Source organism: Sturnus vulgaris, unplaced genomic scaffold (genome assembly GCF_052056855.1).
Source record: "Sturnus vulgaris isolate bStuVul1 unplaced genomic scaffold, bStuVul1.hap1 Scaffold_153, whole genome shotgun sequence".
NCBI lineage: Eukaryota > Metazoa > Chordata > Aves > Passeriformes > Sturnidae > Sturnus > Sturnus vulgaris.
The window spans coordinates 28,961-97,957 of NW_028276071.1; the positions used below are offsets into that span (position 1 = coordinate 28,961).

Below are 68,997 nucleotides of genomic sequence, written 5' to 3' on the forward strand. Positions count from 1 at the left end.
ATACCCCCCCAAAAGAATCCCTAATCCCCCTCCCCAAAATCCCCACCCCCAAAAATACCCCCCTCCCCAAAATAATCCCCCTCCCCAAAATCCCCCCTCCCAAAATAATCCCCCTCCCCAAAATCCCCCCCCCCCCCCAAAAATAATCCCCCTCCCCCATTTCCGCCATCCCTGGGCTTTCTCCCCTCCCCCCCGGGCTGGGACCCCCCAAAAATTCCCCTTTAACCCCCCAGGACCCCCTCAGACCCCCCCAAATCCCCTCAGCCCCTCACCCCCCAATTTGGGGTGGGTCCCCCCCTGATCTCTGCCCCTCCCCCCCCCCCCCCCCCCCGCAGCCCCCCGGGCCCCCCCGGCCCCAGCGCTGCCCCCCAGCCCGGGGGGGGCCAGGTACTGGGAGCACTGGGAGAGACTGGGAAGGGATACTGGGAGTACTGGGAATACTGGGAGGGACTGGGAAGGGAAACTGGGAGTACTGGGAATACTGGGAGCACTGGGAAGGGAAACTGGAAGGGACTGGGGGGAACTGGGAGAACTGGAAAGGGATACTGGGAGCATTGGGAATACTGAAAAGGGATACTGGGAGCACTGGAGGGGAACTGGGAAGGGCTGGGATGGATACTGGGAGCACTGGGGTCACTGGGAAGGGATACTGGGAGAACTGGAAAGGGATACTGGGAGCATTGGGAATACTGGGAAGGGATACTGGGAGCACTGGAGGGGAACTGGGGGTAACTGGAAAGCGATACTGGGAGAACTGGGGGGGACTGGAGGGAATTGGAAAGGGATACTGGGAGCACTGGGAATACTGGAAAGGGATACTGGGAGCACTGGATGGGAACTGGGGGGAACTGGGAGAGACTGGAAAGGGATACTGGGAGCATTGGGAATACTGGGAGGGACTGGGAAGGGATACTGGGAGCACTGGGGGGAACTGGTCGTACTGGGGATACTGGGAGTGGCACATGGGATACTGGGAGCACTGGGGACACTGGGGGGTCGCTGGGTTGGGTCTGTCCCTGTCATTGTCACTGTTATTGTCATTGTCGCTGTCCCTGTCACTCTCCCTGTCCCTGTCGCTGTCCCCGTCCCTGTCGCTGTCATTGTCACTCTCGCTGTCGCTGTCGCTGTCCCTGTCATTGTCACTCTCCCTGTCGCTGTCATTGTCACTCTCAGGTGACAGGTGACGATCCGCAGCCCCGAGCGCTTTCCCTGAGCGATTCCAGCGGGAAAAGGGAATTGGGGCAGCGGGAGCTGCGGCCAGAGCGCAGCGCGGAGCCCGGGATAATTCACACGGGAAGGGGGGGACAGAGCCAGCAAATGGGGCTGTTAATTAATCAATTAATAATCAATTAATGTCGTCCGGAACCAATGAGCGCTGACGCCTTCGCTCCTTAAAACGTCCCGATCGTGCCAAGCTTTGGTGATGGGGGAGCGGGAGCGACTTTGGGGGAACCCCCGGAGTTTGGGGAACCCCCGGAGTTTGGGGGAACCCCGGAGTTTGGGGAACCCCCGGAGTTTGGGGAACCCTTGACCTTTGGGGGAACAAAAGAAAATTCGGGAAATCCCGATCGACACCGATCAATCAAGATCCTGGGGGCGCGTTCAGGTGGGATTGAACTCGGGGGGATCCCCTGGGGCTGGGGGCTCCTGCAGCATCTCCTCAAACAGCCCGGGCGGGCAGGGCCGACAGCCAAAGCAGCCGAGCCGGGCAGGAACTGGGAGCGCTTTCCCTGCCAGCACCGCCCTTACTGGGAGCACTGGGAGCGAACTGGGAGCGAACTGGGAGCGAACTGGGAGCGAACTGGGAGCAAAGAGAGCCCGGAGGCGGTGGGCGGGGCCAGAGCCAGGGGCGTGGTTATGCAAATCGAGGAGCGATCGCGCGCTGTGATTGGTGGGCGGGAGCAGCGCGGGGTTTACGCGATCACGTGAGGGTCGGGGTGGGGGAACGGAGCGATGGCGGCGGCGGGACCGGGAATGGGGACAGGGACCGGGAATGGGGACGGGGAATGGGGACAGGGATCGGGAATGGGGGACAGGGACCGGGAATGGGGACCGGGAATGGGGACAGGGAATGGGGACGGGGAATGGGGACGGGGAATGGGGACAGGGAATGGGGACAGGGACCGGGAATGGGGACAGGGAATGGGGACAGGGACCGGGAATGGGGACAGGGACCGGGAATGGGGACAGGGACCGGGAGTGGGGACCGGGAATGGGGACAGGGACCAGGAATGGGGAATGGGGACAGGGACCGGGAGTGGGGACAGGGACCGGGAATGGGGGACCTGGAACCGAAATTCGGGACCGGAATTTGGGAAAGGGAGAGGAATTTCAGGCCTGGGCCCCGTACCGTGAATGGGACCCGGAATACAAGACACGAAGTGGGAAATTGGCACCTGGAATGAGGACAGGGACATGGACTAAAAGACTGAGACTATGAAGGCAACCGGGAATAAAGGACAGCGACCAGGACCACAGGATGGAGACCAAGACTGGGAATGGGGCCGGGAGTGGGAATATGGGATCAGGCCAGGGAATGAGCGAGCAGCAAGCAGCCAGAGAATATGGGATGGGGATTAAGACGATGGGACTGGGATCAGAAAAGGGAATATGAAACAGAATTGGGAATACGAATATGAGAACGGAATAGGGAATACAGAAATGAAAATACCGGAATGGGAGTTGGACCAGGATAAAAGAATGGGAATAAGACAGGTAATATGGGACTGGGAATATGGGAACACAGCAGGGGAGAGAATACGGGACAGGGAGAGAGAAGGAGAATGGGATCCAGACTGGGATGGGAGCAGGATTGATGTGACACGGGAATGGGCTGGAGCCAAGGGCAGTGACAGCGGGGAGAGGGAGATCCTGCACAGGGGACAGGGGGAGCTGAGATGGGAGGACATGGGGACAGTGTCAGGGCCAGGGGTCCTTGATCAGTTGTCCCAGAACCTCCACCAGGGTCTCCCAGCGCAGCCAGAGCCGCTGGGCCTGGCGGGCACAAAGCCCCAAGTACCTCAGGAACCCCCAAGTCCCTCGAACCCAGCGTCCCCCACATCCCCTAGAAGATCCCCCCATGTCCCAACCACGTCTTTGTTCAACGTCTTTATTTTGCCCGATCTGGGGTTTTGGGAAGGACAAAGAGGAATACAATGAAAATCCAGGCCACGGAGAGCCAGGAGGAGGTGGAGCCCCCAGCCAGGTGTGTTCCCAACACGGATCAGCAGCACCAGGGATCATTGGGGCTCTGCCCAGCGGGGGTCACTGGGGATCATCCAGCGTGGATCCTGCCATGGGGGATGGAGCTGGAGCAGAGCACGAAGCTCCTGCACACACAGCGCTCCCAGGGCTCCCTTAATGGAGACTCTGCTGGTGTCTGCTTAAGTGAGCCTTCTGTGAGAAGCTCTTGCCACACTCGGGACACTCGTGGCGCCTCTCCCCGGTGTGGATGCGCCGGTGAGTGATGAGGGTGGAGCTGTCGTTGAAGCCCTTCCCGCACACAGGACACTCATAAGGCCTCTCGTTTGTGTGGATGCGATAGTGCCGGAGGAGATCAGAGCTGCTCTGGAAGCCCTTTGTGCATTTATCACACTCGTAGGGCCTCTCCCCGCTGTGGATGCGCTGGTGCTTGGTGAGGCTGCAACTCTGCTTGAAGCCCTTCCCGCACTCGGGGCAGCGGAAGGGCCTCTCATCCGTGTGAACGCGATAGTGCAGGAGGAGACTGGAACTGCTCTTAAATGTCTTCTTACATTTATCACACTCGTAGGGCCTCTCCCTGCTGTGGGTGCGCTGGTGGGTGAGGAGGGTGCAGTTCAGCTTGAAGCTCTTGCCACACTCGGGGCAGCAGAAGGGCCTCTCCTCTGTGTGGCTGCGATAGTGCTTGAAGAGATGGGAGCTGCTCTGAAACCTCTTTTGGCATTTATCACACTCGTAGGGCCTCTCCCCGCTGTGCATCCTCTGGTGGATAATCAGTGTTGTGCTCTGGCTGAAGCCCTTCCCACACTCCCCACACTCATAGGGTCTCTCCCCACTGTGCATCCTCTGGTGGGCAATCAGGTTTGAGCCATGGGCGAAGCTCTTCCCACACTCCCCACACTCGTAGGGCCGTTCCCCCGTGTGGCTTCTCCCGTGTAGGATCAGCTCTGATTTACTCCTGAAGCTTTTCTCACACTCCCCACACTCGTAGGGCGTCTCCCCGGTGTGGATCCTGTGGTGGACAATCAGGCTGGAGTTTGTCGTGAATCTCTTCCCACACTCCCCACACTCGTAGGGTCTCTCCCCCGTGTGGATTCTCCTGTGCTCAGTCAGGTGGGATCTGCGCCTGAAGCTCTTCCCACATTCCGAGCACTTGTGGGGCTTCTCCCCATCCTGAAGCTGCTCATGGACCCCCAGCTCCGAGCTGTGCTCGCCTCCCCGGCCCAGGCTGGGTCTTTCCTGCTGGGATCCCCGGGATCTGCGTTTGCAGCCCCTCCTGCTGCGGGATCTCCGCGGCTTTTCCTCCCCGTTGCATTCCTGTGCCGTGGAGCCGCTGCAAACGGCCTCTCCCACGAGGTTCTGCCGCGGGGATTTGTCCTCGCTGCTCTCCGGCCTCAGCTCCTTGTCTGGGGCAGGAAGGACAAGCAGAGGATGGGATTTGCCTCCGTGCCACAGGGAAGGGGAAGGAGATCCCCCCAGGTCGGGGGGTTGTCCTGCAGCCGGGGGCCGTGCTGGGCTGGGACATGGAGCAGGACACAGGGGGAAAGGGCCAGGGGCTTCCTCCTCACCTGCCTGGGGCTCCCGGGCCATCCTCCTCGTCCTCATGGCCTCCACCTCCTCCTCTATGCGGCCAAAGTTTGGGAATGGGAAATCCTGATTTGGGGGGGGGAAACAAGGGCCGAGCGCGTTGTGTTCGATGGTCCCGCTGCCCAAGGGCAGCTGCAGAAGTCAGCGCCCCTTTCAGCCTCGGGGGGCCCGGAGCCCGCTCAGCACCGACCTCCCGCACCCCTCCAGGCTGCCGGGGGTCCCCGGCTCCGGGATCGCCCCTCTGCGCTCTCCCCGCTCCGGGGCTCCCCCGTTCCCTCTCGGTTCTCCCGGGGATCCCCAGACCCGATATCGGCCCCTCCCCGTAACGTGGGACCCCTCCCAAGATCCCCCCAGGGGAATTTCCGGCTCGGCTTTGGCGTCCTGCAAGATCCAAACATTCCCTGTCCCGCCAAAAAACCCTCCCGGACATCGCCCCTATGATGAATTTGGGGCGCGCTCCCCCTCTCCGCTCACCTGCGGGTCCCGGGCGGGGCCGATGCTGTCGGACCCCGGGGAGCAGCGGCTCGAGAGCGCGGGAGAAGTGCTTGGTTCCAAAAACGCTCCTCCTGTTCCTGCCGCTCTTCCTTTCCCTCCTCTTCCTCCCGCCGCTTCTCTTCCTCTTCCTCCCGCTCCTCCTCCTCTCCCAGCCCGGCCCGGGCAGGTACCGACACCCAAAAGCAGCCGCGTTCGGCCCTGCGGAGCACTGGGAGCGATACTGGGAGCACTGGGAGCGATACTGGGAGCACTGGGAGTGATACTGGGAGCACTGGGAGCGATGCTGAGAGCCCTGGGAGCGATACTGGGAGCACTGGGAGCGATACTGGGAGCACTGGGAGCGATGCTGAGAGCCCCGGGAAGGAACTGGGGGCGCTTTCCCTGCCAGTTCCGCTCTGACTGGATTCCAGCTGCAGGAAGACAAGGGCCAGGGGATGTCACCTGGGGAGTGCCTGGCCTTGGCGATCGCTGCGTGCGCTGCTGTTCTGCAGAAATTGGGAATCGTTAGGGATCCCCAGACCCTGCACATCTCCATTCCCTGTGTGGGCCTCTGAACTGGGTCAGGCCCTGCTTAGGCCTCACCAATGAGGATCAGGCCCCCCCAGTTTATTGGAGGGGGACAGAGAGCTGGTCTCTCCCAGGGAACTGACCCCAGAGGCAGAAGCCACAATCCAAAAGGCACAGAAGGCTTTGGCCAAGGGCTAAGCTCAGCACTGTCAGCCCGAGCTGCCTTTCAAATTCATTGTCCTGGCAAAGCTGCCACACTTGCATGGTTTAATATTCCAATGGGTCAAAGGACACAAAGATCCACTCTTAATCACAGAGTGGGTTTTCCTCTCCCATCAATGATCCAAGACCATCACCAAGCCACAAGAGCTGATGGCTCAGCTGATCAGGGAAGCCCAGGTAAGACTGCATGAGCTGGCTGGTTGTGGCTTTGTGTGCATTCACTCCTGGTTAAACTTTCTAAGGAGGAAAGAAGTCTCTTGAGAAGTTGACCAAAGAGATGTTTGAGCTCCTGCTCCAGAGCAATGCCAACCTCCAGTTATCTCTGGACAACTACAGTGGACAAATATCAGTCCATGCTCTGGCACACGAGCTGTTTAATGAGGAATTCCAGCTCATTCCTCATGGGAACAGGAGCTGTAGGCCACCCAAAGCTCTCACAGTGTTCACTGACGTGTCCAGGGCATCCCACAAGTCGGTGATGACTTGGAGAAATCCCCAGACCCAGCACTGGGAAGCTGATGTTGAGTTTGTGGAGGGGTCACCCCAGGTCGCTGAACTGGCCACAGTCACGAGAGCCTTGGAGAAGTTCTCAGAGCCAATTAATTTGGTGACAGACTCAGCCTACGTGGCAGGGATAGTGTCCAGGGTGGAGCAGGCAGTTCTCAAAGACATTGAGAATGAGCATCTCTTCAGGCTGCTCCCAAAGCTAATTTGTGTAGTTTCACATCGAGAGCATCCATTCTATGTGGTGCCTGTGAGGTCACACACGAGTTTGCCAGGAGAAATCACAGAAGGGAATGGTAAAGCAGAGTCCCTTGCTGCCCCAGCTGAGGAGGCACATCTCCCACACATCTCCAAGAGGCAAAGCTGAGCCTGCAGCAATACCATCCCAACGTGCCAGGTGTGATCCCTCAGTTCCAGCCAACACAGAGTCAGGCCTGGGCCATTGTGGCCACCTGTCCCAGTTGCCAGCTCCAGGCCACGCCATCGCTGGGCATGGGGGTTAACCCCCGAGGCCTTGGGAGCTGGGAAGTGTGGCAGACTGACATCACACACATTCCCAGGTTTGGTGGCCTCAGATATGTACATGGAAGCACTGACACACCTTTGGGTGTGGTTTCTGCCTCTGCCCAGGCAGGAGAAAGGCTGTGCACAGCAAACAACACCAAGTGCAGCCTTGTCAGTGCTGGGGATCCCTAGGGAAATCAAGACCCAGACGGCCCAGTGTATAAATCCAAGGAGTTCCTAGAGTTTGTCCAGCAGTGGGGAGTGGAGCATAAAACCAACATCCCCCAGTCCCCACAGGCCAAGGTGTGGCTGAGCGTGCCCATCAGACACTCAGACAAGTCCTGGCTGGGCAGAGCAGCTCAACAGTCTGGATGTGACCACAACAGAAGCTCTGCAAAGCCACGTTTACTGTCAATGTCCTGAATTGCTCATTGGAGAATACGAGTCCTCCAGGGGTACGTCCCTTTAACAGCAGTGATCAGTTCAAGTTGTGCCAGCGTCCACCTGTCTGAATGAGGAGCCCAGAAACTTGGCAGACCAGGGGCCCTTTTGGACTCGTTCCCTCGGGCCGTGGCCATGTGTGTGTATCCACCCCCTCAGGCCCACGCTGGGTGCCCCAAAAGTGATAAAACCTTTGGTCCCCAAAAATCCAACTCCAGCTGCAGGGGATGAGAAGCAAGTAGCAGCTGCTTCGGAAAGAAGACACTGCCAGAAAAAAGAGAGAAAACCTCCCTAAGATCTGGATACAATACAGCAGAAACCACGACCTTTACAGTGCTTTGAAATGTTTGTTTTCCTTTTTAGAAGAAACCTGCCTCCCAGCCAGCCTCGCCATGAGCCCTCTCCAAGTTGTCATGGTGTTAGTGCTGAGCAGTCTGACAGCTGCCTGCATCATCCCTCAGCCACGCCAAAACATCTGGGTGACCCTGGCACAGACACTGCCACAAGAAAAGAGCTGCCTGTGCACTGCAGCAGCAAGAGACCCCATGTCCACCTGCCTGGTGGGGATCCCATTGCAGGCTGGAGAAAATCCAGCCAGCTTTGCACACCTGTGCCTAACCCAGGTCCAGAGAGGAGTGGCTGCCAAATGTGCCCAAGGCATCTCAGGAACCCCAAGAATTGGAGCTGTTGGGTTCCTCCCCAGCACCACAGCTCATTCATTTTCCCTTCAGCCCATTATCCAGCACCAAAGCCTTTCACAGCACACTGCAATATCGAGAGGAATTCACCACCAAAAGGTGGTGTAATATTCTGAGTCGTGTTGCAGCACACACCCCACACCATTCATGTCCCAAAAGCCTCCCTAAGGGTCTGTTCCTAATTTGGGGATATTGGGCGTGGGCAGGAATCCCTTCTCAGCTTTTAGGAGGGCCATGAACCATGGGGCAGTTGTCCCTGTTAGCACCCAACCAAACCTTCATTGGTGAATGGACACACAGAAACAATTTGGCCAACAAAATTCAAAAGAGAAGTGCTGACCAATTGGACCCAAACTGTGATTCAGAAATTTTTCATTGGGCCAAGACAAAAAGAATTTCTGCTCCTCTGTTCCTTCCAGGGGTTGCAGCAGCCAAAGCTCTGGGTGAATTGGGCCACCAAGAGTGCTGGGTGGTCAAACAGGCAAACTGCACATGCACTGCCATCAGCTCCCTCCTGGATGAGGAAATCACCAGGCAGGCCACACTGCAAAATGGTGCAGCCATGGACTTCCTGCTGCTGCTGCTGCACGGACACCAATGCCAGCAATTTGAAGGACTTTGTTGCATCAACCTGACCTCAAAAGCTCCCAACATCCACGCAGCCCTCTGAGACATGAAAAGCTTGATGGGATAAGTGAAGCAAGAATCCGAGGATTGGTTCATGGAACTGTTCAAGGGCTGGGGACTCACAGGGTGGTGGACTTCAATAGTTAAAACAAATTTGTCATTTTTTGTTGTTCTTTTCCTTATAGTGTTGGCATTCAGAATTCTACACTTGCTTAATTTTCAAAGCAATTAACAGTCTAATTTCTCCTACCTCAGGAGTCAGTCACATGGAGCTGACAAACCAAAAGCAGTCTAACCTGCCTGTAAATCCTAAGTGGTGGGCAAATCCATATTCTGAATCAGTCCAACGCCTTTCTTTTCCCTTTATTTAACAAAAAGGGGAGATGTTGTATTGCACTGTTTGCTCGGTAGGTTGCCCTGTTCGTGGTTCTACACTGCACTGTGACGTTTCTGTATTGATTTGTCCAGTACTGCTGGCAGTGCACTGGTGAGGTGGCAATTGGTTCTTGTTGCTCTTTCACCTTCAGGAATCCCACTGCAGATGGGTTTTCTGATAGCCCAGGCAGGGTGTTCAACTGCTTAATGCCCTCTGCTGCCACAGCAGCTATTCCAAAAGCCCACCTGAGTCCCTTTGGGTCTTTGTAATAGCCATTCCTGAGGAAGTCTATGCCTAGGATACATGGTGCCTCTGGGCCAGTAACAATTGGATGTTTCTGCCACTCTTTCCCAGTCAGGCTCCCCTCAGCCTCCAGCAGAGTCAATTCCTGAGATCCCCCTGTCACCCCAGCAATGGAGACAGGTTCTGCCCCACATGTCCCCATGGCATTGGGGTACACTGAGAACCAGTGTCAATTAATGCCTCATATTTCTGTGGCTCTGCTGATCCAGGCCATTGGATCCACACCATCCAAAAGACCTGGTTTTCCTCTGCCTCTCCCTGGCTGGAGGCAGGGCCCCTCCAGCCCTGGTTATTATTTCTTTTTTGGGCATACATGCTAGAGGTTTTTTTAAGGGGATCCAATAGGTCATCCTGCTTTCTATAATACCCTGCACCTTGGTCATGGGAGGCTGAGGCTGCCTTCACTTTAGTGGAACTCTCTTGGTTGGTGTTCCCCTCCCTGAGCTGACACACCCGTGCTGCCAGGACAGAAGTGGGTTTCTCATCTCACCTTCTCATGTTTTCCCCATGGTTGTGTAAAAAGAAACAGAGCTCAGCTCTTGGGGTGAACCCTCTCTCCTTAGCTGGGGGACGTTGGGTTTGAACTTTGAGGCCTGTGACTCTCACTGGTGCTGCACTGATCTTCCTCATCTCCTCCCTCATTCCTCTCATCTTCTCTTTAACTTCTCTTTGAGTTCCTTAACCACAGCACAGCCATGAGCCTGCACTGGGAATTGATCATTCTCTGATAATTCCTGAGCCTGTTGGTGACAGAGCCCACTGTCACTTGGTTGGTATCAGCATCAATCATTGCAATAAAGGGGGTATATTGAGATGGGCCCAGGTTTGCCAGATTCCACAACATCTGCCCTGTGCACCTGACCTTGTCAGGGTCATTGTCATGCTGTCCATCCCTCCCAAAGAGCACCTCCAGTACTGCCACTTCTCTCAGCTTTTGGATCCCTTCCTCAAGGGTATTCCAACGTGTTCTCTGGTGGTACTCCTGCATTCTTTCCCTGTGGACAAATCTCTCTCTCACACTCATTAAAAGTCGCTCCCAGAGGGAAAGGAGACCTGTCTCCCTTACAAATACCTGGTCCACACCTGAGTCCTGGGTCAAGGCTCCCAAATTCCTTGCCTCAGTACCATCCAGTTGCACACCTGTACCCATAAGGTCCCAGACCCGCAGTAACCAGGTTGTAAAAGGCTCACGGCCCCGTCGTACAATGTCTTTTCGCAGGTTACGGAGACTCTCGTATGACAGGGACTCGGTGATGATCTCAACTTCTGGCTCCCCTGCTGGTTGTGAGGGGCCCCCTTCCTGACCCTTATTATCTAGGTGCCTTGTTTTCATCTTAGACTTCCTAGTTTCCACAGGGGCAACTGCTGCTGGCTGTGAGTGCCCTTGCAGTTCAGCTGGAACCTGGACAGATGTAACATCTGTGGGTCCCACTGCTGCATCATCAGAGTCTCCCTCTTTAAGGCAGGGGGAGGGTTTCTCACCAGCTGGGGAGAGGTACTCCTTCAGCATCTGGCCCATCTCACGTATCTCCTTTGCTAGCACCCCCACCCATTCTGGGTGGTTCCTTTCCGAGGTGGGCTGTGGAGCAGGGTCAAACTCTGGGGCAGCATCCTTGTTTCCTGGGGTAGGTATCAGGGTCGTTATCCAAGTCAATCTCCCCTTATCTGAGAATGTTACATAGAACAGGTTTAACAGGGATATCAGCAATACCAGCCACTGTATAATGTCATTAGCATTTCGAGCAGATTTGAACCCCTTGAAAACTGGTGGGGTGGATTTCAAAAACTGGGTGATAGGTTGGGAGAAAATTTCCCCCACTGTCACTTCTACATAGTAAGTACCATTATTGAAGTAACCCCAAAACCACGCAGTTAGAGTGCAACAGCTCTGAATCCAGGTGCTAGCTATCCAGAGGAAGTTAAAAATCCGTGAATTCCTCACCTTATCAACCCACAAAATGAACTGGATAATAGCCACAGTAGCCTTAGTGATAGGACCCATTTTCAAATAAGGGCTTGCAAATGGGAGAGATGTAGCTGTGACCACATGGAGCCCCAACCAGGGTAAGCTGGACAACATGGTGCCACCAAACACCAAACTTAGGTAACTCAAGAACTTTTATTCCTTTTTCAGCCTCCTCTCAATGCCCTCAGGCCCCATTGCTCTGCACCAAAATCTGTCCTGATTTAAAAGACAGGAGCCTCTTTTTGAAATGGAGAGTGTAAAACCCCCTCCCTCCAAATCATTATAATTTTAGAATTAAGGGGCTCTCAGGCAAAGATATGGGGATAGGAATAACGGTTCTTTACTAATATATCTAACAAGAGAAACAAAAAACCAACAACAGCTATGACATTAACAACAAACAGAACATTAACTCAGTCCCAGTCGTTTTTCAGCCACAGACACCCTTTCCTGCCCGTGGTGAGGGCAGGGCAGGTCCCCTGCAGCTGCAGGAGGACTGGGGCAGGGGCAGGGGCATCCCCAACAAAATACCTGTTGTGGTTTCGGTTCAACTGGGCAGAAACATCAACTTCATGTCGTGGTTTGGGTTTGCCAATTTAAGATTTCCCAGCCAATGAAGCAATTTGTGTTGCTGATTTAGCATTGGCCAAATTGCCAGTGCACCCACAAGAATGATTTACTCATTTCCTGCTGTGAGATAGAATTAGGAAGAATGCAAAACAGGCTCAAACGTTAAATGGTACAAAGAGAAACTTTATTACTAGAAACTATAAGAAAAAAAACCAACTCAGAATAAAACTTTAGACCACTCTTCTTCCCCCAAGACACTTCTTCTCTTTCACAGTGAAAACATTCAGAAAACAACTCAGTTTACCATCTCTAAAATGGTCTTTCCCCAATTCACTGGGGAGAGGATGTCACAGTACAAGCTGGCTTGTTGCTGGGCCATTGATTCGGCCATAAATGGGAGAAGCAGCCTGGTCTGATAGACAGGCCTTTAGGGAACAATGATAGGACAGATTTGGAACTAGACAGGGATTATCCCCAGTGAGATCCAGCCCAAGCTGCAGAGAGCTATTGGTCAGAGAGCTGAGCAGCCTGGACTTTCAACCAATCATAAGTGCCTGCCCAGGAACATTAAGATGGGTTAAGATGTAAGGTGGAGAATAATAAAGGGGTTTTTGTCACGTGGATCATAGAGTGCTGTGTCTCTGTCTCAGACCTGGCACCAGTTGATGTTACAAGAGGAGACTTCCCTCTTTAATCTATGGAGATTTCTCCACAAGAAACACTTTTGTTGTGGCTTTGATGTCCCAGTGATCAGCCGCCCGGGAGAATGGAAATCTGATCACTATGTGAAAGTCCCTTCCTCAATTAACAGTTTTCCCACAGATATTATTGAGAGCCATATCAACTGTGGGTCACAATTTAAGGATTGTAACTATTCAAACAAAAGCTCTCTTCATCCCTGAAAAACAGAGGTCTTTCTTCTTCCCTGGGGAGCAGTAGGGGTCTTCTTCTCACTATTCAAACTCAGGGGATCACAGCCATGTCAACATCTGCTTACTCTAACACCAATGCCTCTGCTCATATCTACAGTTAGAACAGCCATATCCACCCCATAATACCCTTATGTGTTATAGAGAAACAAGAGTCTCCTCTCCATAGCATAAAAAAAAAGGAGAAATTTCAGTCCACGACTCTCCTCCTTCCCTCATCAGGGACCTGATTCTTCCTCCTCTCTGACCTCAGTGTTTTCATGCTGTTTTGTCACAGTGTGAGCTGGCTTATACAGGGCAGTTAATTTGGCCAATATGGGAGATAGACAGGCCTCCAGGGAACAGAGATAGGACAGAACTGGAGATAGACAAGGATGTGACCCAATGAGTCCCAGCCCAAGCTGCAGAGAGCTATTGGTCAGAGAGCTGAGCAGCCTGAACTTTGAACCAATCCCAGGTGCTTACCCGGGAACATGAAGAAAGGTATTTGAGGTGAAGTCAGAACAATAAAGAGGCTTTTTGTCACATGGATCATAGAGTGCTGTGTCTCTGTCTCGGGCACAGTGCCAGTCAATGTTACATCTGTGACTGCTGACGTGATCTGGCAAAGCCAATTCCTCCAGAGAGTGGGGAGACAAGGCTGTCCGAGAGACAGGAAATTCTGGTGAGAGCCAGGTCTGTCTGAGAGATGGGAGATGCCCAAAAAGACAGGCAGGGAGTTCTGGCCTAGAGCCAGGAATGTCCCAGAGACAGGAGAAAACTTAAGCTATGAGCACGAGAAACATGGCAGGAATCTCCTCCACAGACACACACATGGCTATCCAGGTATGGACACAGTATTTGGAGGAATGGGAAATTGAATATGAAGAGGAATCGCTTTTTGATTTAATATTATGGACAAAAGAAAAGGGGTTAGAACCAACCGGGGAAACTGCACTAGATATGGACTACTGCAATAAAATTGGAGAAGAAATCATAAACAGAGTGTTAAAAAACAATCCAGAAGCAGTCAAGGTGGTAAAACCTTGGAGGATTCATTAAAAACTTAATAAAACAGATAAAATCCGCAGTGCGCACCAACAAGGAGGGTGGCAACCAGACGGGGATAATGGAAAGCATGGAAAATACAGCTGATCCCCCACGGGCAGCAGCACAGAGAAGGAAATACCTTCTCAGTGTGAAGCAACTCCACAGACCAGTGAAGCCTCTGCAGCCAGAAATAAGGGGCCGGCAGAGCGATCCACGATATCGCAGGGAAAAGTTGGGGGGGGGAGAAAAGAGAACCAAAAAAGCCCTAAAGATGGCAGCGACCTCGTGATAAATGAGAGGCCCGGGGAACAATCCCAAGATGGCGGCGACCACGTGGTCACGGGTGGGAGAAAGGAAACACAGACATCCCTCATGGGGCGTGCCTGTGCCCCAAGCCCAGCCCTGCTGGGCTGCGCCTCCTACTCCGACCATGCCCTGGTGGGTGATACCTCCAGCCTTGGTCCAGCCTCAGGCAGGCAGGGTCCAGATCCTGGGCCAGCCTCCAGGAGCCCGGCAGGGTCCTGACCCCAGCCCAGCCTCCTGAGGGCGTGTCTTCACCCCGAGTCGCCATGGAAACCCCTGCCGACCTCCGAGAAGGGGCGCGCCGTGATGACATCACACCAGGAGTGACACACGACAAACCCGGAAGTGCGTCGGGATCAAGGGATTCCGACACCAAAGCCCCAAGAACCGCTCCAGAACCGAGCTTCAGCCCCGATCCTGCTGCACCGACAGCTTCTTCACATCAGAAGCCGAGAATGGGACAGCCCCAGGGAACCACTGTGCACATGAATACTCAGAGCACCCAGGAAAAGAACAGAAGTTGCCCCCTGGTTACTCCCTCCAAACAGCAGCTCCAGCCCCACTGATGTTCTGATCAGAGGTCGTCTCTTCCTGGGACCTGGCTCTCCTCTGGATGAAGGTAAAGCAAAAGGCTTTGGAATGGGGTGGTTTAGAGGGGGCTGAACTAATTGCTGTGCCTGTGTCTTCACCAACACAAGAGGACTGGCAGGGTGGGGGGAAACAATAATGGCATTCCCAGTAATAAGAGGAAATGGAACTGCCCCAGATAAAGATGTACCTTTTAATTGTTAAATACTTGCAGAATTACGCCAGGTAGCTGCTAAGCATAGGTTAGAATCCTCTGCTGTGACAAATATACTGAGATTCAGGACTGCTAATGAACTGACACCCTGTGATATAAAACAGATTGTGAAATTAATCTGTGTTCTAGTTCAGTACATGATGTTTGAATCTGCCTGGAGAACATATGCAGAGGAACAAGAGTTAAAAAACTCGAGACTATCACACCAAGACTCGTGCTTTGGGGCAGGGGTCCCCCAACTAATGTGAGTGTGCCCCATGGAAAATCCTCAAACCCAAGCATGCTTGAATTCTGCAATATTAAACCAGGCAAAAGAATTAGGGATGAGAGCACTAAATAAGGCTACAAACACGTCTGTGCCAACCCAGAGATATACAAATATAAGACAAAGTCCTTGTGAATTGTACATGCACTTCATAGAACGATTACAAGATGCCCGTGTCCGTGAAAAACAAATTGCTAATGAAGATGCAAGGAGTCATGCATTGTTACAATTAGCACGAGATAATGCAAATGAGGACTGTGGAAAAATTATAAGTGCATTGCCCAAAGAAAATCCATCCTTGGAATAAATGATTAATGCATGTGCCAGGGCTGGGACTGCATCACATAACACGGATATGTTAGCTAATTCTTTTGCAGCTGCAGTAAGGATGAAAGTGAATTGTTTCAATTGTGGACAACCAGGCCATGTAAAAGCGAAGTGTCCCAAGAAACCAACCTCACAAAAGAACACTCAGGGACAGGGTAACGTCAATTTACCCTGTAAACGATGTGGAAAACCTGGACATGAAACTAAGGTATGCAGATCCAGATATCATATTAATGATCAGCTTCTTCAGGAACAGGGAAACTCCAAACCGAGCGCAATGGGGGAATGCGCCCGGACAGAAATGGTTCCTCAACCTCCTGCACAAGCCTTTGTGACCAGCTCCCAGCCAGGACAAGGGGATCAGCCGGCCTGGATGTTTACACCTCAGCCACAGTAACCATAAACTCATTAGAAGTGCAGAGAGTCCCCCCCGAGGCTCAAGGGCCCACAGGGAAAGGACTAAGTGCCCTTCTTTTGGGAAGATCCAGTGCTACATTACAAGGTATCTTTGTGCATCCTGGTTAATAGATGCAGACTTCACAGGACAAATATTTGCCATGGTATCCCCTCGTTCTCCACAACTATCCCTGAAAAAACTAGGATTGCACAAGTTGTTCTTTTTAAGTCTTGTGTCCCCAGTGCAGATGCAAAGGAGCAGAGAGACCAAGGCTTTGGATCAATGGGACAACCAGAGGTGTTTTGGACTCAAATCATAGGTAAAGACAGACCTATCCTAACATGTACTGTTACTGTGCCTAAAGCCAAGCCTTCACAGATGGAGATTAAGGGTTTGGTTGACACCAAATCTGATGTTACTATCATTGCTGCTTACAAATGGCCTCTATCTTGGCCCACTACACTCTCAGGAATTACTATTGCTGGTATTGCAGGGACTACACAAAGTTATCTCAGTGATAATCCTGTGCTGGTCAAAAGTGATAAAGGGCAAACAGCCACAGTGAGGCCATAGATGCTAGCAGGATATATGAGTGTGTGGGGGAAGGATGTGTTGTCAGCATGGGGGGTCCAGGTGGGGACGGGTTTTTAACAGAGGCTGTTGTAATAGAGGGTGAACAGGGTCCCACATTTGCTTTGAAATGGCTGCTCAGCCAGTGTGGGTTCCACAATGGCCCCTACCAGAAGAGAAATTAGGAGCCCTCAACACCCTGGTTCAAGAACAATTGGTTCAAGGGCACATAGAACCATCCATGAGTCCATGGAACAGTCCAATATTTGTCATAAAAAAGAAATCTGGAAAGTGGAGGTTACTCCATGATCTAACAAAAATCAATGCTGTTATGGAAAGCATGGGTGCTTTACAGCCAGGTATGCCATCCCCCACAGTGATACCTGCCTCTTGGGACATCCTGATTGTGGACTTGAAAGACTGTTTCTGTACTCTTCCATTACACCCAGATGATGCCCCAAAGTTTGTTTTTACAGTGCCTTCCATTAACAATGCTGCACCAGGGCAATGTTATCAATGGTGTGTGCTTCCACAGGGCATGAGAATAGTCAGATGATCTGTATGTGGCTCAAGCACTCTCATCAGTGAGAGAGAAATTTCCAGGGCCATATTGCTACCATGATATGGATGATATTTTGGTAGCAACCCAGACAAAAGAGGACCTTTGAGAAATTCAACCAAGCTTACTAAAAACACTGAAAACATTTGGGCTGCAAGTAGCTCCTGAAAAGGTGCAGCAGCAAGCACCATGGAAATATTTGGGACTAAAAATCTTAGATCAGACCGTACAGCCACAGACCATTCAATTTTCAACAAAAATGGAAACCCTAAATGATGCACAGAAACTTTTGGGTTCTATCAACTGGGTGAGATGGTATTTAGAATTAACTGATTCACAATTGGCACCATTATTCAACCTTTTAAAAGGTGATCCAGAACTGACTTCACCAAGAAAGCTGAGTCCAGAGGCAAAAGCTGCTCTTGAAATAGTAGAGCAGGCCATAACAAAGAAACAAGTCCACCAGATATGCCCAGAGGTGTGTGTTACTGTGTTTATTATCATTGTTAAATTTCGTCCAACTGGAATTATCAGGCAGTGGAATTCACACTGGCCTGATCCTCTGCATGTATTTGAATGGATGTTCTCGCCTCATGTGTTGCTTTGAAAGCAAAACCAGTGCGAGACTCCAAGTCAGCAATACAATTTAATAGGAAAAAAAGAGAAAAAATAAAATACATGCAATAATATAAAAGAAACAACCACCAACAGAGTCAGAAATACAACCTGACACCCTGTCAGTCAGGGTGTTGGTAGCAGTCTGATTGAATGGTGGCTGCAGTCCTCCTGGATGACAGATGTGGTTCAGTTGAAGCAGTGCTCCTGTAGAAGTGCAGTTTTCCTCTGAAAATCCAGCGATGATGTGGAAATGGTCCGACTTTCCTCTGGGATCCAGTAGAAAGGTCTGCCCTCGGGTCCCAAACCCCAGTTTTTTATCTAGGTAGGAAAGGCTTGGCTCCTGCACCTGGTTGGGGCATCTCCCAATGGGGTGATGTAATCTTATCAGTCACACAATAGGACTTAATGGCCCATTAACAGAATATATCTTCTGGAGGAAGGATGGGTTGTGAATAGATAACGATGATCATCCCCCTGATCTTATCAGATGGCACATCAGCAGAGGATATCTCCCACAGAGATAAGGATCACCACCCCTCCCACATTTCACCAGATGGTGAGAGAACACACATTTTGGCATTGTACCCCAGGACACACGACAAGCAGCCATCACCGTGGCTGCAGCGTTGGTTGCCGTGGCACCAAAGGAAGGAAGGGCTCTCTGTGGCTGCTGCCGTGGCTCCTGAGTGCATCCACGAGTGTCAGTGCCATTGGAGCCGCCACAGCCCCGGCACCGCTTTGTCCTCGGGACACAACAGCTCTGCATGCAAGTGGCCCTGGGAGCTGATGGCACAAGTGGCTCCTTGGGCTGCTTTCCAGGGAAACTGGAACTGCTGAGGGTTGGCATTGGCACCCAAAGCCAGCCCTGGGTCAGTGCAGTGTCCATGGCAGCAGTGCCCTGCAGTGGCCCAGGGCAGGTGGGGATGATGATCCACCCTCCCAGCTGGCCCAGGGCAGCTCTGCAGTGGTCCTGGTGCTGCCTTGGCACACACTTGAGGAGGGTGTCTGATTTCAATGGGAAAACTTTTCTTTTGGAGCAAACTAAACTGGTTTAGATTGCTCCAAAAATCAGAGGAAAACCCTTCTGTGGCTGTGTGCAGGCAGTTCTCCAAGCAAAGCAGGACCCAGGTGAGTGAGGACAGACAGGATGGGGTTGGGCAATGTGGAGCAAGGTTGTCCACACTGGGTCAGTCCTCAAGGCACAGCTTCTGTGAGCAGGCCAGACCTCCTGAGGGGACACCCTGCATCAATATCAACCACAGAATGCTGCAATCACCTCTGGTCTAAAGAGAAATTTAATAAAATACACCCTTTAAAATAAGAATTCATCTTTATTAGAAGCTCCTTGAAGTATCTCTCCATTAGTATAGTAGGAAACCTTCCTAATGAACTGCACCAGACCAGAGGGAAATCAAGGCAGAGCCATGGTTTGTTAGGATTTGCTTTATCCTAATGAGCCCCGTGGTGCATTTGGTGCTGAGCCCTTGAACCTCAGGGCCTGAGAGGAGATTACACAAACCTTTCCAGGAGTCCAAATCAGAAGAAAAACCCAAAGTGTCTCAAGGCATTAATGGGTCCCACTGAGGTCCATCCCCAACACAGGCTCCTCGTGGACTCCTTGGAGGAGAAAATTGGACACCAGGATTGCACAAAACCCTCTCAGAGACTCAGTGTGGGAAGGAAAATGCAAATTACCCTAAAATACCTTGAGTATCTCAAAGCTTTAATGAGCCCCCCTGAGTGTCAATACAGAGCTCTCAAGGGACTCGTTAAAGTAGATAATTGGAGGTCATGACTGCACAAACCTCTCATGGAGTCGGCATCAAAAAACAATCTGAAGTGCCCTGAAGCATTCATGAGCCCCACTGAGTGTTGTTATTGACTAAGAATCTCAAGGGACTCATTAAAGCAGATAATTGGAGGCCATGATTTCACAAAGCTCTCAGAGACTCCAAGGCAAAAGCAAAACCCAAAGTCCTGTGAAAATCCTGCAGTTCCTGGGAGCATGAAGGAGCCCCCAGGGTCATCCCTGACCAAGGCTCCTGTCCTGCTTTAGGGCAAATTTGGGAGAAAACCTCCAAAGGGCTCCCACCAGGACACAAACCCAAGTGACTTGGCCCCCAGGTGGTTCGGGAAGAAATTTCCTCAGAGAGAAGTGGGAAAAATCTGTTTGTTCAACAGGCAAAGCGCTTCCCAGCACAAAAAAAAAAAAAAAAAAAGGAGCAAACAATACTGAACAACAAAGGCTCTCACCACTCTGAAGAGAGGACAAATTCAGGAATTCTCTTTCCTGTGGTGGCAGCTCGGCTCAGTCTGTTCAGGCCCTGGTGGCCACAGGTGTGAGCTCCTGGTGCTCCCCCGGGTCCCCAATCCAGAGCAGGTTCAAAGAATTCCAGGGGGAAAAAAAGAAAAAAAAACTTTCCAGGGTGTGGCGGGAGCAGAAAACACAAAAGAAAGTTTCTCTGCATCCTCAGAACAAGCTCCTTGGAAAATCATAGCTTAGAGATAAGAAATGGCTTGTGAAATGACGAATACAAAAGGAATTTAGCTTCCCCCCTTTGGAAGACCCTCTTATCCATCTTCAATATTAGTGGTTCATTTTCTTTTAGTATCCATAGGCCAGCTTTGAATGCAAAATCCCTCAGGGATTGGTCAGAGAGTAGAATTCCCTTGGTAATTGGTGCAAATTGTAAAACCCTCAAAAGTTATAAAAACCGCTGTAAAACAATAGCTGTTGGTATATGCTGGATAGGATGCCTTTGAGAGGAATATTAAATTTGTCTTTACAAATGAGTTGTGGATCAGCCTGTAGATAAGGCTAGCACTGAGAGATAAAAGAAACAATGGGATGGATTCCACTGATTGATGAATGGAAAGAGATATTTGCCTTTACAAACAAACTGTAGGGCTGCTGATAAATGAAATTGGATATCGAAAGATGAAAGAAGCAACGGGGGGAAAACTCTGAATTCTGTAAGAATTAAAAATGAAAAGGGAGGGTTATACATTAGAGGGGAATTTCAGGTATCAGGCGTTCCGGGAAGTCTGTGCCTCTCAAGTACCTCAGCAATGGGGAAAGAGAAAATAGGGAAAATAGGATAAAAAGGAGGCTGCGTCCTCCAAAAATTTGAGAGATCCCAGGGGAATGTCCCATGGCCTCTCCCTTTATTTGAATAAAGCAAAAAGGACTCCTCTGTCTCCTTTTTGGACATAAAACCTCTGGTGTTTGTGGATTAATTTTCCTGACATTCAACAACAGCAATGCATTTCATGAAATGCCAACAACTCAGTTGCAATAGAGGGGAGAGGTACAGGAAACAAAGTATAGGGAGAGGGGAAGGAAAGGAAGGGATGGGAGAATAGCTACCAACAGACGAGACGGGCGTCCTCGCGGGTCATCCCATAGACGAGTCCTCGTCCGTGGGGAGATCTCAGGGGTCTTCTCCAGGGGGTCTTCATCAGCGGAGAGATCTCAAAGGGTCTTTTCCAGAGGGTCGCTCTTTTATAGTCCTTCTCCAAAGCGAGTGGCTTCTGGCCAAAAGGTGGGAAGATTTATGGACCATTGTGTGGTGCTGCAGGAGACAGGTACGGACAAGCAGTCCTCAGTTGGTACAACACAACCTCTGGTTGGTGCCACGACAGCACGGTCCAGTGAACACAATACACCAGCACACAGTCACGAGCATCCACCTGGCCAGTCCAGGAAACCATTGTTGGGAGTCACCTGGGTGGGGTCCTCGAGGTCTCCTTGTCACGGTCGGGAGGCAAAAATCGAGGGAATGTCAGACCAACCCTTACACCCTGTCCCAGCTCTGCCACCCGCGGGTGTCCTCGCTCCCAGCCTGGCCCGGCCCCTTTGCCGCTCGTTGCTGCCATCAGCGGCTCTGGCAGGGGTTGAGCTGCACGTGGGGACTCCACAGGGCCGGGAGAGCCCGAGCCGGGGGGATGGACCCGCTCCACTCCGGGCCCCAAGTCCCGGGCACGGCAGCGAAGCGGAGACACAAAACTTCCCGCAGAGCCCAAACCCCAAACCCTGCTTTGGCCAATCCCAGCCTGGAGAACACCCCGAGATCACCCGGGGCTCAGAGATGGGGGACAAGGACACCCCGAGCCCCTCAGAGCCCCAGGGTGGAGGTGGGGGGTGAGGACACCCAGGTCCCCAAACCTGGGGGTGTTTGAGGAGATGCTGCAGGAGCCCCCAGCCCCAGCGGGATCCCCCTGACTTCACACCCCCACATGGCTCCCCCTGAATTTTCATGACCTGTGGTTATTGACTGGGTTTTTCCTGGTTTTCCTTGGTTTCCAGGAAAGGTTTCTGTCCATTTTTGGGTGTAGCCCGTGGGAGGGCTTTGTCTGCCCGAGATGTACCTGAAGGCCCTTCAATAAACACAATTGCTTTTCATTCCCTTAATCTCGTCTGGCCTCTGTTTTCTGGTAGCCCTGGAAAAGGCATCAGGTTAATCCAATGCTGCTTTTTAAAAACCCACTGGCCTATGGAACCTCACGATGCTCTTTGTGTAGGAAGAAGCACTGGAAAGCAACCAGCCCAGCTGTGCCAACTTTTACCAGCTCAGCTGTGACTTTGGGGTTTCCAATCACCAGGGACCACCAAAGAGACCCCCAGGACAGAAGAACACGTGCAGAAAGGGTGAATCGTTAAAACTGATTTGTTCACGGACAAAGACTCTGTAATTAATTAAAGTTACAAAGTGGTTTGTTTATTAAGACACTGACGGGCTGCACAGGGGTTGTCCCCTAGAGATGTGGCAGTCCTGTACAAGGTTCCTTGTCCTCTGTTTATTTCCCAAAGTCTGACATCCCATAGAAATGCATAACCCCAGCACCTCCCATCCCTGCTCTGCATTAAAATGAGAATAATAGTCCATCATGGGTGTGCAATTCCTCTCTTGAATTGGGTCGGTGGTCTCAAACTGGGACAAGTGGTCTTGATGGATGAAGTAAGAAATGTCTTCATCAGGTCTCCATGACCCTCTGGCACAATCCAAGCTGCCCTGCTTGGTGATGTGTAGGAGCCTCGAGTCTGGATGGTCAGGAGTGACAAAGAGATCTCTAAAGCCACGTGTTGGAACTTGGATTTTATTGCCGTGGGTAAAAGGGCCCTGCCTGGAGCTGCCAGCCCCAGCTCAGAGCAGGCCCCCAAGAGCAGGAGGGCAAAAGTAAAAAGAGTAAAGAGAGAGCAAGAAATAAGAGGTAAGAAGTAAAAGTCAGCATCAGGGAGGTAAGAGAGAGAGGTTCCTGTTACAATACAATAAATCTTCCTCTGTGTTGAATATTCTAATTTTCACTCACCAATCTAATGCAAGATACAAATCCTATAGCATTTCCATACAGCCTGTAAGAATCACTACAATTCCATACTGTGTTCCATTTGAACCCTAAAAACTGCTCTTTGGACCCTCTTTACCAAGCTAACAGGGTCTTTCCTGACCCTTGGACCCGTCTGCAAGCAGAGGGGATTGTTCAATCCAGAGGGGATTATTTCCAGCTGGCCATACTAATGTTTTCTAGTTGTTCAGTAACTGAGCTTTGGTGTCTCAGAGATGGCTTTCATTTCCATATTCTCAAAATCTTTTGGAAGGCAATCATATTTCTAAGGTTTTCCATTTTCATCTTCCCCAGCAGTGATGGATTGGTATAAATCCAGGTTAGCCATTCTTCTGCTGGTTGCAATCTGTTCTTATAACAGTTCACTTACTGCATCCTTTTCTAGAAACAAAATTGAAACAACCTCATAATTGGGAACAATACCTCTCTTAGCTCTAGCTTAAGCTTCTAATGATCATTAACCTATCATTGGTTTATTTAACTCACACTTTGATCAATACTGATTGTTTCTAACCTTTAGCTAAAATCTTAACTCTTTAAAACCATGATTCAATAGGGACAGGGAATGGGAACAGGGATTGGGAATGGTGAAATGGGGAAAAACCTTTTTATAACCCACAAAATAAGTTTTAAGAGTAGGTGTGTATTTATTCAGCACTGAGGTGCATGGGGGATAGCTCCTCCAAAAACCTGCACCCCGTGGAGATTGGCACCTCTCCTTTTATTCTCTACAAACTGGGACTACACAACACACCTAACACATTTTCATTTCCTACCCCCTCCTGTCCCAGCTTCCTATTAAAATCAGCTCCAGCCTCTTTGTGACTGCTCTGCCCCTCGTTGGTCGCTCTGGTGGCTGTCTGGGGGTCTTTGGGATGAAGTAAAATCTTCCTCCCAGCTGGACTTTCCACCTCGTCTCATTGTGCATGCCCTCTTTAGTCCTTTGGCCATCCTCCAGACTTGGATCCCAGTTTTCCTGGAGGAATCCCCCTCATCCTGTGCTGCCTTTGTCCTTGCACCCTGTCTGTGCATTCAAACTCTTTATCTCGTCTTGCAGCCTTGCTCTCCTCCTGTCCTTGTAAGCACGGGAAATGTTCAGGCATCCCACAGGGTTTTGTCAGCCCCTCTTTGCTCAAAGCATTTCTTGCTGCTTGATTCTTAACTCTTAATTTCTCTGTCTCAGAAAGGACTGGGAATGAGGACAGGGATGGGGAATGGGCACAGGGATGGGGAATGGAGACATGGACTGGGGATAGGAACATGGAAACAGGACAGGGAATATGAAAATAGCAAATGGAAGAGACTATGGCATGGGGATGAAGAAGATGGGACAGAGATTGGGAATGGGAATAGGGGAACAGGATTGGGAATGGGAATATGGGAACAGGACTGGAAATACAGAAATGGAAATAAGGGTATGGGAATGAGAGCAGGAATACAAGAACGGGAACAGGACAGGGAATATGGGACTGGAAATATGGGAATGGCATTTGGGCAGAGGATATGGGACAGGGAATGAGACTGGGAATGGGATCCAGACTGGGATGGGAGCAGGAATGGGGTGACACAGGAATTACTGGGGGCAAGGGGAGTGACAGTGGGGAGATGGGGATCCTGCACAGGGGCAGGGGGAGCTGAGAGGGGGGGACATGGGGACAGTTCCAGGGCAGGGGGTCCTTGATCAGTTGTCCCAGAACCTCCACCAGGGTCTCCCAGCACAGCTGGAGCTGCTGGGCCTGAGGGGCACAAAGCCCTGAGCAAATCCCAAGTCCCTCTCAGGAACCCCCAAGTCCCTCGAACCCAGCGTCCCCCACATCCCCTGGAGGATCCCCCCATGTCCCCAATCACATCTTAGCTCAACATCTTTATTTTTACCCTGGTTTTTGGGGTTTGGGAAGGAGAAAGAGGAATACAAATAAAATCCAGGCCACGGGGAGCCAGGAGGATGTGGAGCCCCCAGCCAGGTGTGTTCCCAACACGGATCAGCAGCACCAGGGGTCATTGGGGCTCTGCCCACCGGGGATCATCCAGCGTGGATCCTGCCATGGGGGATGGAGCTGGAGCAGAGCACGAAGCTCTTCCCACACTCGGGGCACTCACAGGGCGTCCCTCAGTGGTGACCCCGTTGGTGTTGGGTCAGGCCAGATTTCCTGGAGAATTTCTTCCCGCACTCGGGACACTCGTGGCGCCTCTCCCCGGTGTGGATGCGCCGGTGCCTGACGAGGTTTTCGTTGCGGTTGAAGCCCTTCCCGCAGTCGGGGCAGCGGAAGGGCCTCTCCTCTGTGTGACTGCGACAGTGCAGGAGGAGATTGCCGCTGGTGTGGAACCTCTTGGTGCATTTATCACACTCGTAGGGCCTCTCCCCGCTGTGGATGCGCCGGTGGGTGACGAGGGCACAGTTGTGCTTGAAGCTCTTCCCACAGTCGGGGCAGCCAAAGGGCCTCTCCTCTGTGTGAATGACATAGTGCTGCAGGAGACTGGAGCTGGTGTAAAAGCTCTTCCTGCATTTATCACACTCGTAGGGCTTCTCCCCAGTGTGGCTCCTCTGGTGGACAACCAGGTTGGAGCTCACTATGAAGCTCTTCCCACACTCCCCACACTTGTAGGGTCTCTCCCCGTTGTGGATCCTCTGGTGGACAATGAGGTATGAGCTCCTTCTGAAGCTCTTCCCACACTCCTCACACTCGTGGGGCCTCTCCCCAGTGTGGATGAACCGGTGCCTGACGAGGTGTGGGTTTCTCTTGAAGCCCTTCCCGCAGTCAGGACACTCATAGGGCCTCTCCTCTGTGTGGCTGCCATAGTGCTTGAGGAGACTGGACTTGGTCTGAAACCTCTTCCTGCATTTATCACACTCGTAGGGCCGTTCTTCCATGTGGATCGTCCCATGTTGGATCAGGCGAGATCTCCACCTGAAGCTCTTCCCACATTCCGAGCACTTGTGGGGCTTCTCCCCATCCTGAAGCTGCTCATGGACCCCCAGCTCCGAGCTGTGGTCGCCTCCCCGGCCCAGGCCGGGTCTTTCCTGCTGGGATCCCCGGGATCTGCGTTTGCAGCCCCTCCTGCTGCGGGATCTCCGCGGCTTTTCCTCCCCGTTGCATTCCTGTGCCGTGGAGCCGCTGCAAACGGCCTCTCCCACGAGGTTCTGCCGCGGGGATTTGTCCTCGCTGCTCTCCGGCCTCAGCTCCTTGCCTGGGGCAGGAAGGACAAGCAGAGGATGGGATTTGCCTCCGTGCCACAGGGAAGGGGAAGGAGATCCCCCCAGGTCGGGGGGTTGTCCTGCAGCCGGGGGCCGTGCTGGGCTGGGACATGGAGCAGGACACAGGGGGAAAGGGCCAGGGGCTTCCTCCTCACCTGCCTGGGGCTCCCGGGACATCTTCCTCGTCCTCATGGCCTTCACCTCCTCCTCAGTCACCCGGCCACTGTTTGGGAATGGGAAATCCTGTTTCCCAGAGAAAATCAAGGTGTGAGAGCGTTTGGTTTGGGATTCCTCCTGCCCAAGCCCATCTCTACAAGTCACCAGACATTTTGTATCCATGAAAACCTCCAGACCACCAGGATTCAGCAGAAAAAATCTCCAGACCACAAAGATTTAAAAAACCTCAGAAATACCAGGATTGAGCCCCCACAAGACTTGGATCCATCATGATCCTCCCAAAAAAACCCTCCAGGAGCTCCCCCTCTCTGGTCTCTTCACTTTGGACTTGTGGAAATTCTGCAAGTATTGAGGATTCTCCTCTTTGGGGTCCTCACCCTCTCCAGGCTGGCAGGGGTCCCAGGAATCCCTAGGGTCTCCCCTCTCTGCTCTTCCATCCTTGGGCTTCTGGGGCTGCCCCTTCTCTGTGCTGCCGGGGGTCCCGGTGTTCCCCTTTCCCCTGACTCTGCTCCAGCCTGCGGGGAGCTCCAGGGGCTCCCCCTCCCCAGGGTGTTCCCCTCTCCAGGCTCCATCTGGGGTCTCCTCTCCCTGGGCTGCACAATTCGGTGTCCCAGTGTTCTCCCCTCTCCTGCCCCAACCCCCCCGGCAATAAACAACCTCCCGGGAACCCTCCAAAATCTCCCCAAAGGCCATCTCTGGCTTAGCTCTGGGATCATTCAAGCTCCAAAAATTCACTCCCTCTGGATAAAAACATCTTCTCCCACGGAGCCCCCAGGATATTTGGGCGAGCTCCCCCTCCGCGCTCTCCTGTGAGATTGGGGGGACAATGGCCCAGGGGCGGGGGGGCTGCGGGCACAGCGAGGGCTGGACCGCGTGTTCCCTGCGCTTCCAGTTCCTGCTCCTCCTCCATCCCAGCTCTTCCTCACACTCCTCCTCCTCCTCCTCCTCTTCATCCCTCCAGCCCTCCTCCATCTCGGCCCCACCATCCCCATCGCTCCCGCCCCGTTGCCGGAGCCCTCGCAGCCCGCGGCAGGAGCGGGGATGGAGCCGGGACAGGTCGGGATGGGCAGCGCGGGGCTCTCGGCTGCTCCCACCCGCTGGGGCCGGGGGGAACCCGGCCCGGGGAAAAGGAGAGGGAAACTGGGGGCTGCACATCCAAACTGGGGCTTGCTGGGGACCCTGGGTGGGAAATTCCAGCCCTTGGGGCTCCTCTCGGGGGATCTGGGAGAGGGGATCCCAGGATTGGCATCACTCAGAGTGACTGGGAATCACTGCAAACATGCTGAGGGACAATGGGACCATACTGGATCAGACTGGCAGCAACTGGGACTACACCGAGGGTGACTGGGAGTGCCTGTGAGCAACTGGGATCAGGCTGGAAGCAACTCAGGGCAGCTGGCAGTGACTGGGAACATGCCAGCAGCAACTGGGATACACTGGGAAAGACTGAAACCATAGTGGGGGTAAATGGGAGCAACTGGAAATACACTGGATAAAAATGGGAGCAGCTATGGCCGTGCCAGGCTCATACTGGGATCCTACTGGAACTGGCTGGCATCAGACTGGGACTGACTGCAATAGTACTGCGAGTATCTGAGAGTGACTGGGATTCCTACTGGAATCAAACTGGGAGTGACTGGAAAATTGCTGTTTGTGACTGGAACCATGCTGGAGGTGACTGGGAGTGACAGGGAGTCACTCTGGGCATGACTGGAATAATACTGGGAGTATCTGGGACTGACTGGGATCATACTGGAGGTGACTGGGATTGTAGCAGAAGTGGCTGGGATCATACTGGGAGTGACTGGAACCATACTGGGAGTGACTATGGATCCTACTGGGATCATCCTGGGAGCCACTGGGATTAAAATGGGTGTGAATGGAACCTGACTGGGGGTTACTGGGAGCTACTGGGCCCATGTTGGGAGGCTAATGGGGACACATTCGGAGCAATTGGGATCAACTGGAAGATACTGGAACCATGTTGAGGGAACTGGGATCATACTGGGAGTAAGTGGGACTAGACTTTGGGCAACTGACAGGAACGGGTCATGCTGGAGGCAACTGGGAGTAACTGGGAAAAACTGGGATCATTCTGAGGTAACTAGAACCTTACTGAGCAACTGGGATATACTGGGGGTGTCTGTAACCATACTGGGGGTGTCTGTAACCATACTGGGGGGACTGGAACCACACTGAGAACAGCTGGGGACAACTGGGAGTGAGTGGGACCATGCTGAGAGGGACTGGGACTATCCTAGGGACTACTGGGATCATATGGGAAGGAACTGGGAACAACTGGAAGTATTCTGGCAGCAACTGGGATCATACTGGGATCACATTGAGAGTTACTGAAATCATACTGGGATTGACTGGGAGCAGCTGGAATCATGCTGAAAGGAACTGGGAGGAAGTGAGGATGACTGGGATATACTGGGAGAGACAGGGAGTCACAGGGATCATACTGGAGGCTACTGGGGTCATGCTGGCATTGACAGGGAGCAGCTGGGATCACACTGGGGGCCACTGGCATCATACTGGGAGTGACTGGAATCATACTGGGAATGGCTACAATCATACTGGGATTATAGTGGGTATCAGTGGACCCTGACTGGGGGCTACTGGGAGCTACCAAGCCCATGCTGGGAGCCAACTGCACACACACTGGGAGGAACTGGGAATGACAGGATGCATGCTGGTGACAGCTGGGATGTACTGGGAGTGACTGGGATAATCCTGGGGGCAAAGGAACCACGCTGAGGTAACTGGGAGTGCCTGGGAATGACTACGAGAATGTTCACAGCAACTGGGATATACTGGGAGTGCCTGTGACCGTGTGGGTGGGGACTGGGACCACACTGGGAGCCACTGGGAATGTGCTGGGGAGAACTGGGAGGAAGTGTGAGTGACTGGGGCCCTGCTGGGAGAGACTGGCATCATACTGGGAGTGACTGCGACTATACTAGGGGCAACTGGGAGAACTGGGAATACACTGGACAAAGGCTGGAGGAACTGGCAGCAACTGGGACCGTGCTGGGGGCAAATTGTACCATCATAGGGAACGACTGGGAATGACTGGGTTCATACTGGGAGCAACAGGGATCATGCAGGCAGAGAGGGGAAATGACCAGGATCATACTGGGACTGACTGGGCTCATACTGGGAGCAGCCCCTCCCGGCACCGGGACCCCCGAACCCCTTTCCCGGCCAAGCCGCCCCTCCAGCCCCAGCACCCCCCGCCGGGGTCCCGGCAATCCCAGGGCTCCCCCCCTCTCGGGCTCTCCTGTCTCGGGGCTCCCGCTCGGGGAAGCCGCGGCTCTCCCGGGGCTCCCCCAAACCGGTGTCCCCCCGCCGATCCCGGCACAGCTCGCAGGGCCCGGCCCGGGAAGCCCAACCCCGCATCCCCCAAAAACACCGCCCGGGGACCCCCCGATGTCCCCCCGAGGGGCATCTGCGGCTCGGCTCGGGAGCCCTGCAAGCTCCCGACAGAAAGAACGAACCACGGAACCGCAGATATATTTCGTGGGAGCTCCAAATCCCCCTCCCCATTCAGCAAAACCCCCCGGGATATTTGGGGCGAGCTCCCCCTCCCCGCTCACCTGCGGGATGCGATGCTCGGGGGGCGAAGGAGCCGCGGATACAGCGAGCGGTGAACGCACGTGGCGCTTCCTCTCGCTCTCCTCCTCCTCCTCATCCCTCCTCTTCCTCCTCCTTTGTCCCTCCTCTTCCTCCTCCTCCTCCTCCTCCACCGAATCTCGGGCCGCGAGGGAAGGCGCTGGGTCACCCCCAAACCGAGCTGTGGGGAGCGGAGCTTTTGGGGGAACAATGGGAAAGGGGGGACAGGGGGAAATGGGACCCCCTGAGGGTCCCCCAGTGAACCCCAGGACTCCCAAGCCCCGTCCCAGCCCCCCCAGTTCCCTCCGCAGCCCCGGCTGGGGGTGGGGGGCTCAGCCCAGGACCCGTCGTGGTTCGGGGCTCCCCCGAGGGCAGCGAACCGGAGAGTTCCCGGCTCGGAGGGAATCCTGCCCCTCTTTGAGGGCGTTTAAGGCTCTTCAGGCCCCTTTGAAGAGGAGTTTTTCTCTTTTTAAGGTTTTTTGGGGGGGAATCCCACCACTACAAGGGTGCTTTTTCCTCCTCATTTTGGGGTGTTTGTGTGGCCGCAGCCCCAAAGGCCCCTTTTAAGGGGGGATCATGACGGATTTAGGTGACATTTGTAGCCACTACAAGCCCATGTAAGGAATGTTTTGGCGCCCAGGGTGGATTTTTGGGGTTCTCTCTGCCATCGCAGCTTTAAGGGGCGCCTCTAATCGTGTTCCACTGTAACTCCCCTAAAAACGGCACCACCACTCCCGCTGACTCCGGCAGCGGAGCCCCGGGGAGATTGGGGGTTTGGGGAGGGTTTGGGGGTCCCAGGAGGATTTGGGGGTCCCTGGGTCATGCCGATGATGGCGATGGGGACCCTGTGGTGGGAGAGGGGGGACAGGGTGCCATGGTGATTTTTTGGGGGTTCCCGAGGGGGGTTTTCAGAGGTCCCGATGGGTAAATTTGGGCGATCCCTGGGGTGGAACTGGGGGTCCCAAGGCTGTTTTGGGGTACCTGCTGGTGATGGAGATGGGGACGCCGTGCCAGGTATAAATCTTCTCAAGGTGATTCTGGGGGAGGGTTGGGAGGTCCTATGGGAATTTTGATGTCCTGAGAGGGTTTGAGGGGGGCCCACATGGTGTTTTGCGGTCTTGGAGAGGTTTTGGAGGGTCCCGAGGATGTTTCCGGGATCCCGGGGGATGTTTCCGGGATCCCGGGGGAGGTTTTGGGGGTTCCGGGAGGTTTTGGGGGTTCCGGGAGGTTTTGGGGGTACCTGGGCCATGCCGGTGCCAGAGCTGGGGACCCCGTGCCGGGTATGAACCTTCTCACTGCGCACGGGCAGCGCCAGCGTGTTCAGGGACATCCTGGGGGGACCGGGGGCTTCTCCGCAAATCCCAGGGGACCCCAAATGCTAAGGGACCCCCCTGAACTGCCCTCAGCGCTGGATGTGCTGCAAGCATCGCAGCCCAAACCCTGAGAGCTGGGATGAGTGACAGGAGTGCTTCTCACTGCACAGAACGCCTCAGGCAGAGCCCTCCAGGAGGAAACTTCCATGGTTTTCATCCCTGACACATTTCCACAGCATTCCCGGCAGGTGTGCCCCAGGTAACTTGTGAATTCCTCAGCCTCGATCTCCCCAGTTTCCCAGCACCTCTTGGTGACCTGGGCAGCGCCGTCGGCCACCACGAATGTCCCGGATCCAGCAGGAAGGAGAGGAATTCCCGGCCGTCCTTGCCGAGCCGATGGGATCCGCGGACAGGAGGTCACAGGCGGAAACTTCCCGCAGCAGGGGTTCCCTGTACCCAGGAAAGGGAGCTCCGAGGGTCCCCGGTGTCCCCACTTCCAGCACAGGGCGGGGAAAGCCGGGATGGCTGGGAATAGGGGTCGAGGGTGTCCTCAGTGTTGAGAGGAACGGGGGCTGCTGGGAAGGGCATTAATAGGGGTCCAGGGGGTCTCTGGGTCAAGGAGAAGGGGACTCTGCGGGCTGGGAGAGGCGGGATGGCAGGGAAAGGGGTGCGGGGGTTCTTGGTGCCGGATAAGGGGGTGCAGGGTGGAGCGCATGGCCGAGAATGGGGGTTCGGGGAGATCGAGGCGCCCGGGAATGGGGGTTTAGGGGCCCCTCCGTGCTCCGCAATGAGCGGTCAAAGAGTGCCGGTGCCGGGGGTCCCCCTCACCTCTCGCCGCTCCCCCAGGAGCGCCCCAGCCCCAGCGCTGGAGCCATGGCGCTGCTCCGCTCCGGCCCCGCCCACAGCTCCGGCCCCGCCCCCTCAGCAGCCTCCGGCCCCGCCATTGGCGCCGCTGTTTCCCTGCAGCCAATGGCAGCCCGAGTCTGCAGTGACGTCATCGGTCGCCGGGTAGATCTCGGGCTGGGCAAAGCGAAAGCGAAAGTGCCCGAGGGAGCGCGGGGGAATTCCCGGGAATTCTCCTGGATCCCCTCCTGGGATCCCCCGGGACCCTCCTCGGCCGCGCTCTGCGGGACCCCCGGGCCGAGCTGTGCTGAACTCCCGGGGCCTGCGCTCAAACTCTGCCCGGAACCCGCCGGGCCCTGCCCAAAGCGGGGCAAGCCCCGCGATCCGCGCATCCATTTCGGGCTCCCACGCCCGGCGGGACTGCGAGCCCTGATTCCCGATCTCCTTCTCTTTCTCCTGTTCTCTGCCTTTCCTCTGGCTGATCATCCATCCCAGCGCGGCTGCAGAGCCCCGTGCCCAGTTCGGCTTTCCCAGGAAAGGGAAGCCTGGGGGTGAGGTGCCCCGGGCTGGCCGGGAATGGGGGTCCGGGGGTCCCCGGGGTGACGGAAACAGGGGATCCAGGGGCTGCGAGAGGAGGATACCCGGGAAAGGGGGTGCAGAGGGTCCCGGAGCTGGAGAAGGAGATGTGGGGGAGGGGGTCCCAGTGCCCAGGAACGGGGATTCAAGGGGTCCCAGGGGGGCTCCCCAAATCCCCTCCCGGGGGGAGCAGGAGCTGGGTCAGGAGCTCCGGGGGAGAGAAAAGGGGGTGACCCCGGCATGTGGGGGACATGGGGGAGTCACACGACCCCCGGGGACCCCCCCTCACCTTCTCCCGCAGTGGAGGCCGAGCCCCAACATCCCCCAGCTAAGGAGAGAGGGTTCACCCCAAGAGCTGAGCTCTGTTTCCTTCTACACAACCATGGGGAAAACATGAGAAGGTGAGATGAGAAACCCACTTCTGTCCTGGCAGCACGGGTGTGTCAGCTCAGGGAGGGGAACACCAACCAAGAGAGTTCCACTAAAGTGAAGGCAGCCTCAGCCTCCCATGACCAAGGTGCAGGGTATTATAGAAAGCAGGATGACCTATTGGATCCCCTTAAAAAAACCTCTAGCATGTATGCCCAAAAAAGAAATAATAACCAGGGCTGGAGGGGCCCTGCCTCCAGCCAGGGAGAGGCAGAGGAAAACCAGGTCTTTTGGATGGTGTGGATCCAATGGCCTGGATCATCAGAGCCACAGAAATATGAGGCATTAATTGACACTGGTTCTCAGTGTACCCCAATGCCATGGGGACATGTGGGGCAGAACCTGTCTCCATTGCTGGGGTGACAGGGGGATCTCAGGAATTGACTCTGCTGGAGGCTGAGGGGAGCCTGACTGGGAAAGAGTGGCAGAAACATCCAATTGTGACTGGCCCAGAGGCACCATGTATCCTAGGCATAGACTTCCTCAGGAATGGCTATTACAAAGACCCAAAGGGACTCAGGTGGGCTTTTGGAATAGCTGCTGTGGCAGCAGAGGGCATTAAGCAGTTGAACACCCTGCCTGGGCTATCAGAAAACCCATCTGCAGTGGGATTCCTGAAGGTGAAAGAGCAACAAGAACCAATTGCCACCTCACCAGTGCACTGCCAGCAGTACTGGACAAATCAATACAGAAACGTCACAGTGCAGTGTAGAACCACGAACAGGGCAACCTACCGAGCAAACAGTGCAATACAACATCTCCCCTTTTTGTTAAATAAAGGGAAAAGAAAGGCGTTGGACTTATTCAGAATATGGATTTGCCCACCACTTAGGATTTGCAGGCAGGTTAGACTGCTTTTGGTTTGTCAGCTCCATGTGACTGACTCCTGAGGTAGGAGAAATTAGACTGCTAATTGCTTTGAAAATTAAGCAATTGTAGAATTCCGAATGCCAACACTATAAGGAAAAGAACAACAAAAAATGACAAATTTGTTTTAACTATTGAAGTCCACCACCCTGTGAGTCCCCAGCCCTTGAACAGTTCCATGAACCAATCCTCGGATTCTTGCTTCACTTATCCCATCAAGCTTTTCATGTCTCAGAGGGCTGCGTGGATGTTGGGAGCTTTTGAGGTCAGGTTGATGCAACAAAGTCCTTCAAATTGCTGGCATTGGTGTCCGTGCAGCAGCAGCAGCAGGAAGTCCATGGCTGCACCATTTTGCAGTGTGGCCTGCCCGGTGATTTCCTCATCCAGGAGGGAGCTGATGGCAGTGCATGTGCAGTTTGCCTGTTTGACCACCCAGCACTCTTGGTGGCCCAATTCACCCAGAGCTTTGGCTGCTGCAACCCCTGGAAGGAACAGAGGAGCAGAAATTCTTTTGGACTTGGCCCCATGAAAAATTTCTGAATCACAGTTTGGGTCCAATTGGTCAGCACTTCTCTTTTGAATTTTGTTGGCCAAATTGTTTCTGTGTGTCCATTCACCAATGAAGGTTTGGTTGGGTGCTAACAGGGACAACTGCCCCATGGTTCATGGCCCTCCTAAAAGCTGAGAAGGGATTCCTGCCCACGCCCAATATCCCCAAATTAGGAACAGACCCTTAGGGAGGCTTTTGGGACACGAATGGTGTGGGGTGTGTGCTGCAACACGACTCAGAATATTACACCACCTTTTGGTGGTGAATTCCTCTCGATATTGCAGTGTGCTGTGAAAGGCTTTGGTGCTGGATAATGGGCTGAAGGGAAAATGAATGAGCTGTGGTGCTGGGGAGGAACCCAACAGCTCCAATTCTTGGGGTTCCTGAGATGCCTTGGGCACATTTGGCAGCCACTCCTCTCTGGACCTGGGTTAGGCACAGGTGTGCAAAGCTGGCTGGATTTTCTCCAGCCTGCAATGGGATCCCCACCAGGCAGGTGGACATGGGGTCTCTTGCTGCTGCAGTGCACAGGCAGCTCTTTTCTTGTGGCAGTGTCTGTGCCAGGGTCACCCAGATGTTTTGGCGTGGCTGAGGGATGATGCAGGCAGCTGTCAGACTGCTCAGCACTAACACCATGACAACTTGGAGAGGGCTCATGGCGAGGCTGGCTGGGAGGCAGGTTTCTTCTAAAAAGGAAAACAAACATTTCAAAGCACTGTAAAGGTCGTGGTTTCTGCTGTAATGTATCCAGATCTTAGGGAGGTTTTCTCTCCTTTTTCTGGTTTTATCACTTTTGGGGCACCCAGCGTGGGCCTGAGGGGGTGGATACACACACATGGCCACGGCCCGAGGGAACGAGTCCAAAAGGGCCCCTGGTCTGCCAAGTTTCTGGGCTCCTCATTCAGACAGGTGGACGCTGGCACAACTTGAACTGATCACTGCTGTTAAAGGGACGTACCCCTGGAGGACTCGTATTCTCCAATGAGCAATTCAGGACATTGACAGTAAACGTGGCTTTGCAGAGCTTCTGTTGTGGTGGCATCCAGACTGTTGAGCTGCTCTGCCCAGCCAGGACTTGTCTGAGTGTCTGATGGGCACGCTCAGCCACACCTTGGCCTGTGGGGACTGGGGGATGTTGGTTTTATGCTCCACTCCCCACTGCTGGACAAACTCTAGGAACTCCTTGGATTTATACACTGGGCCGTCTGGGTCTTGATTTCCCTAGGGATCCCCAGCACTGACAAGGCTGCACTTGGTGTTGTTTGGTGTGCACAGCCTTTCTCCTGCGTGGGCAGAGGCAGAAACCACACCCAAACGTGTGTCAGTGCTTCCATGTACATATCTGAGGCCACCAAACCTGGGAATGTGTGTGATGTCAGTCTGCCACACTTCCCAGCTCCCAAGGCCTCGGGGGTTAACCCCCATGCCCAGCGATGGCGTGGCCTGGAGCTGGCAACTGGGACAGGCGGCCACAATGGCCCAGGCCTGACTCTGTGTTAGCTGGAACTGAGGGATCAGACCTGGCACGTTGGGATGGTATTGCTGCAGGCTCAGCTTTGCCTCTTGGAGATGTGTGGGAGATGTGCCTCCTCAGCTGGGGCAGCAAGGGACTCTGCTTTACCATTCCCTTCTGTGATTTCTCCTGGCAAACTCGTGTGTGACCTCACATGCACCACATAGAATGGATGCTCTCGATGTGAAACTACACAAATTAGCTTTGGGAGCAGCCTGAAGAGATGCTCATTCTCAATGTCTTTGAGAACTGCCTGCTCCACCCTGGACACTATCCCTGCCACGTAGGCTGAGTCTGTCACCAAATTAATTGGCTCTGAGAACTTCTCCAAGGCTCTCGTGACTGTGGCCAGTTCAGCGACCTGGGGTGACCCCTCCACAAACTCAGCATCAGCTTCCCAGTGCTGGGTCTGGGGATTTCTCCAAGTCATCACCGACTTGTGGGATGTCCTGGACACGTCAGTGAACACTGTGAGAGCTTTGGGTGGCCTACAGCTCCTTTTCCCATGAGGAATGAGCTGGAATTCCTCATTAAACAGCTCGTGTGCCAGAGCATGGACTGATATTTGTCCACTGTAGCTGTCCAGAGATAACTGGAGGTTGGCATTGCTCTGGAGCAGGAGCTCAAACATCTCTTTGGTCAACTTCTCAAGAGACTTCTTCCCCTCCTTAGAAAGTTTAACCAGGAGTGAATGCACACAAAGCCACAACCAGCCAGCTCATGCAGTCTTACCTGGGCCTCCCTGATCAGCTGAGCCATCAGCTCTTGTGGCTTGGTGATGGTCTTGGATCATTGATGGCAGAGGAAAACCCACTCTGTGATTAAGAGTGGATCTTTGTGTCCTTTGACCCATTGGAATATTAAACCATGCAAGTGTGGCAGCTTTGCCAGGACAATGAATTTGAAAGGCAGCTCGGGCTGACAGTGCTGAGCTTAGCCCTTGGCCAAAGCCTTCTGTGCCTTTTGGATTGTGGCTTCTGCCTCTGGGGTCAGTTCCCTGGGAGAGACCAGCTCTCTGTCCCCCTCCAATAAACTGGGGGGGCCTGATCCTCATTGGTGAGGCCTAAGCAGGGCCTGACCCAGTTCAGAGGCCCACACAGGGAATGGAGATGTGCAGGGTCTGGGGATCCCTAACGATTCCCAATTTCTGCAGAACAGCAGCGCACGCAGTGATCGCCAAGGCCAGGCACTGCCCAGGTGACATCCCCTGGCCCTTGTCTTCCTGCAGCTGGAATCCAGTCAGAGCGGAACTGGCAGGGAAAGCGCCCCCAGTTCCTTCCCGGGGCTCTCAGCATCGCTCCCAGTGCTCCCAGTATCGCTCCCAGCGCTCCCAGTATCACTCCCAGGGCTCTCAGCATCGCTCCCAGTGCTCCCAGTATTGCTCCCAGTGCTCCGCAGGGCAGAGCGCGGCTGCTTTTGGGTGTCGGTACCTGCCCGGGCCGGGCTGGGAGAGGAGGAGGAGCGGGAGGAAGAGGAGCAGCAGCAGAGCCTCGCAGTTTCCCCCTCAGGCTGCAGCTCCCTCGGCAGCATCGCCCCCCTTGGAACCCTCAGGTGAGCTGGGAGGGGGAGCTCGCCCCAAATCTATGAGGGAGGGGGGGTACCGGGATGGTTTTTTTACGGGCCAGGGTTTGTTTGGATCTTGCTGGACCTGGAGCCGGGGACCCCCGGCAGCCTGGAGGGGTGCGGGAGGTTGGTGCTGAGCGGGCTCCGGGCCCCCCGAGGCTGAAAGGGGCGCTGACTTCTGCAGCTGCCCTTGGGCAGCGGGACCATCGAACACAACGCGCTCGGCCCTTGTTTCCCCCACCCCAAATCAGGATTTCCCATTCCCAAACTTTGGCCGCATAGAGGAGGAGGTGGAGGCCATGAGGACGAGGAAGATGTCCCGGGAGCCCCAGGCAGGTGAGGAGGAAGCCCCTGGCCCTTTCCCCCTGTGTCCTGCTCCATGTCCCAGCCCAGCACGGCCCCCGGCTGCAGGACAACCCCCCGACCTGGGGGGATCTCCTTCCCCTTCCCTGTGGCACGGAGGCAAATCCCATCCTCTGCTTGTCCTTCCTGCCCCAGGCAAGGAGCTGAGCCCGGAGAGCAGCGAGGACAAATCCCCGCGGCAGAACCTCGTGGGAGAGGCCGTTTGCAGCGGCTCCACGGCACAGGAATGCAACGGGGAGGAAAAGCCGCGGAGATCCCGCAGCAGGAGGGGCTGCAAACCCAGCCCAGTGTCCTCCGGGGAGGACGGACCCAGCCTGGGCCAGAAAGGTGGTCAGAGATCATCCAGCTGCTGCTCAGACCTGGTGTTTTCTGACCAGCTTCGTGGCAGGGAGAAGCCCTACAAGTGCTCGGAATGTGAGAAGAGTTTCAGCCATTGCTCCAGCCTCGCCAACCACTTTCGGATGCACACGGGGGAGCGGCCCTCCGAGTGTGGGCAATGTGGGAAGAGCTTCATTGCTCGGTCCAATCTCACCTCCCACCAGAAGATCCACCCCGGGGAATGGCCCTTCGAGTGTTCCGAGTGTGGGAAAAAGGCTCGGAGCACTTCGGATCTCTGCAAGCACCAGCGCACACACACAGGGGAGAGGCCCTACGAGTGTCCTGAGTGTGGCAGGGCCTTTTCCAGGAGCTACGTCTTAACCAGACATCAGCAGAGCCAGCGGTAGCTGAAGCCCTGTCAGGGCCCCGAGTGCAGGAAAGGCTTTGTCTGCTGCTCCAACTCCATCCCCCATCAGAGGATCCCCATTGGGCAGAGTCCTGCTGTCCCACATTGCCTGGGATCTCTGTTGGGAAGACACCTGGCTGGTGCTCTCCATGTCCTCCTGGTTCCCCATAAGTGCCTGGATGAACTCAGGGGCAAGAACATCCATCAGCATGGAGACTAACATCAGGAATTCATTGGCAAGAGGAGATGGGGCACGTTGGGGATCCTTTGTGCACCTGGTGACTCCACAAGATCTTCTGTAATAAACTTGGTCTGAAGTTCCCACTCTGCCCACGACAGGAATCCCTGTGAATGTCTGTGACATCCCTGCTCTTCAGCAGCCTGGAAACTCTTGGAATGTCCCTGCAGAACTCCTGTGAGTGTCTGTGACAAACCGGCTCCTTAGCATGTAGGGACAGCTCTGCTGTCACCATGGAGCCGCTGTGCCTGCCTGTCACTCCATGATTCCTTGACAGATTAAAGAGTCCTCAAATACCCTGGAGAACCCCGTGACTGCACGAGCTCCTGGCTCCTTAGAAACCTGGAGATCCCTGTGATGTCACTATGCACGCCTGTGACCTCGCAGTTCTTTGGGATGTCATCATGGAGTCCCTGTCACTGCTGGTCCTTTAGAGCCCCAGAGGCAGCCTGGAATGTCACCAGGAAGCCTCTGTGGGTGCCTGTGACAGATCTCTGCCCCAGCAGCTGACTATTGGTGGGAGAAACTCCCTGGAGGGCCTGAAACCTGGAGGTTTCTTCAGGTCAGAGCAGATAGTGCTGGGCTTTGTCCCCATGGCAGGGAAAGATCTGAGGGCAGAGAAACAGTTCCTGCAGGGATGGCTCCCAGCAGCAGCCACACGGGCAGGGAGCTGTGTGAAACTCCAAGCAGAAATGTCATGGCAGGGAGAACTTGGGAAGCTCCTGTCATCCCCAGCAATGCAGACACCTCCCTCTGAGCCAGAGCCCCTGCTCTCCTCTCCCAGCCAGCAGAGCCTCTGCCCCAGGGTTGTGTGGCCCAGGGCAGGAGCCTCCTGTGTCATGAGAGCTCTGGCACAGCAGGGACACATCTCTCCTGATGCATGGTCATTTCCATCTGCCCAGCACAGCACCTGAAAGGGGCTGCCCCGGGATTTTGGCCCTGGGAGGAGCAGGGCTCTGCTGGGTGAGGAGGCTTTCCTGAGTGCCCAGCTGCCTCTGCTCTCCTTGCTTGCCTCTGGAGGAGAGGCACAGAGGTTTGATGTGTTTTTCCAGCTGCTTGTGCAGCAGTTCTTCCTTCCCTCAGGGCCCCAGGGCACTAAGGGGGTGGTGTAGCACAAGGCGTGGGGCTGTGGAGGGCCTGCTCTGACCCTGCCCTGCCGGGCACTGCCCTGGGGGCGTTTCCGTGGCCACAAACTGCCCCAGCCCCTCTCTTAAGGGTCCTGGGAACCAGGGGTTTTTCCTAAGGGTAAATGATGCTCATAACCCCTGGTCCCACACACACACAGGGGGCTGTCTATTGTCCAGGGGCTTTAGATGCCCTGGAGAGGGACAGCAGGCTTTGGGGAAGGTGCTGTTGTTGCTGAGCATGATCAGGAGAAGGGAAAGAAGCTGCAGGCAGAGGGGCTGCTCACCACCAAGTCTGATGGTATGAGGAGGCTTCAGGCAGAGCTCGGTGCTGGAGATGAGAGAGAGGGAATCCCAGAGGGACAATGACAGCGTGGAGAGTCTGTAGCCCTAAACCAAAGTGAACCCAGAGAAAACGTCCAGCCCCCAGCTGGATAAACATGCCATGTGCTGGGTGAGCAGCTGGCTCACGGGTCAGGCACGGGTGACAGCGCCTGGGGTGACACCAGCCTGGCCAGCTGTCACCAGTGGGGTCTGCAGGGCTCCACTGCCAGCCCCGTGCTCTTCAGCATCCTCATGAAGGACCTGGATGCGAGACTTGAAGGAATTGGAGGGAGCTGTTGACTCCCTCAAAGGCAGAGAGACCTTAAGAAATGTGAGAGAGGGGCAATCATCAACCACATGAGGTTTAACCAGGCTGAAGGCACTTGCAGGACACCCCAGAGCAGCCTACAGCTTCCTCCTAAGGGGCACTGGAGGGGCAGGCACCAATCTCTGAGCTCTGCTGAGCGGTGACAAGACCCCAGGGAATGGCTTGAAGCTGTGCCAGGGCAGGGTTAGGCTGGAGATCAGGAGAAGATTCTCCCCCCAGAGGGTGATGAGGCACTGAGCAGCTCCCAAGGGAATGGTGCTGGCCCCGAGGCTGCCAGAGCTCCAGGAGCATTTGGACAACGCTTTCAGGCCCTGGGAGGATTACTGGGGCGTCCTGTGCAGGGCCTGCAGCGTGACTTGGTGACCCTTGTGCATCCCTGCCAGGTCAGGATGTTGCATTATTCATTCCAGTCCCTGCAGGAAGCGCCACGTGCTGAAGCACCAAGGGCAGTTCCCGGCTCCTGGGCGAGCTGCCTGCTTTGCACTTTAGAGATCCCCACGAAAACATTTTGGGTTTCTGTGTTCTGAAAGAACACACAGCAGCGAGAGGGCCTTCAGTTCAGTGCTCTTTGTGGCTGGAGTTGGCCCAGGAATGTCCCATGGTGGGGTGCTCCTTTCCTACAGTCACCTCCATAGCGGGGCCAGGCCTGGAGTGTGGTGGAGGGAGCAGAAAACACAAAAGAAAGTTTCTCTGCATCCTCAGAACAAGCTCCTTGGAAAATCATAGCTTAGAGATAAGAAATGGCTTGTGAAATGACGAATACAAAAGGAATTTAGCTTCCCCCCCTTTGGAAGACCCTCTTATCCATCTTCAATATTAGTGGTTCATTTTCTTTTAGTATCCATAGGCCAGCTTTGAATGCAAAATCCCTCAGGGATTGGTCAGAGAGTAGAATTCCCTTGGTAATTGGTGCAAATTGTAAAACCCCCAAAAGTTATAAAAACCCCTGTAAAACAATAGCTGTTGGTATATGCTAGATAGGATGCCAGAATAGAATAAACTCTGGATTTGTGCCTCTCTGCATGTGCTGGTCTCTTTTCCCCACTGCTCTGAGAGCTCACCGTGAGTCACAATTCCATCTGGGCAAGGCTCGGGAATTTGCTCTGTCACTGAGGGCTGCAGGAGCAGCCTCAGGGATCCCAAAGGGACCCCAAAACCCCCCCAGTGACAAGTGTGGGGAGCAAGCTCCAGATCCAAGCACCATCCCCTCAAACCACACAATATTAAAGAATCTCCTCGGGAGTGCCAGGGGAAGGGGAAATTTGGGGCAAGGGGGGGACATGGCAACACCCCAAAAAGCCCCCAAATTGTCCCTCTGCCTTTTCCAAACCCGCCCAGGCTCACCCCAAAACTGCTCCAAACTGCCCCATCGCTTCTGCACGGGTTGGGGGTCGTGGGGGAGGCATCAGGGCCATCCCCGTGCCCAGCTGGGAGTGCAGGGGGGGCTCCCTGTTGGAAATGATACAACTTCTCCTATTTTCCAATGTAACTTTAATCAGGGCTATGTTCACCTCAGCCCAGGGGGAGGGGAATTGAAATTTCTCTCCAAAAGACTCTGTGCACCAAGGCTCAGTGAAGCCTGATGAACTTAACAGCAAAAAAAAAAAATGGAAAAGCCAGAACATCCAGAGGAAATAAATGAACATTGACAAACGTCACCCCCTGGTGACTTTTGTATTTTTGCCTAGTTTGGTAGTTTGTTTTTACCTGGTTTTGTAGTTTAACTAAATGTTGTATCTTATATTTTATATCAGAGTTTCTTTACTTCATTTTTCCTTAAACTCTTTAACTTTGAACTTCTAGTTTAGTTTGACCGTGTCATCAACATTTAATTGCTATTTAGATCACTAGGTTGTAGTAAAACATTGATTAAAAGGGACAAAAAATGAGCAAAGCTCGACAGTTCTAACTTCACTGGATGTTTCTCCTTCCCAAATCCATCTCTAGAAGTCACCACGTGTCTGGTGTCCATAAAAACCTCCAGACCACCAAGATTCAGCAAAAACCCATCCACCCAGGAGTTCCCCCTCCCTGGTCTCTCCACTTTGGGGTTCAGGGGGTCCCTCCTGTCTGGAATGTGTTGGTGTCCCCTCTCCCTGGGCTGCTGGGGCTCCTGGCAATCTTGCAAAATCACATTCGAGAACATTCTGGTATAAAATCACAGATATGAACAGAAGCTGAGCAAGTCAACAACGTTCGAAAACAAGGTTTGAACAGTGGGCCTGGAAGGGCTCAGGCAATGCATGGGACTGGAATGAGCTCTCTGATGTGTGAGCAATGCCATCGAATTTCCCAAACCAGGGAAATCGGGAGCCCAGGCAGCAGCAGCTTCACACACAGCAGTGACACATAACAGGGCAGGGCAGGCAGCTGCCAAAATCCTAACTTCTTTTTGCAATTAAGAATTTTAATTTATAGCCATAATACAGCCAGACTAAAAATACTAGTAATAATAATAATATTACTACTAGTAATAATAACTCTAATGTTAATAGTAATAATACAGCTAATAGCAATAATAAGAATTAATAATGGTAATAAAAACCATACTTATACTAGGTTTGCATGGCCAGATTTTGGTATAGGGGGGCTCCACGAGCACCTTCTGTGAGAGGCTGCTGGAAGCAGCTGCTCCTCATGAATCATGGTTTTAAAGAGTTAAGATTTTTCCTAAGGGTTGAAGTAGTTTCCATGACCAAGATGTAAGTTAGGTAGGTAAATGGTAGGTTAATGATTACTAGATGCTTAGGCTGGAGCTAATTGGTGTAATTATCTGCTATTATAAATTTGCATACAGAAGAACATAAAACAAGTAAATCGTTAACCATGAAGCACGGGGCCTTGGATCGTGCCAGAGGGTCACTGAGACCTGATGAAGACTCTCCTGACTTCATCCTTCGAGACCACTGACCCATTTCGAGACCACCGACCCAATTCAAGAGAAGAACTGTGCAGATGTGAAGGACTGATGGGGTCATTTTAATATGGGGTGGGGATGGGAGGTGCTGGGGTTATGCAGATGTATTGTATGTGAGATCTTGGGCAATAAATAGATGGCAAAGAACCTTGTTCGGGGTGGTCACGCCTTTGGGAGGAGACTCCCGTGCCACCCGCTGGTGAATAAACATAGCACTTTGTAACTTTAATTAGTTAGAGTCTTTGTCTGTGATTATATTGTTTTCTTTTAACGATTCAGTGGTGCTGCTGATCCGTGTTGGGAACAAACACCTGTCTGGAGGCTCCACATCCTCCTGGCTCCCAGGATTTGTTTTGCATTTCTCTTTCTCCTTCTCAAACACCCAAAAGTGGGGCAAAAATAAAGACGTTGAACTAACACGTGGATGGGGACAAGGGGGGATCGTCCAGGGGCTGTGGGGGACGCTGGGCTGGAGGGAGTTGGGGGTTCCTGGGAGGGATTTGGGGGTTGCTCAGGGCTTTGGGCACCCCGGGCCCAGCAGCTCCAGCTGCACTGGGAGACCCTGGCAGAGCTTCTGTGGCAACTGATCAAGGACTCCATGGCCTGGAACTGTCCCCATGTCCCCCTGTCCTGGTCCATGGTGTCCCCTGTCCAGGATCCCCATCTGTCCCCTGTCTCTCTCCTTGTCCCATGCCTGTTCCTGTGTCGTGCCAGTCTGGTTCCCAGTCCCATTCCATGTCCCGTAATCTCTCTCTGGTTGCCTTTCCAGTATTTCCAGGGCCATATTCCTTGTCCTGTTCCCATTCTCATGTTCCTGCTCCAGCTCCCATTCCTATATTTGCATTTCTGTATTTCCTGTTCCATTCTCGGATTCCCGTTTCCGATCACAGTCCCATCTTTTTAATGCCCATCCCATATTCTGTGTCCAATCCCTACTTCCATATTCCTTGTCCTGTTCCCATATTCCAAATCCCTGTTCCTATTTTCACATCCATTCCTGTCCCCATTCCCGGTCTCTATCCTCCATTCCCGGTCCCTATCCCCCATTCCCCGTCCCCATTCCCGGTCCTTGTCCCCATTCCCGGTCCCTGTCCCCATTCCCGGTCTCTATCCCCATTCCCGGTCCCTATCCCCCATTCCCTGTCCCCATTCCCGGTCCCTGTCCCCATTCCCTATTCCCGGTCCTTGTCCACATTCCTGGTCCCTGTCCCCATTCCCTGTCCCCATTCCCGGTCCCCATTCCCGGTCTCTATCCCCATTCCCGGTCCCTATCCCCCATTCCCGGTCCCCATTCCCGGTCCCGGTCCCCCCCTCACCGGACGCCGCCGCCATTGCTCCGTCCCCCCACACGGCCCTCACGTGACCGGGGAAAGCCCGCGCTGCTCCCACCCACCAATCACAGCGCCCGATCACTCCTTAATTTGCATAATCACGCCCCCGCCTCTGGCCCCGCCCACCGCTGGCTGCACCCGCCTCCGGGCGCTCTTTGCTCCCAGTTCCCTCCCAGTGCTCCCAGTAAGAGCGGTGCTGGCAGCGAAAGCGCTCCCAATTCATTCCCGGTGCTCTCCCTCAGTCCCAGTGCTCCCAGTATCACTCCCAGTGCCGCGCGGGGCAGAGGAGGAGCGGGAAGAGGAGGACGAGAAGCAGCGGGAGGAACAGGAGGGACACAGGAGGAGCCGGAACAGAACGAGTGGGAGGAACGGGAGAAGCGTTTTTGGAACTACGCGTTTCTCTATCCCGCCCGCTCAGCCTTTTCTCCCCAAACCAGGATTTCCCTTGCCCGAAGCGTTGACCCCATGGAAGAGGAATTGGCCGTGAGTGTGAGAAATGTATGTGCGATTCGTGACACGAGCCGATAGTAGAAATAAAACCATGCCAATGCTATACCTAATCAGAAAAAGTGCCTGGGCTGATGCGAAGAGTCAGTTTTAAGCTAAATAAAGCATGGAGCAATGTCTGCTTGCATCAAAATAAGGAACTTGTGGTTATATCCGCTTGCTTCTAGATATGCTGGCTTGCATAAAAAGGAGGAACTTGTGGTTATATTTGCTTGCGTAGAATAAAAAATAAGCAAATTGTGAAAAATGTATTAAGCAAATAACTAGTTATATAAATAGCTAATAACAACGCATGCGGGGAGAAAAGCTCATTGAGTAAGACATTGAAAAAGACATTGAGTAAGACGACGAGCCTTCATCCAAAAGACCACCGAAAGAGGGCAAACGACCCCCTAGCAACAGCCAGAGCGTGAGCAGAATAAAACCATCGACATGAAATCAAGGAAACGAAAGAAGGCGGGGCGTGCCAGGAAAAGCAGGGCTCAGACTGTATAAAAAAGCAGAACTAATGCAATGTGGTGTGCGTCCTTGGGGGAGCGGTGACTCCACGGCGCACCCAGCGCTGTTTGTTTGCTGCTTTTTCTGTTAATGAACAGTCACTGGAGAAATCGTAATTTCTCATGAATTTATAACAGGAGGAGGAGGCCGTGAGGAAGAGGAAGATGGCCCGGGAGCCCCAGGCAGGTGAGGAGGAAGCCCCTGGCCCTTTCCCCCTGTGTCCTGCTCCATGTCCCAGCCCAGCACGGCCCCCGGCTGCAGGACAACCCCCCGACCTGGGGGGATCTCCTTCCCCTTCCCTGTGGCACGGAGGCAAATCCCATCCTCTGCTTGTCCTTCCTGCCCCAGGCAAGGAGCTGAGGCCGGAGAGCAGCGAGGACAAATCCCCGCGGCAGAACCTCGTGGGAGAGGCCGTTTGCAGCGGCTCCACGGCACAGGAATGCAACGGGGAGGAAAAGCCGCGGAGATCCCGCACCAGGAGGGGCTGCAAACGCAGATCCCGGGGATCCCAGCAGGAAAGACCCAGCCTGGGCCGGGGAGGCGACCACAGCTCGGAGCTGGGGGTCCATGAGCAGGATCACGATGGGGAGAAGCCCCACAAGTGCTCGGAATGTGGGAAGAGCTTTAGGAGTAGATCAGACCTGATCCAACACTGGAGAATCCACATGGAAGAACGGCCCTACGAGTGTGGGGAGTGTGGGAAGAGATTCACCCATAGCTCACACCTGACTGACCACCAGAGGACCCACACTGGGGAACGGCCCTACGAGTGTGATAAATGCCAGAAGAGGTTTCAGAGCAGCTCCAGTCTCCTCAGGCACTATCGAATCCACTTGGACGAGAGGCCTTACGAGTGTCCTGACTGCGGGAAGAGCTTCATGGACAACTACAGCCTCATCACCCACCAGAGGATCCACACCGGGGAGAGGCCCTACGGGTGTGATAAATGCACAAAGAGGTTTCAGACCAGCTCCAGTCTCCACCTGCACTATCTCAGTCACACAGAGGAGAGGCCCTTCCGCTGCCCTGACTGCGGGAAGAGCTTCAAATACAACTCCACCCTCACCAAGCACCAGCGCATCCACAGCGGGGAGAGGCCCTACGAGTGTGATAAATGCCAAAAGAGCTTCCAGAGCAGCTTCTGTCTCCTCCGGCACTATCGCAGTCACACAGAGGAGAGGCCTTATGAGTGTCCTGACTGCGGGAAGGGCTTCAAGCACAACTCCACCCTCATCACTCACCGGCGCATCCACACCGGGGAGAGGCCCCACGAGTGTCCTGAGTGTGGCAAGAAATTCTCACAGAGCTCTCACTTAACCAGACACCAACAGAATCTCCATTAAGGGAAGCCCTGCGAGTGACATGACTGCAGGAAGAGCTTCGTGCTCTGCTCCAGCTCCATCCCCCATGGCAGGATCCACGCTGGATGATCCCCAGTGACCCCCGGTGGGCAGAGCCCCAATGATCCCTGGTGCTGCTGATCCGTGTTGGGAACACACCTGGCTGGGGGCTCCACATCCTCCCGGCTCCACATGGCCTGGATTTTATTTGTATTCCTCTTTCTCCTTCCTAAACACCTAAAACTGGGGCAAAAATAAAGATGTTGAACAAACACGTGAGTGACACATGGGGGAGGATCCTCCAGGGGATGTGGGGGATGCTGGGTTTGAGGGACTTGAGGGTTCCTGAGAGGGACTTGGGGGCTGCTCAGGGCTTTGTGCCCCCCAGGCCCAGCAACTCCATCTCGCTGGGAGACCCTCGCAGAGGTCCAAGGACCCCCTGCTCTGACACTGTCCTCTTGTCCCCCCATCTCAGCTCCCACTGTCCCCTGTCCAGGATTCCCCTCTCCCTGTTGTCACTGCCCTTCTCCCCATCCCATTCCCATACCACCACACTCCTGCTCTTCTGCTCCTATTCCAATCCGGTCCCATTCCCCGTCTCCTTCCCTCTCCCTGTCCCGTATTCTCTGTCCACGTACTGTTCCCATATTCCCAGTCCTGTTCCCCTTCGTGTATTCCTGGTCCCAACCCTATTCCCATATTTCCATTTCTATATTTCATTTCCCATTCCCGTATTCCCATTCTCAGTTCTGTTCCTGTATTTCCATTTCCGATCCCAGTCCCATCGTCTTAATCCCCATCCCATATTCTCTGGCTGCTTGCTGCTCGCTCATTCCCTGGCCTGATCCCATATTCCCACTCCCGGCCCCATTCCCAGTCTTGGTCTCCATCCTGTGGTCCTGGTCGCTGTCCTTTATTCCCGGTTGCCTTCATAGTCTCAGTCTTTTAGTCCAGGTCCCTGTCCTCATTCCAGGTGCCAATTTCCCACTTCGTGTCTTGTATTCCGGGTCCCATTCACGGTACGGGGCCCAGGCCTGAAATTCCTCTCCCTTTCCCAAATTCCGGTCCCGAATTTCGGTTCCCTGTCCCCATTCCCTGTCCCCATTCCCGGTCCGTGTCCCCACTCCCGGTCCCTGTCCCCATTCCCTGTCCCCGTTCCCGGTCCCTATCCCCATTCCCGGTCCCCATTCCCTGTCCCCGTTCCCGGTCCCTGTCCCCACTCCCGGTCCCTGTCCCCACTCCCGGTCCCGGTCCCCATTCCCTGTCCCCACTCCCGGTCCCTGTCCCCATTCCCGGTCCCCGGTGTCTGTCCCCATTCCCGGTCCCTGTCCCCACTCCCGGTCCCTGTCCCCATTCCCGGTCCCCATTCCCTGTCCCCACTCCCGGTCCCTGTCCCCATTCCCGGTCCCCATTCCCTGTCCCCATTCCCTGTCCCCGTTCCCGGTCCCTGTCCCCCCTCACCGGACGCCGCCGCCATCGCTCCGTTCCCCCCCGGCCCTCACGTGACCGGGGAAAGCCCGCGCTGCTCCCGCCCACCAATCACAGCGCGTCTTTCCTCCTTGATTTGCATAACCACGCCCTTGGCCCTGGCCCCGCCCATCACTGGCTGTAGCCGCCTCCGGGCGCTCTTTGCTCCCAGTTCCCTCCCAGTGCTCCCAGTAAGAGCGGTGCTGGCAGGGAAAGCGCTCCCAATTCATCAATTCATTCCCGGGGCTCTCCCTCATAACCAGTGCTCCCAGTATCACTCCCAGTGGCGCGTGGGGCGCAGCCACTTCGAAACCCCGCAGGGCAGAGCGCGGCTGCCTTTGGGTGTCGGCACCAGCCCGGGCCGGGCTGGGAGCGGAGGAGGAGCGGGAGGAAGAGGAGTGGGAAGAGGAGGACGAGAAGCAGCGGGGGGAAGAAGAGGGAACACAGGAGGAGTGGGAGGAGGACCGAGAGGAGGAGCAGGGACGGGAAGAGAAAGAGCGGCAGGAACAGGAGGAGCGTTTTTGGAACCAAGCACTTCTCCCGCGCTCTCGAGCCGCTGCTCCCCGGGGTCCGACAGCATCGGCCCCGCCCGGGACCCGCAGGTGAGCGGAGAGGGGGAGCTCGCCCCAAATTCATCACAGGGGCGATGTCCGGGAGGGTTTTTTGGCGGGACAGGGAATGTTTGGATCTTGCAGGACCCCAAAGCCGAGCCGGAAATGCCCCTGGGGGGATCTTGGCGGGTCCCACTTGGCGATCGCCCGGTACCGGCAGGGAGGGGCCGATATCGGGTCTGGGGATCCCCGTGTTATGAATGGTTTTCTATTTTTCCAATTAAACAAACAACAAAGATTAAAAGTAACAACAAATTTTTAATAGTAACAATTATAAATGAATACAATCAGAAGTATTAAAGGTGATTACAAAAATTATTGAAACTGAATATAATCCAAGTAAAGTATTACAGTTGTATAGTTTGGGATGGATAAAATTTGAGAGTGTTTTAGTATAATTGAGGTTTGTATAAAGCATAAGCAAAACCGACCGGGGGTACGGGGAGGGGCTCGCCCTTCCTCTCGTACCAAAGCATCCAGGCTAACAATCCCACTTATATACTGTAGGCTACAAAAGTTTCCAGAAAGCTCCTCCTAGTTTCTATTCCTAAAATCTACGTAACTATACTGCACGGCGCATGCTCTACTAATGGGTTAGGGGGTCTCTCATCCTTTTGAGGGTCTTATTTCCGGTGAAGGCTCATCATCATCATCAGTGACCGAGGTGTGACCTGCAGGTAGCGCAGGCGCCCTGTGTGACTGAGCAGATGTTTTCCATAACATGACTTTAATTAAGTCCCATGCTTGGAATCATTCCATTTTTGACAGCTTCAAGGTTGAAGCTGTATTTCTAGATGCTGCTTATCAGACCTCCGTCCTTCTACTATTCTTATCTGACTTTCTTCCAACCTTCATCTTCGACTCCCAACATCTGGAAGATGTCTTTTATCCTGTCTCACCCATCTCCCCCCCTTTCACTCGGTAACAATTGTCTTCTATTGATCTAAATACAATTTTGTTAATATAGTTACAATTTAATTAGCACGAATCACATTTATCACACCCGGGAGAACGGGGAGGGAACGGGGGAGCCCCGGAGCGGGGAGAGCGCAGAGGGGCGATCCCGGAGCCGGGGACCCCCGGCAGCCTGGAGGGGTGCGGGAGGTCGGTGCTGAGCGGGCTCCGGGCCCCCCGAGGCTGAAAGGGGCGCTGACTTCTGCAGCTGCCCTTGGGCAGCGGGACCATCGAACACAACGCGCTCGGCCCTTGTTTTCTCCCCCAAATCAGGATTTCCCATTCCCAAACTTTGGCCGCATAGAGGAGAAGGTGGAGGCCATGAGGACGAGGAAGATGGCCCGGGAGCCCCAGGCAGGTGAGGAGGAAGCCCCTGGCCCTTTCCCCCTGTGTCCTGCTCCATGTCCCAGCCCAGCACGGCCCCCGGCTGCAGGACAACCCCCCGACCTGGGGGGATCTCCTTCCCCTTCCCTGTGGCACGGAGGCAAATCCCATCCTCTGCTTGTCCTTCCTGCCCCAGGCAAGGAGCTGAGCCCGGAGAGCAGCGAGGACAAATCCCCGCGGCAGAACCTCGTGGGAGAGGCCGTTTGCAGCGGCTCCACGGCACAGGAATGCAACGGGGAGGAAAAGCCGCGGAGATCCCGCAGCAGGAGGGGCTGCAAACGCAGATCCCGGGGATCCCAGCAGGAAAGACCCAGCCTGGGCCGGGGAGGCGAGCACAGCTCGGAGCTGGGGGTCCATGAGCAGCTTCAGGATGGGGAGAAGCCCCACAAGTGCTCGGAATGTGGGAAGAGCTTCAGGCGCAGATCCCACCTGACTGAGCACAGGAGAATCCACACGGGGGAGAGACCCTACGAGTGTGGGGAGTGTGGGAAGAGATTCACGACAAACTCCAGCCTGATTGTCCACCACAGGATCCACACCGGGGAGACGCCCTACGAGTGTGGGGAGTGTGAGAAAAGCTTCAGGAGTAAATCAGAGCTGATCCTACACGGGAGAAGCCACACGGGGGAACGGCCCTACGAGTGTGGGGAGTGTGGGAAGAGCTTCGCCCATGGCTCAAACCTGATTGCCCACCAGAGGATGCACAGTGGGGAGAGACCCTATGAGTGTGGGGAGTGTGGGAAGGGCTTCAGCCAGAGCACAACACTGATTATCCACCAGAGGATGCACAGCGGGGAGAGGCCCTACGAGTGTGATAAATGCCAAAAGAGGTTTCAGAGCAGCTCCCATCTCTTCAAGCACTATCGCAGCCACACAGAGGAGAGGCCCTTCTGCTGCCCCGAGTGTGGCAAGAGCTTCAAGCTGAACTGCACCCTCCTCACCCACCAGCGCACCCACAGCAGGGAGAGGCCCTACGAGTGTGATAAATGTAAGAAGACATTTAAGAGCAGTTCCAGTCTCCTCCTGCACTATCGCGTTCACACGGATGAGAGGCCCTTCCGCTGCCCCGAGTGCGGGAAGGGCTTCAAGCAGAGTTGCAGCCTCACCAAGCACCAGCGCATCCACAGCGGGGAGAGGCCCTACGAGTGTGATAAATGCACAAAGGGCTTCCAGAGCAGCTCTGATCTCCTCCGGCACTATCGCATCCACACAAACGAGAGGCCTTATGAGTGTCCTGTGTGCGGGAAGGGCTTCAACGACAGCTCCACCCTCATCACTCACCGGCGCATCCACACCGGGGAGAGGCGCCACGAGTGTCCCGAGTGTGGCAAGAGCTTCTCACAGAAGGCTCACTTAACCAGACACCAGCAGAGTGTCCATTAAGGGAGCCCTGGGAGCGCTGTGTGTGCAGGAGCTTCGTGCTCTGCTCCAGCTCCATCCCCCATGGCAGGATCCACGCTGGATGATCCCCAGTGACCCCCGGTGGGCAGAGCCCCAATGACCCCTGGTGCTGCTGATCCGTGTTGGGAACACACCTGGCTGGGGGCTCCACATCCTCCCGGCTCCCCGTGGCCTGGATTTTCATTGTATTCCTCTTTGTCCTTCCCAAAACCCCAGATCGGGCAAAATAAAGACGTTGAACAAAGACGTGGTTGGGACATGGGGGGATCTTCTAGGGGATGTGGGGGACGCTGGGCTTGAGGGACTTGGCGGTTCCTGAGGTACTTGGGGTTTCCTGAGGTATTTGGGGGTTCCTGAGGTACTTGGGGTTTCCTGAGGTATTTGGGGGTTCCTGAGGTACTTGGGGTTTCCTGAGGTATTTGGGGCTTTGTGCCCGCCAGGCCCAGCAGCTCTGGCTGCGCTGGGAGACCCTGGTGGAGGTTCTGGGACAACTGATCAAGGACCCCTGGCCCTGACACTGTCCCCATGTCCTCCCATCTCAGCTCCCCCTGTCCCCTGTGCAGGATCTCCCTCTCCCCGCTGTCATTGTCCTTGGCTCCAGCCCATTCCCGTGTCACATCAATCCTGCTCCCATCCCAGTCTGGATCCCATTCTCCTTCTCTCTCCCTGTCCTGTATTCTCTCCCCTGCTGTGTTCCCATATTCCCAGTCCCATATTCCCAGTCCCATATTCCCAGTCCCATATTACCTGTCCTATTCCCATTCTTTTATCCTGGTCCAACTCCCATTCTGGTATTTTCATTTCTGTATTCCCTATTCCGTTCTCATATTCGTATTCCCAATTCTGTTTCATATTCCCGTTTCCGATCCCAGTCCCATCGTCTTAATCCCCATCCCATATTCTCTGTCCAATTGCTATTTCCATATTCCCTGTCCCGTTCCCATATACCCATTCCCTGTCCCATTCCCGAGGGCCGCCTCTCCCATGGGGGCCTGAGGGCTCCACAGCTCGGGCCGCCTGTGCCACACGAACTCTTCAGCGCTGCTGCTGCCCTTGGCCAGCTGCAGACAGCACAAGGCTTTGGGCATTTCTCACAGGCCCCAGCTGGCCACAGCAGCCCATCCTGCCAGCACCGCTGCGCCTCAGAGCTCTCCCTCATGCTGGGGCCATGCAGGGCCCATGGGCCTGCACCAGGCTCCTGTTCTTGGCACAGGAGCGAGGCTGCAGCTCCGGCCTTTGGGCCCTGGGCCGCAGCAGCCCAGGGGAGGCCGAGCTGCAGAGCTCACAGCGCCGATGTGTTTCACTGCAGCACCGCTGAACACTAACCCCCAGCCCATATTCTCTGGCTGCTTGCTGCTTACACATTCCCTGTCCTGTTCCCATATTCCTATCCCGGCTCCCACTGCAGGTCCCGGTCCCTGTCCCCATTCCCGGTCCCTGTCCGTGTCCCCTCTCACCGGACGCCGCCGCCATCGCTCCGTGTCTCACCCCCCGGCCCTCACGTGACCGGGGAGAGCCCGCGCTGCTCCCGTCCACCAATCACAGCGCGCGATCGCTCCTTGATGTGCATAACCACGCCCTAGTCTGTGGCCACGCCCACCTCTGGCTCTAAGTGCGTCCGGGCGCTCTTGGCTCCCAGTTCCCTCCCAGTGCTCCCAGTAAGAGCGGCTCTGGGAGGGAAAGCGCTCCCAATTTTTTCCGGGGCTCTCAGGATCACTTCCAGTGGCACTCCCAGTGCCGCGAGGTGCGCAGCTGCCTTGGAACCCGCCAGTGCCGAGCGCGGCTGCTTTTGGGTGTCGGTACCTGCCCGGGCCGGGCTGGGAGCGGAGGAGGAGCGGGAGGAAGAGGAGCAGCAGCAGAGCCTCGCAGTTTCCCCCTCAGGCTGCAGCTCCCTCGGCTGCATCGCCCCCCTTGGAACCCGCAGGCGAGCTGGGAGGGGGAGCTCGCCCCAAATCTATGAGGGAGGGGGGGTACCGGGATGGTTTTTTTACGGGCCAGGGTTTGTTTGGATCTTGCTGGACCTGGAGCCAGGGGACCCCCGGCAGCCTGGAGGGGTGCGGGAGGTTGGTGCTGAGCGGGCTCCGGGCCCCCCGAGGCTGAAAGGGGCGCTGACTTCTGCAGCTGCCCTTGGGCAGCGGGACCATCGAACACAACGCGCTCAGCCCTTGTTTTCTCCCATACCAGGTTTTTCTATTGCAAAACCTTGTCCGATAGAAGAGGTGGAGGCCATGAGGACGAGGAAGATGTCCCGGGAGCCCCAGGCAGGTGAGGAGGAAGCCCCTGGCCCTTTCCCCCTGTGTCCTGCTCCATGTCCCAGCCCAGCACGGCCCCCGGCTGCAGGACAACCCCCCGACCTGGGGGGATCTCCTTCCCCTTCCCTGTGGCACGGAGGCAAATCCCATCCTCTGCTTGTCCTTCCTGCCCCAGGCAAGGAGCTGAGCCCGGAGAGCAGCGAGGACAAATCCCCGCGGCAGAACCTCGTGGGAGAGGCCGTTTGCAGCGGCTCCACGGCACAGGAATGCAACGGGGAGGAAAAGCCGCGGAGATCCCGCACCAGGAGGGGCTGCAAACGCAGATCCCGGGGATCCCAGCAGGAAAGACCCAGCCTGGGCCGGGGAGGCGAGCACAGCTCGGAGCTGGGGGTCCATGAGCAGGATCACGATGGGGAGAAGCCCCACAAGTGCTCGGAATGTGGGAAGAGCTTCAGCCAGAGATCCAGCCTGACCTGCCACTGGAGAATCCACACGGGGGAACGGCCCTACGAGTGTGGGGAGTGTGGGAAGAGATTCAGCCAGAGCTGCAACCTTATCCGCCACCAGAGGATCCACACCGGGGAGAGGTGCTACGGATGTGGGGAGTGTGGGAAGAGCTTCAAGCAGAAGCCTCACCTGATTGCCCACCTGAGGAGCCACACGGGAGAACGGCCCTACGAGTGTGGGGAGTGCGGGAAGAGCTTCAGGATAAGCTCGGAATTAATTGTCCACCAAAGGAGCCACACGGGGGAGAGGCCCTATGAGTGTGATAAATGCCAAAAGAGGTTTCAGACCAGCTCCAGTCTCCTCCTGCACCAGAGGATTCACACGGATGAGAGGCCCTTCCGCTGCCCCGAGTGCGGGAAGGGCTTCAAGCGCAACTGCATTCTCGTCAGGCACCGGCTCATCCACAGCGGGGAGAGGCCCTACGAGTGTGATAAATGCCAAAAGAGCTTTCAGAGCAGCTCTGATCTCCTCAAGCACTATCGCATCCACACAGAGGAGAGGCCCTTCTGCTGCCCCGAGTGCGGGAAGGGCTTCAAGCAGAACTGCACCCTCGTCAGGCACCGGCTCATCCACACCGGGGAGAGGCCCCACGAGTGTGAGGAGTGTGGGAAGAGCTTCTCACAGCGCTGTAACCTGATCAAACACCAACAGGGTCTCCACTAATGGAAGCCTTACCAGTGGCCCAGTGTGGGAAGAGCTTCGTGCTCTGCTCCAGCTCCATCCCCCATGGCAGGATCCACGCTGGATGATCCCCAGTGGGCAGAGCCCCAATGATCCCTGGTGCTGCTGATCCGTGTTGGGAACACACCTGGCTGGGGGCTCCACATCCTCCTGCCTCCCCGTGGCCTGGATTTTATTTGTATTCCTCTTTGTCCTTCCAAAACACCCAGAACTGGGGTAAAGTCATTGAACTAAGACATGGATCAGGACATGTGCTGGACAGTGACATGGGGTGGGACATGGACATGAGTAGGAACGTGGGGAACATGGATGTGGACATGGGAGGACACAGACTTGGAGAGTGACATGGGGCGACGTGGAAGGGGACATGAACTGGGACAGCATCAGTGCCACCAGTGCCACCAGCACCTTCATCTTGGCCATTCCCAACGCAGTTCCTGGTGGGAAGGGATTTGGGGTCGTCTTGGGGCTGACTGTGGGTCTTGTCCTCTCTGCAGTGAGGAGCAGCCCTGGCCAGGGAGCCTGGGATGGGCAGGAGCAGGAGAGGTTGGATTCTGGTCCAGATGGACACCAGAGCCATGGGTCCCAGCTGGTCTGGGCAGCCCCTGGCTCTGCAGCCCCCCAGCCCAGATGACCACCAGCCTGGCCACACTCTGGCCACACCAGCCCATCCCAGTAACCCCAACCCCAAAACCTCCCAAAATAAACCCAATTCCTGAACATCAGCTCCGGGTGGTCCCTGCAGAGCGAGGGGGAAACTGAGGCACGGGCTGGGACAGTGACTTTGTGGTGATGGTAGGGGACCTCAGCACCCACCCTGGAGATTCCAAAACGAGCACCCAGCCCCAAGCCCAGCACGGGGACAATCCCGAAGGTCCCCTGGGGGATGCTGCGGTGGGGGCAGTGTGGGGGTTGCAGGGTCGTGCAGCCTCCTCGGGGGAATACAGGGGGATGGAAGTCGCTGGAGATGACCCCAAAAATGCTGCCACCCCCCCCCCCCCCTCCTGTACGCTGTGTGCCACCCCCCGCTTTGGGGCGCTGATGACAGATTGGTGGGTGGCAGTGACAAAAAGCACAGGTGCCACCTCGAGCATTGCACAGAGAGGGGGTCCTGCGGTGGCACCAAGCCCCCCCTCGACTGAGGGGCACCCCAGGGTGACAAAGGAAGGGTCAGGGCTGTCCCCAGGGTGCGGGGGGAGCAAGGGAGGGGAGGCGAAGTGCGGTCAGGGTGTGACAGAAATGCCTCTGGTCCCACCTGCACAGGGTGGAGGGGCACCTGTCCCCCTGTCCCCCTGTCACCCCGTCCCCGGCAGGGGTGGGGACAGCAGTCGGCTGGCATGGGCACCCACTGAGTGGGGACCCACTGGGTGGGCAGGAGAACCCAAAAAAATTGGGACCCCTGGGTGGTCAGGGGACTTGGGACCCTTCAAAGTTTGGGGTGCCTGCCATCACCACCCCCAAATTATTCTCCCCGTCCTATTAATCCTAATTTTAGCCCCCCAAAATTCCTCTCCCCATCCCACCACCCCCAAATCCAACCCTGGACTCCCCAGAGTGACTCCCCCCATCCAAATGCAGCCCCTGAACCCCCCAAAACTGCCTCTCCCCCCACCACACATGGAGGTGGAAGCCCCCCCGGACACCCCCGAGCCCCCTGCCCTACTGCAGACCTACAAGTGGCGCACTGCGACCGCCACCACCCCCGGAGGGGACCCCGAAAGGGGCGGGGGGTCCCCGGGGAGCCGGCGCTGGGCGCGGCTGGAAACGCCCCCACAGGCACCCCGACACCAAGGGACACCGGGCTGGCCTCACGGCTGTCCCCAAGGCCAGAGTGTCGCTGTTCCAGAGGGCGTTTTGTGCCCAAGGAGCTGCGGGGACACGCGGGGACACACGGGGACACGAGGGGACACGAGGGGACGAGGCCACCCCTGCAGCAGGAGGAGGGGACACGGTGACAGCGGCGCCAGGGCAGAGCTGGGGGGGCAGGATGGGGCAGGTGAGGGGGGTACGGGAGTGAGAGAGTGTGGGGAATTGTGGGGTGATGAATTTTGGGGTGAAAATTACGGGTGAGGGGTGATGGAGATGGGTTAGTGGTCATGGTTTGAGGGGATGATGATGATGATGATGATGATGATGATGGTTGGGGGGGTGAGGAATTCTGGAATGTGGGGTGGGGACGTGCTGGCCTGGCACAGTGCCCTGCCCGGTACCCCCTGTCACTCCCACGACCCCATGTGTCCCCATGCCAAGGTGGCACTGATGGTGGCACCGGGACCCGGCCGAATCGGGTCGGCACCGGCGGGGCCACCCCTGCCTGTCCCCAGCCCTGTCACTGTCACACTGCCAGGCCCGCAGGCATTGCCACCCCATGGACACGTGTCCCCTGGCACTGCCATGCTCCTGGTGGCACCTCCGTGGGCATCCTGGCACCTCCAAGGCCACCTGTCCCTTGGTGTCACCACACCCCTGGTGGCAGCTCCATAGCCGTGTGTGCCCTGCTGTCACCACGCCCGTGGTGGCACCTCCATGGCCACCTGTCCCCAGTTCTGGCACCCCGGGTGGCATGGCCAGGCCACCCACACCCTGTTGTGTCCCCTCCCATGGCCGGGCCACACCACAGCCCCTGCTGAGCTGCCCTGTAAATCGCCTCCCTTACGAGCAGCCAGCAAGGAAGGGCACGGAATTGTTACCGTGACACTTAAATGCAATTTGTTTGTTCCGTTCGTCCGAAGAAGTTGAGGAATATTGTAGGTGCTGTACTGCAGGAATCGCTGCCTTGGGATGGTCGGGGCAAACTCAGGCGCTCTCTTTATTCTGGTCTTAAAGTTTGCAGTTTATTTTGTAGGGTGTGGGTTTATATAAGGCCCTGCCAGGAACTGCAGCCACAGCTCAGAGCAGGCGGAGAGAGGGATAAAATGAGAGTAAGAGAAGAAAGCTTAAGAAAGTAAGAACAAAGAGAGTAAGAGCATAAGAGAGAGATTTTTCCGTTTACAATACATGAAATCTTCTTCTATGTTGAATATTCTCATTTTCACTAACCAATCTAATACAAGATACAAATTCTCTAACGTTTGCATGCAACCCATAGGAATCACTACATTACCATGTTTTACTGCTTTTCTCATCTCTAAATTTTATCTGGGACCCTTCCTGCCATGCCTAGGGAGGTTGTCTGTTTTCTTCTTGGTATTTGCAGCATTTAACTTTATCTAAACAAAGGGGCCTTCAGGCATTCAGTTGCTTTCAGCCACACAGTCGAAAATTGCTGCCATTTCTATTTCGCTTATATTTTCCATATTCTCAAAGTCTTCTGCTGGGCACTCGTACTTATAAAGTTTCCCTAATTCATCCTTCCCAACACTGTACTTAGGAGGAGTGGAATGTCCGAGTTCACCAGGCAGGAACAGCTTTATTCTGGAGTGAAATCCGTGTGCTGGATGCTGAAGTAATTTCAGAGAAGCTCAGGATGTGCCGAGTTGGAAGGGCCCCATCAGGATCATTGAGTCCAACTCCCGTCCCTGCACAAGACACCACAACAATTCCTGAGAGCACTGTCCAAATGCTTCCTGTCCCAAGACAGATTTGGGGCTGGGAACACTTCCCTGGGAACGCTGTTCCAGTGCTCAAGGCCCCTCTAGGTGAAAAACTTTTTCCTGATATCCAACCTAAGCCTCCCCTGCCTCAGCTCCAGCCGTTTCCTCGAGTCCTGTCCCTGCTCATGAGAGTGAAGAGATTTTGGTACTGGCCCCTGCACTGGCCCTCGGGAAGATGTTGAAGAGCTCAGTGAGGTCTGACCTGAGTCTCCTCCTCTCCAGCTGAACAAACCAGGTGTCCTCAGCTGTTCCTGAGTCCTTCCAGACCCTTCCCCATCCTCGTGAGCTGCTCTGGTCGCTGTGCCATGGCTTTATGTCTTTTCTGTGTTGTGCTGCCACTCAGGGTGAGGCCACCCCAGTGCAGAGCAGAGTGTGACAATCCCCTCCCTGGCCCAGCTGCTGCTGGGCCCGCTGCCCCACGACACGGGGGCACTTTGGACTGCCAGGACACTGCTGACCTGTGTTCAACTTGCCCTTGGCCAGGACCCGCAGGTCCCTCCCTGCAGCTGCTCTCCAGCCTCTCCTTCCCAGTCCACACACCAAGGCAGGGGTGCCCCATCCCAGGGGCAGAATCTGACACTGCCCCCCTTCCACTGCACACACCTGGTGACTGCCCACCTGTGGACACACACATTTAGAGAGCTTGGAAATTGCAGCTTGGCAATTCCTTTCAGGCCTGGGTTTCTCCTGTCTCTCAGCTCCATTCCCAGGCTAAGCTGACTGCAGCTTCCGTTAAGGGAGGCAGTGTTGGGAAGGATGAATTAGGAAAACCTTATAAATATGAGTGCCCAGCAAAAGACTTTGAGAATATGGAAAATATAAGCGAAATAGAAATGGCAGCAATTTTTGACTGTGTGGCTGAAAGCAACTGAAAGCCTGAAGGCCCCTTTGTTTAGATAATGTTAAATGCTGCAAATACCAAAGAGCAAACAGACATCCTCCCTAGGCATGGCAGGGAAGGTCCCAGATAAAATTTAGAGATAAGAAAAGCAATAAAACATGGTAATGTAGTGATTCCTATGGGTTGCATGCAAAAGTTAGAGAATTTGTATCTTGTATTAGACTGGTTAGTGAAAATGAGAATATTCAACATAGAAGATTTAATGTATTGCAAACAGGAAAATCTCTCTCTTATGCTCTTACTCTCTTTGTTCTTACTTTCTTAAGTTCCTTTTTCTTACTCTCATTTTATCCCTCTCTCCGCCCTGCTCTGAGCTGTGGCTGCAGTTCCCAGCAGGGCCTTATATAAACCCACATCCTACAAAATAAACTGCAAACTTTAAGACCAGAATAAAAGGAGCGCCTGAGTTTGTCCCGACCGTCCCAAAGCAAAGATTCCTACAAGGCAGTCTCCCAGAGTGATAACTTGGTGAAAAACACAAAGGAATTCATAATAAAGATTAACACCTGGTGTCTTTCCCAGGGGACATCCGGACATGCTGTCCCAGGGGATGTTTGTCCCAATTGTCCAATGAACTCCTGTCCTGTCCTGGCTGCACTTTAAATACGGGATGTCCGTACAATAAATTGGCCTTTTTTTCCCCAAAAGAGCTCGGTGTGTGTTGCTGTCCTTTCTCTCTCTTTGCAGCGCAGTGACCGCACACCCATCTCTGGTTGTGAGGTCTCTCTGCCCTCCAGGCAGGCGACAGCTCCTCCCAGTTTCGTGTCATCAGTAAATTCTCTGATTATCCCTCCTAGTCCTGTGCTCAGGTCCTTAAGGAAAATGTTGAAGAGCCGGGGCTGACGGTGGAGCCCTGCAGAACCCACTGGTGACCAGTGCCAGCCTGGTGTCACCCCAGTTCCTGCCACCCTCGGTGCCTGACTCAAAGGTTAGAGAGAGATGGGGACACTGAACGGTGATCAGAATCCGAATTTTACTGAGCACTACATGTGCTTATGTACAGGAAGAGTGGTAATATTTTACTCCAATCATCAAGTTAACCATCACATAGACAAACTTTACATTTCAGCTGGGTAAAATCTTATTTCCTGTAAGCCAGACTTGATTCAGTCTTCCTGCAGTCAGAGCTCTGCTTGCTCTTGCCATGGCATCCTTATTATCAAGCTGCATGTTCTGATTAAATCTGCAGCACTATCAGTCTCATTTGCTTTATCCATAGCCACAAACTAAAAATACACTCTTAAGCGATTTGTCTACTAAATTTCTAACACACTGTAAAATACAAGGAATAACTGCTACAATGCACAATATGATGCCTAATACATACAAGCCTGCTTTAACTAAATTCCTAACCCAGCCAGTGAGTCTCCAATCCCTAAGATCTGGTTCAGCCAGTCGTACCCATTATCTACCTGCAGTTTATTCACACTTTCTTTGAATGCTGGCATAGATGGACTGGGAGTGGTCAGAAAGGTTAAGGCAACACATCCCATGGAATTCCTTACCCACGTCCCTGTGCTAAAAGCAAAAGGTATTGCTGCTCTATTTTGCATGTCTGACAGAATCAACACCAGCTGAAAGTCCTGTTGTTGCTAAGGATGTAGCATTGGTTTGTTTAGCCAACATCCTAATCGGTTCAGTAAAACCTAAGGCTTTTCCTGCTGCTACAGCAGGGCTGAAAAATGCTGCTGCCCATCGCTGTCCCTTAGACCAAAAATCAAGCTGATCATTACTGATCTTTGTCAAAAGCATGTCAGGTTCTCTTAATTCTAGAAGGGATATTTATGTTGGAAAATCACAGAGGTGTTTGGGGTTAAAAGGGACAATTGTCCAAGGCTAATGGTCCTCCTTTAATATGCGAGGGGATTGCAGGCCAGGCCCTGTCCCTGCAGACTAAAAACACTGCAGGAGGTAAAAGTAAAGGAGCATTGGTGGAGCAAGAAATTGTATAATTACACCAAGCACTCGCATTTTTATACACAGACTGGTGAGGGAAACGCTTTAGACTGGGTTTTCCCAGAGTAATTAAACCTGACACAAAAATCCATTTTCACTGAGATCAGAAGTTCTAACTCCTGAGGAAAGAGAAGGGCTCCACTGGTCCCAGGTGTCAGCATGATTGCTGCTCTGCAGCGCTGCATTTACCTGAGGCAGGTGAGGACAATTGTCTAGGGGCAGAGCAACAAGATAGGTTGAAAGGGATTATCTGGGGACCCCGTGGCCAAACACAAAGTACCTTGTCCTGTGGCGTTTGCTAAGGTTACCCAGACATTTGTTTTTGGTTGATTAACAGGCCAGGTTTGAGCACTAGAAACAAATCCCAGTAAATACCATAATATTTGGGAAGTCATTGTTTTTCCTTATTCTCAGTGGCAGTAAGCCACTGCTCTGGAGTAATTTACATTTTTTCAAGTAAACTAAACTCATACTCACACAATTTGTGCGTGAATTTGTGTGTGATGTATAAAACCCAACCCTGTAAAGCCTGATACCCTCAGCTAATCACACCATTCTCCCCAAGGGCACAAGTCAGGAGTTAAATGCTGCTATCACAGATGGGTCCTCAGGAGCTGCACTTAAAGGTGAATCCTTCAGTGTGACAGGAATGTTGGATTTGTCCTTACAAATGTGGATCTGCTTGTAGGTAAGGCTAGCACTGAGAGATACAAGAAGCAATGGGGTGGATTCCACTGATTGATTGTCAGGAAAATTAATCCACAAACATCAGAGGTTTATGTCCAAAAAGGAGACAGAGGAGTCCTTTTTGCTTTATTCGAATAAAGGGAGAGGCCATGGGACATTCCCTTGGGATCTCTCCATATTTTTGGAGGACGCAGCCTCCTTTTTATCCTATTTTCCCTATTTTCTCTTTCCCCATTGCTGAGGTACTTGAGAGGCACAGACTTCCCGGAACGCCTGATACCTGAAATTCCCCTCTAATGTATAACCCTCCCTTTTCATTTTTAATTCTTACAGAATTCATAGTTTTCCCCCCGTTGCTTCTTTCATCTTTCGATATCCAATTTCATTTACCAGCAGCCCTACAGTTTGTTTGTAAAGGCAAACATCTCTTTCCATTCATCAGTGAGAGGAATGTTGAATTTGTCCTTACAAACGAGCTGTGGATCTGTAGGTAAGGCTAGCACCGTCCCCCCAGTCTGTGCCACCTTTGGGATGCCAGGCCTTGGGCTCCCTATTCCCCCTGGGCATCCCCTGCCTCCCACCTGCCCAGAGTGTCCCAGGGAGCTGCTGCCTCCTCAGCCAGGGGCTCCTGAAACACCTCAGGGGCAGGGCAGGCCCAGTGTCACAATGTCCCCTTGATGCCATCAGGCCCTGCAGGGTCACACTGCTGCCCCACATCACCCAGCCGTGGTTCCAGTCACTCCCAGTATGATCCCAGTGACTCCCAGTCTCTCTCAGTACATCCCAGCTGACCCCAGCATGCTCTCAATCACTCCCACTTCCTCCCAGATGCTTCCAGCAGGATTCCAGTTGCCCACAGCCACTCCAAGTCACCCTCAGTGCAGCTCCAGTTGCTCCCAGTATATCCCAGGAGCCCCCAGCCATGCCCAACTATCCTCAGCATGCTTCTAGTCACTCCCAGAATGATTCCAGTCCCCCTCAGTGTGGTGCCAGTTGCTTCCAGCATGGTTCCAGTTCCTCCCAGTATGATCCCAGGTGCACTGAGTTGCTCCTAGCAAAGCCTCAGTCACTGTCAGTACAAACTCTGTGGCCCCCAGTGGAAACACAGCCACATCCAGTTACTCTCTGTTGCCCCCAAAATGGTCCCAGTTGTTCCCAGTGTTGTCCCTTCCAGCATCATTACAGACTCCTGGTATATCCTAATTACCCCAGCCTGCTCATCCTCAGTCACCCCAGTTGCCCCAGTATGGTTCCAGTTGTCCCCAGCATAATCTCACTCATTCCCAGTATATCCCAGTTACCTTCAGCACACACTTGTCATTCCCAGTTGTTCCCAGTAGCCCTCAGTGTGGTCCCAGTCAATCCCAGTATTTCCATGTCCGTGCTCCAAGTGCTGCTCCCAGCCCTGATCCATGGGGATGGGAATGTCTCGCTCCCTTCCCGGGGCAGGGTCACACCTGAGCCAGGTGTGCAGGGCAGGACCTTGCCCTGAGCCCAAGCACTGTCCCACCTGCAGGATCTGCTTCCCCTCAGCCTCTTCCTCCTGCAGCCCCAAGCCCAGCTTGGTGCTGAACAAAGGGGCTGGGCCGGGGTCAGCCCCCTCTGCCCCCTCCCCAAATTCCCTCCTGGGGAGCAGGAGCTGGGGCAGGAGCCCTGTGGGGAGGGAAAAGGGGGCGACACCAGGATGGGGGGACATGGGGGAGTCACACGACCCCCGGGGACCCCCCCTCCCCTTCTCCCGCAGTGGAGGCCGAGCCCCAGCCCAGGCAGACGAAGCCCCCGAGCCCCGGCAGCGTCTTGGGGGGGGGGCGTCCGGCGGCAGCTCCGGGGCCGGGAGGGGCAGGATCCGGGAAACGGCGGCGGCTGCCGGGAACGGACCGGGATGGACTGGGACAGGCTGGGATGGACTGGGACACCGGGATACACCGGGGTTAGGGCTGGGACCCACTGGGACCCCGCAGGACCAGGACTGGGGCAACAGGGATCATGGTGGGATTACCTGGGAGTGACTGGGATCATGCTGGTGGAAACTGGAACCTTACTGGGGCAGCTGGGTGTGACTGGGAATGGTTATGAGTATGCTGGGATATACTGGGAGTGTCTCTAACCATACTGGGGGTAACTGGGTTTACTGGGACCATGCTGGGATTGACTGGGATCGTACTGGATTCATACTGGGATCATACATGGAATGACTGGGTCTATGCTAGGGGCAGCTGAGAGCAACTGGGATCACACTGGGAGGAACTGGAGCTTACTGAGTGGCTATGAACAACCGGAATCATGTTGGAAGCTACTGGGAGATACTGGGAGTGAGTGGGAGCACACTGGGGGCACCTGGGAGAGACCAGGAGTGACTGGGATCACAGAGGAACCATAAAGGAAGTTACTGGAATAACAGTGGGATTATCTGGGAATGACTGGGATCTTACTGAGTGACTGGGACCATGCTGGGGGCAAATGGCATCATACTGAGAGTGATAGGGTTCATACTGGAATCATACTGGGAAGGACTGGAGCCATAGTGGGAGTGACTGGATTCATACTGGGAGCAGCTGGAACCATCCTAGTGGTGGATGCAAACACCTGAGACCATACTGAGAGTGACTGGGATCATACTGGGGTGACTGAGAGCCACGGGGCCCATGCTGGGGGTGACCTGGGCACCCCTGGGTGAACTGGCCCAGCTGGGGCTCAGGGCTGTTCCCCCCGGGGTGCCCCAGCTCCTGCTGCCACCCCCTGCCCCAGAGAGCCAGGGACACAGAACGGGCGAGGGACAGGGCACAGCTGCTCCCAGTCACTTCCACCTCCTCCCAGTTGCTTTCAGCATTATCCCAGTTGCTCACAGCCACTGCCAGTCAATCCCAGTATGACTCCAGTCACCCTCAGTGTGATCCCAGTCTCACCCAGCATGGACCCAGCTGTTCCCAGTGTGTCTCCAGTCACCCCCAGTATGGTTAGGGACACTCCCAGTATATCCCAGCTGCTCTCAGCATGTCCATAGTCCTTCTCAAATATTCCCAGTGGCCCCAGTAATGTGTTACTTACCCCAGTATGTAATTAAATTTACAAAAAAAGGTAGCCCAGTATGATCCCAGTCATGCCCAGAATATCCCAGTTGCCTCCAGCATGCATCCAGTCATTCCCAGTTACTCCAATTTGCTTGCAGCATCAGCCCAGTTTCCCTCAGGCACTTCCAGTAGCCCCAAGTGTGATCCCAGTTGCTCCCTTTTTACACCAGTATGATCCTGGTAACCTCCAGTACGATCCTAGTCACATGCCAGCACTCCCAGTATAATCCCAGTTGCTTCCAATGACTCCCAGTATGGTCCCAGTTGCCTCTAGCTAGATCGATCCAGTCAGACCCAGTATGATGCCATTTGTTCCCAGTTGCTGGCAGTCACCCACAGTACAGGGATGACGTGCATGATGTGTTCCCAGTCACTCCCAGTCACTCCCAGTATTAGTTCAGTCCTCCCAGTATCATCCAAACACGACTCCAGTGTGGCCCCACTCACTGCCACTATGAAACAGTTGCACCCCACATGGTTTCAGTTGCTCTCTTTCACTCTCACTTTTGTTCCAGTCACTCCCAGTTCCTCCCAGTATATTCCCAGTCACTCCCAGTTCCTCCAGCATGATTCCATTTGCTCACAGCCACTCCCAGCCAGCCTCGGTGCAGTCACACTCACTGCGAGTACGATCCCAGTCACCTCCAGCATGATCCCAGTTCATCCTAGTGTAAGCCCAGTTGCTTCCAATCATCCCCAGCAGGCACCCAGTCACTCCCAGTTCCTCCCAGTCACTCCCAGTTGCTCACAGTCACTCTCAGGACGACCCCAGTCATTCCCAGTATATCCCACTTGCCCTCATCATGGTTTCAATTACCTCCCGCAGGCTCCTACTCATTACCAGTATGATCCCAGTACGATCCCAGTACAGCCTAGTCACTCCCAGTGATGCCATATCTGGGATCCCCCACCCCGGACCTCCAGGCTCCCCCCGAGAGGAGCCCCAAGGGCTGGAATTTCCCACCCAGGGTCCCCAGCAAGCCCCAGTTTGGATGTGCAGCCCCCAGTTTCCCTCTCCTTTTCGCCGGGCCGGGTTCCCCCCGGCCCCAGCGGGTGGGAGCAGCCGAGAGCCCCGCGCTGCCCATCCCGACCTGTCCCGGCTCCATCCCCGCTCCTGCCGCGGGCTGCGAGGGCTCCGGCAACGGGGCGGGAGCGATGGGGATGGTGGAGCCGAGATGGAGGAGGGCTGGAGGGATGAAGAGGAGGAGGAGGAGGAGTGTGAGGAAGAGCTGGGATGGAGGAGGAGCAGGAACTGGAAGCGCAGGGAACACGCGGTCCAGCCCTCGCTGTGCCCGCAGCCCCCCCGCCCCTGGGCCATTGTCCCCCCAATCTCACAGGAGAGCGCGGAGGGGGAGCTCGCCCAAATATCCTGGGGGCTCCGTGGGAGAAGATGTTTTTATCCAGGGGGAGTGAATTTTTGGCGCTTGAATGATCCCAAAGCCAAGCCAGAGATGGCCTTTGGGGAGATTTTGGAGGGTTCCCGGGAGGTTGTTTATTGCCGGGGGGGTTGGGGCAGGAGAGGGGAGAACACTGGGACACCGAATTGTGCAGCCCAGGGAGAGGAGACCCCAGATGGAGCCTGGAGAGGGGAACACCCTGGGGAGGGGGAGCCCCTGGAGCTCCCCGCAGGCTGGAGCAGAGTCAGGGGAAAGGGGAACACCGGGACCCCCGGCAGCACAGAGAAGGGGCAGCCCCAGAAGCCCAAGGATGGAAGAGCAGAGATGTAGCCGTGGAAAGGGGTTTTAACTCTTTAAGTGCAGCAGAAATAAGATGCACAGCTACATGGTCGTCTGTCATGACAGGAAGAAAGAGACAAGTTTATTGAGAAACACACTTGGTTTTATAGCATGACTCGCAATTCCAAGAGTAGAGAAAAGGTGATTGGTTCAGAGAGAAGACACCCCATTGCCAGGGCCTGGTCAGGCACCACAACAGGTGTTCTATCTTGTTATTAATTCCTTTTTATTTTGACCAAATTATCACCCTGGCAGAAATTCTCCCTAGCCTTGAGCTGGACCAGCTCATGGGCTGGGAACAGAGCTGAGAAGCTCCAGCCTGGAATATTTTTCAGGCTGTAATTTTCTTACTTTCTCAATATGCGTCCCACAGGAGAGGGGGGACCCGAGGGATTCCTGAGACCCCTGCCAGCCGGGGAGGGTGGGGACCTGAGACAGGAGAACTCTCAATACATGCAGGACCCCCAGAAGTCCAAACTGGAGAGATCAGAGAGGGAGACATCCTGGGGAGTTTTCTTAGGAAAAATCATGATCCATTCAGATCCATTTAAGTACTGGAGGGCTAAATCTTGGTATTTCTAAGGGGTTTTCCAGCTAAATCTTTTGGTCTGAAGTATTTTTAGACTCAGTCTTAGTGAAGATTTTTATGAAAACAAAATGTCTAGTGACTTCTAGAGATGGTCCTGGGCAGGAGGAATTCCCAGGCAAACGGTCTCAGCCCTTGTTTCCCCCAAAACTGGATTTCCTATTCCCAAACCTTGGCCTGACGGAGGAGGAGGAGGCTGCAAGGAGAAGGAAGATGTCCCGGGAGCCCCAGGCAGGTGAGGAGGAAGCCCCTGGCCCTTTCCCCCTGTGTCCTGCTCCATGTCCCAGCCCAGCACGGCCCCCGGCTGCAGGACAACCCCCCGACCTGGGGGGATCTCCTTCCCCTTCCCTGTGGCACGGAGGCAAATCCCATCCTCTGCTTGTCCTTCCTGCCCCAGACAAGGAGCTGAGCACGGAGAGCAGCGAGGACAAATCCCCGCGGCAGAACCTCGTGGGAGAGGCCGTTTGCAGCGGCTCCACGGCACAGGAATGCAACGGGGAGGAAAAGCCGCGGAGATCCCGCACCAGGAGGGGCTGCAAATGCAGATCCCGGGGATCCCAGTAGGAAAGACCCGGCCTGGGCCGGGGAGGTGGGCAGAGATATAATCTGAGCTCTTATCTTGTGGTCCCTGAGCAGCTTCATGATGGGGAGAAGCCCAAAAAATGCCTGGAATGTGGGAAGAGCTTCAGTGACAATTCCTACCTGTGCTGGCACCAGAAGATCCACAAAGG

The 68,997-nt window shown here is 54.6% G+C and overlaps 5 protein-coding genes, 1 long non-coding RNA gene and 1 pseudogene across 8 annotated transcripts in view; 3 read left to right on the forward strand and 4 right to left on the reverse strand.

Annotated features, from left to right (window-relative positions):
* Positions 1-3,095: 3,095 nt before the first annotated feature.
* LOC148219350 (uncharacterized) lies at positions 3,096-5,478 on the reverse strand. Its single transcript, XM_088157695.1, has 3 exons — positions 5,260-5,478; positions 4,767-4,851; positions 3,096-4,604 (listed from the first exon to the last, which is right to left on the reverse strand). Exons 2-3 carry the CDS (start codon positions 4,801-4,803, stop codon positions 3,358-3,360), a joined length of 1,284 nt encoding a protein of 427 aa, XP_088013821.1. The 5' UTR covers positions 4,804-4,851; positions 5,260-5,478; the 3' UTR covers positions 3,096-3,357.
* LOC148219351 (uncharacterized) lies at positions 5,279-8,947 on the forward strand. The gene is made up of 2 exons (XR_015799813.1): positions 5,279-6,186; positions 7,822-8,947. It is a non-coding gene; the product is annotated as an uncharacterized LOC148219351 (long non-coding RNA).
* Positions 8,948-22,493: 13,546 nt separating this feature from the next.
* Positions 22,494-32,442, reverse strand: LOC106864284 (uncharacterized). Its single transcript, XM_088157685.1, has 5 exons — positions 32,273-32,442; positions 31,372-31,462; positions 30,116-30,448; positions 26,495-26,582; positions 22,494-26,332 (listed from the first exon to the last, which is right to left on the reverse strand). The coding sequence occupies exons 1-5, from the start codon at positions 32,440-32,442 to the stop codon at positions 25,254-25,256; spliced, it is 1,761 nt and encodes a 586-aa protein (XP_088013811.1). The 3' UTR covers positions 22,494-25,253.
* Positions 32,443-37,952: 5,510 nt separating this feature from the next.
* Positions 37,953-39,854, forward strand: ZFP41 (ZFP41 zinc finger protein). Its single transcript, XM_088157699.1, has 2 exons — positions 37,953-38,121; positions 38,284-39,854. The coding sequence occupies exons 1-2, from the start codon at positions 38,085-38,087 to the stop codon at positions 38,871-38,873; spliced, it is 627 nt and encodes a 208-aa protein (XP_088013825.1). The 5' UTR covers positions 37,953-38,084; the 3' UTR covers positions 38,874-39,854.
* Positions 39,855-45,262: 5,408 nt separating this feature from the next.
* On the forward strand, positions 45,263-56,591 carry LOC148219353 (uncharacterized). Its single transcript, XM_088157686.1, is given in 7 exon segments — positions 45,263-45,632; positions 46,277-47,549; positions 49,025-49,548; positions 50,785-52,273; positions 52,276-52,298; positions 54,008-54,095; positions 54,481-56,591. Coding segments are annotated over 7 exon segments (4,668 nt in total). The 5' UTR covers positions 45,263-45,599; the 3' UTR covers positions 55,719-56,591.
* An 11,144-nt stretch (positions 56,592-67,735) lies between these two features.
* LOC148219355 (uncharacterized) overlaps positions 67,736-68,997 on the reverse strand; it is a 5,912-nt gene continuing 4,650 nt past the window's right edge. For all 3 annotated transcript variants that reach the window (XM_088157697.1, XM_088157698.1, XM_088157696.1), the window contains one exon: positions 67,736-68,997. This exon is cut by the window's right edge. The gene's annotated coding sequence lies outside the window, so the exon portion shown is untranslated.
* The window catches only part of LOC148219354 (uncharacterized), a 2,360-nt pseudogene continuing 1,098 nt past the window's right edge, over positions 67,736-68,997 (reverse strand).

What these genes read in the sequence shown, in the direction of transcription:
- LOC148219350 (XM_088157695.1), bottom strand. Translation starts at nt 4,803, where the DNA reads ATGAGGACGAGGAGGATGGCCCGGGAGCCCCAGGCAG. An exon ending in GGCCCGGGAGCCCCAGGCAG is followed by an intron (nt 4,605 to 4,766) that starts GTGAGGAGGAAG and finishes TTCCTGCCCCAG; the next exon opens with ACAAGGAGCTGAGGCCGGAG.
- LOC106864284 (XM_088157685.1), bottom strand. Translation starts at nt 32,442, where the DNA reads ATGACGTCACTGCAGACTCGGGCTGCCATTGGCTGCAGGGAAACAGCG. An exon ending in CTGGCACCGGCATGGCCCAG is followed by an intron (nt 30,449 to 31,371) that starts GTACCCCCAAAA and finishes CCCCACCCCCAG; the next exon opens with CCGGGGCTGCGGAGGGAACT. An exon ending in GTCCCGGGAGCCCCAGGCAG is followed by an intron (nt 26,333 to 26,494) that starts GTGAGGAGGAAG and finishes TTCCTGCCCCAG; the next exon opens with GCAAGGAGCTGAGGCCGGAG.
- ZFP41 (XM_088157699.1), top strand. Translation starts at nt 38,085, where the DNA reads ATGAGGACGAGGAAGATGTCCCGGGAGCCCCAGGCAG. An exon ending in GTCCCGGGAGCCCCAGGCAG is followed by an intron (nt 38,122 to 38,283) that starts GTGAGGAGGAAG and finishes TTCCTGCCCCAG; the next exon opens with GCAAGGAGCTGAGCCCGGAG.